Source organism: Vigna angularis, chromosome 2 (assembly GCF_016808095.1).
Source record: "Vigna angularis cultivar LongXiaoDou No.4 chromosome 2, ASM1680809v1, whole genome shotgun sequence".
Lineage (NCBI taxonomy): Eukaryota > Viridiplantae > Streptophyta > Magnoliopsida > Fabales > Fabaceae > Vigna > Vigna angularis.
In genome coordinates, this window is record NC_068971.1 from 29,120,261 (window position 1) to 29,192,349 (window position 72,089).

The window sequence follows — 72,089 nt, forward strand, 5'->3', positions numbered from 1 at the left end:
AGAGTTTCTCTTGATTATCTTCTTCAGCAAAGTTTGCTTGATGTCTATTTTTACTACGACAATACTTCTCTATGTGACCAAACTTCTTACAATACTTGCATTGAGGTTTTCCATGATGCCAACAATCTTTTTCCAAGTGACTTGTCTTTTTACATATGCCACATGGAGGATATTTTTCTTGACGAGTCATAGAGAAGCTTCTAGGATTTTCTTTATTTCTAGAAATTTCTTCTCTACTTTTATTTCCTTCATATTCTTTATTCTGAGACCGTAATTTTAGTTTTGATTGAAAGGCATTTTCAACCGAGTCTTCTTCATGCCTTTTCAATCTTTGTTCATAAGCTTCAAGAGAGCCCATTAGTTGTGTTACTGACAATGTAGTCAAATCTTTTGTTTGTTCAATCGCGGTTGCGATTGCATCATACTTTTGGGGAATAGAAATTAAAATTTTCTCAACGATCTTTTTGTCAAGAATATTTTCCCCATAGGCTCTCATCTGACTAACTATTTCTTTTATTCTAGAATAGTAGTCTTTAATGGTCTCAGATTCTTTCATTCTTAATAATTCAAACTCTCGTCTTAGAGAATGAAGTTTAATATTGCGTACCTCGTCACTTCCTTGAAACTCCTCTTGTATTGTGTTCCAAGCTTGTTTTGCACTTGTGGCACCAATTATCCTTGGAAAAATTGTGTCATCAACTGCTTGTTGAAGAACAAATAAAGCCCTTGAATCCTTCTGCTTGTTTTCTTTCAACTCCTTCTTTTGAGCTGCAGTAAGAGTAGAGGTGTCTTCTGGAATAGTGAATCCCTCTTCTATGATATCCCATAAATCTTGAGAGCGGAAGAATGTCTTCATTTTGACACTCCAAAAATCATAACTTTCTCCTTTGAAAATAGGTACTGGAATTGATGATGTTTGATTAGTAGTAGCCATGTGTTGAGAATATATTTGGAAGTAGTAGAATGAGTTATAGTTTTGGTTGAGGTAGTTGAAAATTTTATCTACACCCAGTAGATGACCGAACGTAGCTCTGGTACCACTGTTAGTATTTTAAGGTTGTGAAAGGAGTAGTTGATGGGATAGAGAAAGTGTAGAGATAGTTGAATGTAGAAGTAGTAGTTGGAAGAAGTGTTGTAGTTGTCTTTAGTTGTAGTAGATGTTGGTTCATACAAATGATAGATGTTGGCTACATACATCAAATGGTAGAGTTCATGGGTATTTATAGACCCATAGATTATTCTAGAACATACTAGCCACAACTTATGTGGAATGTTCTAGATTTTTACCTATGTAGAATATTCTTGATTTTTCTTCCTATCTTAGGTTTTTCTAGAATATTCTAGAACTTGTATTACATTTCAATTCTTCTATCTAAGGAGCTTCTACATTCTTCTAGAATTTGCATTACACTTTAATACCACCGCTGGTCACTTTCAAGCCAATACTTCATGGGATATGTTATTAAGCATCAAATTCGAATAAGGTTTGTATTGGAATTTTATTTTTCGTACAAGTCATACAAGTCTTTGTCCAGTAAATTAGCGTAAATCTTCTTAAATCAGCGAGATGAGTTCAACACTGATATCTCGCAAATCAGCGGATTTATTTCTTCGCAAATCATCGCAAATCATCGCAAATCATCCCATGAGAACAACGCTCATCTCTCAAATCCATCCTCACATATCAACGTGAATAGTTTTTTCCTTTCAAACGAACACAACCAAATTTATTCTTTTCATTAGTGTTTCTTACCTTTTGTCATGCTTTTCATATTACCTTTCAAGCACCTTGGTTCATGATCACAACATCTTATCTTAATTACACCTATATGAATGCAAGTATAACTCTAGAAATAAATTTCTAATATAACTTTTACATTAGTTTGTCTCTTACACTTGATGTGCATCTCATCTCGTACACCTATCCAAACTTTATGTAATGTAAAAGCTAAACCACAAAATTTAATTTTATATTTTTTTTATAACCCAATAATTATTTAAGTCTTAAAATTAATAATATAATTTTTTTGGTAATTTTCCATTTTGAGAGACTTATAAACATTTTTTTTATATTATTATGATATTTTTGTTTAAATATTTCAAAGAATATTTTTAACTTAATCATTTGCGATCATGTATTTGAGATAACTAATATATTTAATAAATTAAAGGAATGAGTTATTTTAAATTAAACATATAGGTTCCATTTATGATATGGAGAGTTAAGAACTAGTTTTATAAGTTGTAGGAAGGAAAAGACCATTAACAATAAATAAAGGATGGAATGTCCAAAGTTAGTAGGATTCAAAAGTGTCTGGTGTTTCCTAGAATTACGCATTCCCTTGAGGTTAGCGCGAAACTCTGAAGGTTCAAAAATGGATGAAAGTGGAGGCACAGGAGGGGCATTTGTCTTGTCTGAGAGAGCAACCCATCCAAACCCCGGTGATCTGCTCGCGATTGTCCTTGTCCTCGTTCGCTGTGAAACCCCGCTCTCTGACCCACCCGCGGAATCCGTTCACCCGGAATCCGCCATGGAAGATGTATAACATAATATCGACGCCGGCGTCTAAGTTCCGCCAGTTCAGGCGACTCCGATCCCGACCGAAGACAACAACAGAGACAGAGGAGGAGCACGCGTTTCAAATCCTATGGCGGCACCAGATACTGGACCCCGACAGCGACATCGTGGCGTATTGGAACAAGGTGTTTCTCGTGACAAGCCTCCTCGCTCTCTTCGTCGACCCTCTCTACTTCTTCCTCCCCACAGTGGGTGGCCCCGCCTGCTTGCAGGCTGACCCCAAACTCAGCATTATCGTCACCATCATCCGCTCCTTCGCTGACCTCTTCTACGTCCTCCACATGCTCATGAAGTTCCGAACCGCCTTCGTGGCCCCCAACTCTAGAATCTTCGGCCGCGGTGAACTCGTCATGGACTCCCGCGAAATCGCCACGCGTTACCTCAGATCCGATTTCGTCATTGACCTCGCCGCCACCATCCCTCTCCCTCAGGCACGCTCACAAACACGCTTCTTTCTGCTTTCTTCTTTCTCCTATCTGCATTGCTTTAAAACCACTTTTTTCTCCATGCTAAAACACTTTTCCGTCTTCGTTCCATGTTTTAAATGTTATTCGTTAATCAAAGTTCAGATTTTATATCAGAGAAAGAAATTATTAATTAAAATTGAAGTTTAATTTCAATATGTATAACGAAATTTTAAATTGAAAGGCAATATACGTTAACATTGTGAAATTTCAATTCTAATTGGAAAACAATAGGAAAAATGTCGAAGGAAGTGTGTGGAAGTTTTGTTCATGAAGTATGGATTGGTGGTTCCAATTTCGGGAACCAAATTGACATTTAAAAAGTGAATCATGAGTATTGATCTGGAAGAGTTCTAGTATCTTGCCAGTGTAATGCGGGACTTCTAACCGTTATGTGCATTTTGCTTTGCAGATTGTGATTTGGTTGGTGATTCCAGCGAGCAGAAACGCAAGAACTGATCATGCCAACAATACTCTTGCTCTTTTTGTACTTATTCAATATGTTCCTAGGTTGTTTCTCATCTTTCATTTGAACCAGCGTATTCAGAAAACCACTGGCGTTATTGCCAAGACTCCCTGGATTGGAGCCGCATACAATCTTATTCTCTACATGCTAGCCAGCCATGTAAGTAGAAGCTACTAGCATGCACTTTAACTCAATGAAATTTTAACTATCATGGCTTTTTGTTGGAATAGGTTACAGGAGCCACTTGGTATCTATCGTCAATAGGGAGGCAATTTAACTGCTGGAAAACGCAGTGCCAAATAGAGAACAAATCACATACCCTCTCTTGCTTTTCAAGTTATCTTGATTGCAATAGTTTGAACGTCCCTGATAGGCAATACTGGCTAAACATCACCCATGTAATCACCAAATGTGACGCGAAGAGCAAAATCAACATAAAATATAAATTTGGGATGTTCGCAGAGGCTTTCCTGAACGATGTTGTCATTTCCAGTTTCAAGGAAAGATACTTATACTGTCTTTGGTGGGGTTTGAGAAATCTAAGGTATGTTATCTTCATTTCGTTATATATACATATATTCTCATCTGTATTATTCCTCCCTTCTTGTTATGGTAATAACTGTTTAGTGACAATTGTTGAGTTTCATGTAAGGATCGTACATTAATAGATTTTGTGTCCAAGTTAGCGTACAATAATTACTATCAAAAGTGCATTTTCTAATGTCATAATGAAAACACCAACAAATGATTCTTTACATCGTCTCCCATTTCCGTCACCAAAGACCCACAAAAGAGAATTATGAGATGGTTTAGTTAGATTTGTGACGCTAACTTCAAAAACTTGGAAATTGTAGTTTCTCGCTCTTCTCTAATTTATTTATTTTTCTGCACGATTCTATCCTATTTAGACTTGGAATGTTATTTATACATATAATAATAAGTGGACAACTCCTAATTAATGTCCACGCACGTTATTTTGAGCTAAGGAAACAGATAAATCAATACACCTTTCCACCAAAGATTTGGGCTATTTCTATATAAGAAAGTTACAGAATTATTAGGACGTCATTTATCCTCGTAAAATACTCATGCAGATTTTCCTGCCCTGTTAATTGTGTGCTTTGGAAGCTACATTTTTGTGTTGTTGCTTTATTACTTTTCTCTTCCAAATGTAGGAAACTAGATCTTTAGTTTCAATTTTGATGGCCCTATAGCAACTGCTTGTTTGAAAATTTAAGATATACGAGGGAATGTAGAGAGTGGGTAAACGGGTTTTCCTGGCATCACACGTTAATTTCCTTTCGCAGTTCATACGGACAGAACTTGGACACCACCACATATCTTCCAGAGACATTATTTTGCATCGTCTTATGCATTGCTGGACTGGTTCTCTTTTCGCTTTTGATTGGAAACATGGAGGTAAGACTAGGAGAAACTATGTTGATTTGTAGAAGTAATACAAATACCGATTTTGGTTAACGAGCATGTTTTTTTTCCTTGTCAAAGACGTACTTGTCATCAATGACAGTTAGACTTGAAGAATGGAGGATTCGGAAAAGAGATACCGAGGAGTGGATGAGGCATCGCCAGTTACCACCACATTTGCAGCAACGTATCCGTCGTTTTGTTCAATATAAATGGCTTGCAACAAGAGGAGTTGATGAAGAAGCCATAATGCTTTCGTTACCTTTGGATCTTCGTCGAGAAATTCAACATCACTTGTGTCTTTCTCTCGTGCGGCGTGTATGTCTCTCCCATTCCTTGATGTGATGCTGCAAATACATAGCAATGCAATACTAAGTGAATAGCAGTTGAGAAAGCAAATTGCATGTAACATTGTATTTATTGGTTGAAAAACTTGCTTTATTAACATTTGTACAGGTCCCCTTTTTCTCCCAAATGGACGATCAACTTCTTGATGCAATTTGTGAACGTCTTTCATCATCACTAAGCACTGAAGGCACCTACATATTTCGAGAGGGTGATCCGGTGGATGAAATGTTGTTTATCATCAGAGGGCAATTGGAGAGTTCCACGACCAACGGAGGAAGGTCTGGATTCTTCAACTGCATCAAACTCAGGCCTGGTGACTTTTGCGGAGAGGAATTGCTGACATGGGCCCTAATGCCAAACTCAACCCTCAACCTACCTTCTTCTACTCGAACTGTCAAAGCTCTTTCTGAAGTTGAAGCTTTTTCACTACAAGCAGAGGATCTTAAATTTGTGGCAAGTCAGTTCAAGCGCCTTCACAGCAAGAAACTGCAGCATGCGTTTAGGTATTATTCCCATCAATGGAGAACATGGGGTGCTTGCTTCATACAAGCTGCTTGGAGACGATATCAGAAAAGAAAGGCAACAAGGGAGTTATCCCTGAAAGAGGGTCTCTACTACCTGTCTTTGCCTGAGACGGAAGAAAGTGGACATTTGGAGGATGATGAAACCGGGGAATCCTCAGGGATAACGAAAAAGGTTCAGAATCTTGGTGCAACTGTCTTGGCATCAAAGTTTGCTGCCAATACAAGGAAAGGAGCACATAAACTACCCGATCCTGTGCCCCAGTTGTTCAAGCCAGACGAACCTGATTTTTCTTTAGACCATGAACTTTAGTGGTGAGCACAAGAACCAATCATCAGTCCAAAAACGTATTAAACACTGGTTCAATAGGAAGTTTTATGACTTGGATGTAAATGGTACCAGTAGAATAGTAACCTGATCACATTTTTCTTAACTCTTTCTTTATTTGCATTCATTTGCACCAACTGTATCATATACAAGGTTACCCATGACATTTAGAACCTTTCTTTATCACTTGAACTCTCTTCTCCCTTTCATACTCTTTCGTCATGCTTTTCGTAGTACTCTTTCTGGTTTGTGATCCTTGGTTCATGATCACATGAACTCCTGATATGTATTTTATCTTCTAGCGCGCCTTACACCTATATGAATGCAATTACGCCTCTAACTTATAATATAACTGGTATATTAGTTTGTCTATTACACCCATGTGTGAATCCTACATTGTGCACCCATGATTAAATAATGTAAAAGTTACACTACAAATTAGATTTAATTCTATATTTTCTTAACAACCTTTTTTACAACCAAAATTATTTTAAGTCTTAAAATTAGTGCTATAATCTATTTTTTGTAATTTTCCATTTTTATAGACTTATAAACATACCTTTCTATATTATTATGATTTGTTTGTTTAGATATTTTAAAGTATATTTTTAACTTAATCTTATTTTTAGATTTATGAGTCTTCAAAATAATATATTTAACAAATTAAAATAGAATGAGTTTGTAGAAATAAAACATTTAGGTTCCAGTTAACGTATGCGTATAAAGTACGAAGAAATAACAAACCGCCTTAGAAGAAATAGTTTTTTAAGTTGAAGGCGCAGGCCTTATGACTAGGATGGAGAAAAAATATGCGTCCGGAGATATCTTTGGATAAAGTCCACCAAGAATAGTTATTATAGGTGGATATTTATTATCCGTGAGTAAAGGGTATTTTAATATCTTGTAGATATTTATATCTGCATATCAGAGTGTTTCATTTTACACCTCCAACATCTCATCTTACATTTCTAAAAATTACATTTTTAATTTTCTAACATTTAAATCTCTCACTTTTCTAAAAATTTTATTTTTTAATAAATATATTTTTATTTTCTTCTCTCTTATTAAAAACACTTTAATAAATACTTTTTATTTCTTTTCTTTCTTATTAAAGTTCCTCTACATCATCTTAATAATAATAATTTAATTTAATTTAAAATTTAAATATTATTTAATATAATTTTATATTTTAATAATTATTAAAATATGATTTATATCTTAATAATAATTATATTAAATACATAAAAATTAAATAATTAAAACAAAAGTAATAATGATAAAAATAAAAAATAAAATAATAATAAAAATAATATAAAATTTGATTTAATATATTCAAATATATTAAATTATATTAAAATATTACAATAAATTAAACAGTTATTAAATTTTAAATAAAACAAAATTTTTAAATTTTATTTATTGAATACCGTAAAATATGTTAATAGTTTTTTATTTAAAATTTAATAAATATTTAATTTAATTAAAAATAATAATATTATATATTATATTTTTTAATTTAATAATTATTAAAATATTATTTATATTTTATAATAATTTATTAAAAAAGTAAAATAAAATAACTAAAATAAAAGTAATGATAATCAAAATAAAAATAATATTTAAAATTACATTAAAAATATTTAAATATATTATATTATATTAAAATATTAATTTAATTAAATAATTATTAAAATTTAAATAAAAAATAAATTTAAAATTTGTTAATCGGATATAGAAATCCGATGATACATGAATCGGATATGGATATCCGATTAAGAATTAAGATTTTGTATTTTATTTAATTTTAATATTTATTTAATTTAATTTAATATAATTTAACATATTTATATATATTTAATGTAGTTTTAAATATTATTTTTATTTTTATTGTTATTATTTTTATTATTATTTTTAATAATTTTAATAAAATTATTATAAAAATATATATTATATTTTAATAATTATTAAAATATAATAAATAATATTATAATTTTTAATTAAATTAAATATTTATTAAATTTTAAATAAAGAAAACTGTTAGCATATTTAAAATTTTTGTTTTTATTTAAAATTTAATAAGTGTTTAATTTATTGTAATATTTTAATATAATTTAATATATTTGAATATATTAAATCAAATTTTATATTATTTTTATTATTATTTTATTTTTTATTTTTATCATTATTACTTTTATTTTAGTTATTTGATTTTTATTTATTTAATATAATTATTATTAAGATATAAATCATATTTTAATAATTATTAAAATATAAAATTATGTTAAATAATATTTAAATTTTAAATTAAATTAGATTATTATTATTAAGATGGGGACTTTAATAAGGAAGAAAAAAAAATAAAAAGAATATTTATTAGAGTGTCTTTAATAAGAGAAAGAAAAATAAAAATATATTTATTAAAAAATAAAAATTTTAGAAAAGTGGGAGGTGGGAATATCAAAAAGTTAAAAATAAAATTTTTGAAAATGTATTTGATGAGATGTTGGAGGTGTAGGATGAAACACTCGAACCACCACGATAATTGAACTTGGCGAAGGTGTTGTGCTACCGGTAGATGTCCAACCCAGCTCCACAATTTATATATGTTATTTTTTATTTAATTAGGGAATACACAAATAACAATTTAAGACAACTAAATAATAGCAATTGATGCAGCATAAACACGATTATATATATTGGACAAAACAAGCAAACACTAATTATATTTAAGATTTTGATAAACAATTTTTTCACAATAAGTTATGTGTTATTATATTTTATTGACTTGAATTTATTTTAAAATACTATTTGAAACGGACCTAAAAAACAGTTGTAAAAAAGAAAGTTGTTAAATTCGTTTGAAATAAAATCACTCTTTATCTCGAGAATCACATCCCTCGGTCAGCAGTGACTCCAACGTTGACCACGATGAACCACCCTCTTGCGTAGCGAATTTTGCCTTCTCAGCCAATTCCCTGACTTTCTGTCTTGCTTTTCTCCCCTTGTCCCCTTCCATCATCTCCATCACCGTCTTCTTTAGCCCTTCCCTTTTCACAAACCCTCTCACTGATCCATCACACGTTTCCACCCTCAGCCCCACCTTCACCTCCTCTTCCACCATTCTCGCATTCAAATACTGCTCTGCCATCATTGGCCACGCCAAAATAGGAACCCCAGCGCACACGCTCTCCAGCACCGAGTTCCACCCACAGTGGCTCACAAACCCTTCCACACTCCCATGCATCAGAATCTCTCTCTGATCCACCCACTCTCTCACCACCATCCCTCTACCCTTCACCCTTTCTTCAAACCCATCAGGAACACCCCACTCCTCTTTCCTCATCACCCACAGGAAACTCACCTCCGATTCTTCCAACCCCAATGCTATCTCTCCCAGTTGCTCAACTGAAATCTCAGCTTGCGACCCAAACGCCACGTACAGAACATGGCGCTTTTCTTCAAGCTTCTGGTCCAACCACGTCACCCACCTGGGTTTCAGACCTTCATCAGGGTAAACCTTCGGCGTCCATTCAGCCAAACAAAGAGGGCCAACGCACCAACCTTTAGGAGAAGACCCCGCTTTCAAGTAATCAACAAAGGTAGACTCAAGCTCGTAGAAGCTGTTAACCAACATGCCATGACTGCGATGTGTGGATGATATTGAATTCATGTTGAACTTGTGTGCAACATTATTGGGGTTAGGGTTTCTGAAGGAAGGGTCAAAGTCTTCTTTGCAGACTCTGATCCACGGGAACTGAGTCAACGCAACTAACTCGTTGTCCGGTTGGGAGCCGTTAAGAATCCCCTTTGTCATTGCTTCAATGGAAACGCTTGAACTGTAGCAGTTCATGCCGTAGTAGACAAACCGGGGGATTCCGAACATAGTGGCTGAGTCTAGAGTCCACCAGAGGAAGCCGTCGGTGACCATGAAGTTTACAGGTGGAAGTGTCTGGAGGAGTTGTTCGAACTGAGGTTGTATCGCTGAAGTGGCAGTGGCGAACTCGTAGAAGAGTGAAATGGAGGGAAGCTTGTCTGTGCTCTCCACTCCAACGGGGATGTTTGTGACGGTGGGGAACGACAGCGTGACCACGGAGGCGGTGGTTCCCTCTAGGAACTCCGTGATGAAAGGGTGGTTGGCGGGGGTGGTGACGACGGTGACAGATATGGAACGACGGAGGAGGAGTTGGGCGAAGTGGAGAAGGGGTATGGTGTGCCCTTTTGACATGAACGGGAAGAGAAGAACGTGGGAACGTGTGCCATCGGAAGGAATTAGACCCATTCCTTTTTCAGCCTAACCTTCTCTGTAACTTGTCACAAGCTTATTCGGTGATGTGTCGGGGACCGAAGTCACTGGGCATGGGACGTATTGTATTAGCTACATTTTCATTTATAGGCTATCTATTATTCCTGTTTATTAATATGTGAATTTAGGGAGGAATAATGGAACTTTATCTTTCTTTGTGATGTCATTTCAAGTCTAAAATATCTATTTTGTAGACGTCACTCCAGTTTCCAATATATATATATATATATATATATATATATATATATATATATATATATATATATATATATATATATATATATATATATATATATATATATATATATATATAATAAATTGGTAGATAAATTAAGATTTAATATAAAATTTACATACATTTTTTTGACCGATAAACCCTTGTTACTCACAGATTTTGCATGATTTAACAACAAACTATTTTTTTTAAATCCATGTATAAATTAAAACATCTTTCATATAAAATTTATATATGGATTTTGAAAAAGAAAATATTACAAAAATTGAATTTTAAAGAATACTATGTCTTTTATTGTATCGTTTTTGGTTCTTTTGTAAAGAAAAGTCCGAGAAGAATATGCCCTCTTGCTGCTTCCAATTTTATATTGAGGCACATGTGTCTTGTTATGTCTCGAATCAAATTCCATTTGTCATTCACTCTAAAAAAGATAGATTTACCAATCAATTTTTATAGAAAATTATAAAAATTCATCAATAATAATGTTATTTATAAGATTTACCAACATATATCATCCTTAATAACTAATGACGAATATATTTATCAGTTATCGATAAATATATTTGTTGTTAATTATCGATGAATTATATTTATCAATAATAACATCATTTAGGTATGAGCTACAAGCTTAGATGGTTGAGCTATCGAGTTCATCTTGTTGAATTGTCAAGCTCATCCATAACTATGTTCCTCCACTAAATAAACACAACTAATAAACTCAACTCAATCATAAATGAGTTGTTAATATGAAATTATTCGTCAGTTCAGAATATAAACAAAACGTTTAAAAACTGAGAAAAAGAACTTCATTATTCACTCAACATCGTGTTTTCAGAAAATAGTCTATGGTGAAGAACCCCACAAAATTTCAACAACAATGTTGGTAGCTTCAGCAAATAAAAGAAATACTTCTTTAACTCTCACAAGAATCTCCCTTTTAAAAGCCCTCTTCTCTCTATTGCAACCCTTTCCCAACATCTAACTACATCGCAAACCTTTTCACAAAACTTGCAAAAGGGCGTCTATAACATTGCTATGTTAATTGCAAACAAAAATCACCAAAATAACAATATCATAGAGTTAAGCTTAAAATTGGTAGGGCCAGGCTTAAAAATGGTAGGGTCGACCTTAAAATAATTATGATTGAGCTTAAATGGATCACATTATGCTTGGCAAGTCTCCAACACGCACTCTAATGCCAACACCTGCAAGTACAGATCACATGAATTCAAAAACACTATCACCTTTGGAATCTTGCAATTTGATTTGATCTCATCTACTAGAGGGAATCTAATGGACATCATCAATAAGCACAAGACCAACTTGCTCGTGAACTCAGTCTGCACACTTTTCATCTAGGAGAATCATTTCAAGCAAGGAAAATAGCTTGGGATTGAGAACCAAATTCTGCAACTCGCGGTTAAAGCCTTGGGAGATTCGATATTGGAACTGAGTCAACATCGATGGTGTTGGTGGCCTGTCTAATCTCCAATGTTATGAGCTTAGTCAATGGTGGGGCCAGCGACAACGAGGCCCTAGGTTCCAATAGCGGTAGATTGCGAATGGGAGAGGATGAAGAAAGCTCTTTTATGTTTAGAGATGAAGAAAAAGGACACTTCCTTCTACGTAAAATTGGGTTTGGGCTATTTGGGCGGGAAATTTCTCGTTCTTTTTGTTGATGACTATACTGACATACAAATCTGTTGATGACAAACATTTTAAATTCAACGAATTTTAAGATTTATAATTATCGACAAATTTTATTGATAGAAAAAATTGTAGGTAAATGAATTGTGTATTACCGACACATTTACAAACGAATTTGATTGACATAATAAATTTGTTAGTAGTTTACATTCACCAATATTTTTTCTTAGTTTGTAAAAGTCCATTGGTAATTTCAAGAATTTTTGTAGTGATTGATAAATGAACGCGAAGAGAAGTAGAAGTTTGCAATTAGCTTTCTTTTATGTTTTTTTTGTGTTTGTTGTTAATTGACCCTCCTTTTGTTAATTGACCCTCCTTTGTTCCAATTTGAAGAGAGAAACTTAAGCTTTAAAGTATGATTTGGTTAGGATTAATTTGTTTTTATGGGATGTTATTGAAAATGAATGGTGAGGAAGAGGACACGAGGTTGACTAAGATAAGTTTTGTTGGTGAGTAGCTTGAAAAATGTAATAAGATCGTGAGTTAACTAGGTGATGCTTAAAATAAAATTCTCTTTAATAAAAGATGAAAAAAAAAGTTAATCCTTAACCTACACCAAAACACAATTATTTCTTTGAATTTTGGATACCAAAGCAACCCAACCACATTGCTCTTATCCAAACCCATATAATTTAGAGATGTTTGTATTCCACTTCACCTCCAACATTTTTCCAGTTATTATGCTTCATTTTGGAGTTCTATGCGGCTAACTTAGTATAGAGTTTTGAATGGAAATTCTATGAGTATTTGAGTAGAGGAACTCTTGTGGGGCCTATAACTGGTGTTTATGTATACATTTAGGTGGGATTCCTATGTTGGTTTTTATTTATCTAATGGCGAGATGAAATTAACATTAAATGCTACTTAAGTTAACAATGGGTTAATTATATGTGAGGATTGGTAATATTAGTTTTGTGAAAATGGGTTAGAACCCGTGGGCCAATCCGATCCACCACGGGTTCAGGCCGAATTTGGTTTGAAAAAAATAACTTTTTTTTATATGGATCAATTTTCAAACTGGCTCACCCGGGTTGAACCAGTGGTGTCGAGTTGGCTCACCGACCCATTTAATTTAATTTAATTGTTTATTATTTTGTATTTTAATATTATTAGTTGACATTTTTTTTATTGTGTTGTAAATGAAAATAAAGAAAAAGATGTTTCAAAAGAGTAAAATATTATAAATTTATCCATTGAAGACTCTAATCTTATAAATGGATAAGTGATAAAAAAATTATCAATATTATAAACTTATTTCTTTGTTTTTTGGGTTTGCTTTCTTATTACATTTGATTTGTATGTTAATTTTTTTATTTTGAATTGTCTTTGGAGTTTAACATCATTTTAGAGTGAAATTATTTAAATTTGAATTACAAAAAATTATAATTTTTTTTTGGATTTAAAAAAAACTTGTAATTAAGTGAAGTGAGTGAGCCAACCCGTTTAACCCACCAACCCTCGGGCCAAGTTTAAATTTTTTTCAGCTTGTTAATAGACGAGTCGGATTGGGTTGACTCACTAGGGAGAGTTACTCCCTCCATCACCCCAAGTGCTCCCTACACCTCCACACTATTTTTTTATTCTAAAAATACCTAGTTAATTTAACTTTATTTATCTTTTTTAAAATCCTAAATCTCCCTACACCCCCATCACCTGCCACGTTAGCTTTCCCTTTTACAAAGAAATCGTAATTCCATCACCATTAACCTTGTCGCCGATGCCACCAACCTTGTCGCCGCTAAACCCTATCTCCACCACCATCAACCTCATCGTCAGCTGCGAGCCTCCATGGCCCCCACCATCAGAACTGCAAATCATCGTAATCTTCAACCATCACCGTGAATCCTCCATTGACGCCTCCAAACCCTAGTGTCGCCACCATCCTCACCACCAGTCCTTAACAAGCCGCCTACGCCATTAACGCATCAACGCTTCTCCATGAGCTACTCGCACCAGGCCGCACCACGAGAACCACTTTGCGGCGTCGTCGCACCATCTATAGCGATGGGATCATCTTCTTCACCAAAAACCTTCATTGTGAAACCTTCACCAACCTAAATCACTCCGCTGCGCGAGCGTCTTCTTCTCCATCATCTCCTCCCTCACGTCTTCATCTTCAACGCTACACTCAGAAAAACCAGCCCAAGAACTCCAAATCAAATCTATAACAGAACCTTAAAAACCCAATGTTGCCACTACGACTCGCGAGACCTGCAAGAAGAAATCAGAGCAAACACAAAACCCAGTCGCTCCCGTGACGGTCATGATTGACGAGAGGAAGGCCGGGGTCGGGGCGTCGTTTTCGCCGGAAAGTCGCCGAAATTAAGAGGGTCGTTGGAGAAAGAGGAGCGACCAATTAAGTTTTCTCTGATGCTGATGGAGAAAGAGATTGAGGAGGATTTCATGAATTTGAGGAGGAGACCCTTTTCCCTAGTCAGTGGTTGTCGAAGGTTAGTGTTGATTGCTACAAGGTTCCTAATGAAGTTGAGACTAGCAAGGTATGCACAATTCTTTTACAAAGTTTTCTGTTTTTTGTTTGCTTTAATAACCTTGCTCGTTCATTTGATTGGATTGTGATTTGTATTTTGTGTGTGGGGTTTGATTTGGCAGAGGTAGCATTGAGGTTGGTGAAAGGAATTTTGATGTTGGCTGCGGAGGATGCATATGAGGCTAATGGGGGATTTCATGGATGGATGAAATTGGTGGTGTTTCCCGGGAACAGTTGGTGGTGTATCTTAATATACTTTAATTTTCCCAATGCACCCTCCATTCGTAAATGGATGTCAACATCCGTTTGTCCTTCAATGGATATTGATATCCATGCATGGATGTTGACATCCGTTTAAGAATCCAACACATATTCATATTCGTTTAAATATTACTGAAGGGTAAAATAGGAATTGGGAAGTGCAGGGAACAGTGTGTGGTGGTGGAGGGAATAACTCTCCTCACTAAGTGACCAACCCATAATGGACTGGACCAGGTTGGGCCGGATGACCCATTTTGACAATTGGAAACACGAAATCTCCATATGCTTCTACTAGTGAGATATGATTGGGTCACGTTGTTTACACTGTGTTCACTTGAACAGATTTCACTGTTCACGAAGTTTTGTGAGCGATGAATTGAGTTCAGTTTCGTGTTCATTTTAAAAGAAATGCAAAGACGAATTGGAAGGGATTTGCGGGATGGATAACTTTTTCATCACCGACAAATGTGCTGAGATTTGAAGGGATGAAGTGCAAAAAGTCTTATTTGCCCTGTAATTATTATATAATTCCACCTCCAATTATCAGCTTAACATATTATGTTCTAACGAATAAAGAAGCGATTACAAGTGTATGATTAATATTACAAAAACATTGAGCTAAGCACGGTGCATTGTTCTATGAAGAACAAAATGGTTGAAGATGAATACGAGTGTTTGAAGACGAAGAAGATGAAGAGCAGTGGTTGAAGATGAGATTTGAAGATAAGAGTATTCGATTACATGCAACCCATATTCGATTCCAAGCGTAGGAAGAAAAACATAGGAACCTGTATTCGGTTCCCTTTTCTTTTTATTGGGTTCTCCATTATTCAGAACATGTATATTCGGTTCCCAGGTTCCATGCAGTAGAGTCCATGGAGGTGGTTGAAATATGAACACCCATAACCTTTGTTTGTGATGCAGGTGTTTAGTGAAGCTCTTGGAGGTGTTGTGAACGTTATGGTTGTTTAGGAACCTTCTCAAGCGGCTTCAGCAGCGGAATCTCAATCTCGGGTGGGGTCAGCGACAATTTTAGGGCATCTAGTTTGGGATTCAGGTGGCTAGGAGCTGGATCGGTGACTATTTCCGGTGGTACATTCGGGTCGATTTTTGGGTCACGGGTAGGAATGAGGGGCTGCTCACAGGGAAGAGGAGAAGGTTGAACTTTTGGCAGGGAAGGGATCTCAGGTGGGGTTCGTTGTGGGTATTCGGGTATTTCATTGGGTTGAGGGTTGAACATGGTGATTATGTTGGTGTTTGTGAGGGAAATTGAGCATAGGGGAGATTCTGTGTGTTTTGGTTATGGTTGTTCTTAAATGCCCTGTGTTGTTGTTCTGGGAAATGTTCTTAACTTTGTATGCATGGGGAAACAAATGTAAGTGTTTGAAACACTCCAACACACACCACCATGGGATTTCTTTTCTAAGTTACATATTTTTACATATGTAGATGAGAAAGTAAAGGATTCACATAGGAATTAATAATAATAATAATAATAATTATTATTATTTTATTATTTCAATTTACTAAATTATTATTTTTTACATTTTAATAATTAATTTTAATTTTTTTCTCCTTATAAAAATTTTTACAATTAAATATAACATTAAAAATTATCATTTTATATTACTTTTATAACTAGGAGTATTTTGGTAATCTTTAATTTATACCTATTAAACAAATTTTTTAAATCTGTCACATGAATCAAATTCTACCATAATTCTCACAAACTTTACTTCCAAATCTACGCTCAATTTCTTCCAAATTCGCTCAAATAAACAACAAAAAAATTTACTCTCAAATTCTTACAAATCCATTCAATCACTCTCCCCAAATCATCCCCTACAAATCATCTCATGTAAACAAAACATGTAATTTTTGGATTTTTTTTTCTTTTTCCTGTTGCCTAATTGTCACTTGGATAAATTTTTTTAGTGTTTTTAGTGTTCTATTTTTCTACTGTAGTTATTATAACGAAGTTATGTGCTAATGTAAAATATTTACCAATGAACGTATACTTTTTGTCCCACGGTCAAACCTGTAAGGTTTGGATGTTTATGACATTAAAGGTTCAATCCTCCATAAGGACTCACATCTCTATTTGGTAAGTAGGAACTTACTTTATGATGGTTTATTAATATAGATCCTTATCAAGACTCATTACAAGTTGGTTGTCACTCCTTTAAATTAATTGAAAATGAATATTTTGCAGAATCAGAATTTAAAAACAAGAATAGAGAGAAAAACAGGACCACTTACTTAACTATTAAAACGACAAACGAGTTTTGATTCTTCAAAAACAGTAATATGTGTTAAAAATTAAATTAAGTTCAATTAATGCCAAGGGAAATAAAATGAATTCAAGAATGTCGATTCCCAATTAACAACTAAAAGTCACAACTAAAAGTCACTGCTTAATACCTACTTGCACTTGTCCCTCAAAGAGTCACTGTATATACATTCATGGGACTTTTAAAAGGGTTGGATTAACAACAACCTAAATGAAATTCAGCCTTAAATACAACTACTTTTTTTATTTTACATTATCAATAAAATTGTAATCTAAACTTAATAATTTTGCTTTTTTTTATTTGTCCTACTTGAACGGTCTTTTCTAAGACTTCCTCACTGAACATTTCACACATACCCAAAAGTAGTAGTAGCAGTGAAAGCACACAGCCATCTCACCCCACTAACGTGACTTTTCCACCGAGATGACTGTCAAACCCAATCAACACACGGAAAAAGAAAACCCCTTATTTCAAAATCTGAGTTTACTTTTCCCGTTTGATAACTTCCAAATATTAAAAAATAAAACGAAATAACCACGTAGCGCGAAATTAGTAAAAATTAGTAATTTTTGAGATATCAAGGATTATTAAAAATTAGTAAAATTTAAATTTTATTATAACGTGAAAACGTTATTAAAAAAAACTTTATTCAATTATATTATTTTGAGTAATAAAATAACAAAGTAAATACTCTAATTATATTGTCTAACTTGTAAAACAAAATAAATTTAAATAAATTTCAAGGTTATTCTTCATCCTTTCTTGAGTCAATCATGTCTCTGGAACATCTGTAACATTATCTGCTCACGTATAACGCATTATATGATTATCGCCGATAATTTCATTCACAAACACACAAACACAAACATGTATGAGGTAAGCTACCGATAAAACAATCATAACAACTAGATACATACATACTGATTATATCAACCATAATCAAACACTTACGATTATATCAACCATAATCAAACACACAACAAGATACATCATTATATCAACCATAATTAGACATCTCATACATGGAATTAATAACAATATGATTCCTAATATTCTAACATAAACAATTCAAACATAATGAATTACTCAATCCTCGATCTTTAACCGTTGATGTCATCTCCAACATCTCACACTTAGACCCTTGGTCTATCTATCCATTAACACCTATGCTAACTACCTAATATAACCATTATAGTAACATCGCTATCAACATAGCAACACCTGGAGCATCTCAAGTACCATGATCATCATCACAGATACACCACCATCATGACTATCCCAGCCATGGACAACACCATGAGCATCATCGTACCATAATACTATAGTAGAAAGAGTCCATCTCACTTTTGTATGCTACCTCACCGACTATAGCCGCTCCTACAGCCCACCGACAGCCTCCCCTATAGGACATCTATAGCCTCCCCTACAGATCATCTTGTTCCAATGCACACAAGGCAAAAGGAAGCACATATTCGCATATAGAACCAGGATTTATGAGGTACAACAAGTAGACTTATCCTCCACTCTCATGTTCATGAATCACATACTCAGGTACATCCCAACACTCACTCAGGCTCCATTCTCAACCACAAGTCAATCTAATCTTAAACATAACCACTAACCTCGATCTCTGATTATCATCATATTCCACAGCTACTCAGGCCTGGTCCACGTCCATTCTTCATCAAATTCACCATTTTCACCAAAATGCACTATGATAATCGATTATAACTTAAGATAATCGATTATAACTTAAGATAATCGATTATCTTAGTGAAATTTACCCAAAAATATCACGTAAGAAGGGATAATCGATTATCATTCCAGATAATTGATTCTTCTCGAAACCACACTCAAAACCAATGCGCAGATAATCGACTATAACTAATGATAATCGATTATTGTCGAATCGAAACACATCCTGGAAAAAATTCAAGCATTCAAACATACATACATCAAACCTAGATCACGTGGAAACATACTTAACAAATCATACATGCATTCAAGCATCACATACCCATGTAAACTTACTCAAACACATAATACATCAGTTGAATAATCCAAATCCAATCATTGACATGTTATACCCACAATAATAGGGTGCAAAAGAGTCTCCGATAAAAAGACCAAATAGGGTTTTCAATAAGCCAAACTAACTAAGCATAATGCTTATAAATTAGAACTAAGAAGATGAAAATTCTCTAACACAAGCTTCTCCTTTCTCAAGACTTGATCAAGCTAAGACTTAAATTTAAGAACTTCCTTGTAACACCCCTTACGGAGTACCACTAGAAAATAACAAAATCCAAAATTTTACGCCAGTTTTTTTTTTTAGATTAACATCGCGGAAACTAAACATCAAAAGTCTAGGCGTCTTCCAACATAAGGTTAAAACCTTACAAATATCAAATTCATTATTCAAAAACATAAAATTACTTTAAAACATGATAAATTCCCCATAGTATTTTCCATAACTCTCGTCGTGCTACTTCATCTCTGCCTCATCTGCAACGCCATCTACTCCCGTACAAGTATGATCATCGTAGGTGGAAACCACAACCACAACATTTCAAGGTGAGTAATGAAGAACCTAACATAGCATATAATTTCATTATCAAAATATCACAACTTAGATTTTCCTAGTCACAACCTTACATTACAACGCAATATTCAACTCATAACTCATATCATCATCACTCAGACTATCAAAGTCACAATATTAATAACTCAGATCATCACTACTCAGACTATCAAGTCACAATATTACAATACATCACAGTATTAAACTCACGACTCAATCGTTTACTCAAGCTTATGTTGTTTCCTTGAATTTTGTCGTACCAAACCTGTTTCGCAAAACAGGGCGATTCGAGTCGTCTTCCATCGCAACTTCAGACCTATCTCCCCGACTCCTCAAGGAATTATGAGTAAAAACTTCGGCTAGGCGCACCCACCGAGCACTATACTCACATGAGCCGAAGTCATTGGGCGAGACATCCAACCCTCTCTAGTCCCCGCACACGAGGAAAGGGTGACACTCGAATCTTAGTCTCCGCAGAGACTCAACACACTATCGTATCGCAATACGAACACCATCGATTCAACAAAATTATAAGGAAATGAAAGAACACTTACTCTCACAATTTTACCATCACAACCATCACACTCGAACCTCAGTCTCCGTAGAGACTCAACACATTATCGTATCGCAATACGAACACCATCGATTCAACAAAATTCTAGGGAAATGACAGAACGCTTGCTCTCACAATTTTACCATCACAACCATCACCATCATATATAAAGTCAACTAAATTCATTGACTAACAAATAATTAAATAACTTAATTTAATTATTTATGCTACTGCCGCACCCCTCTGAAATTACTAATTTCACACTTCATAAACTAGAACAACATTTCTAGTGCACCCCCACTTTTTTAATAAATTCCCAACACCAAAGAATGTTAGCAAAATGATGAAGATGAAGTTTTGATGATGTACAAATCAAGTCAAGAAGAAATCAAGATTCAAGATGTTATGAAGACTTGTATTGCTATGGAAAGCTTTTGTAATAATTGTAGTTTGGTGTCTAGGACTTAGAGTATTAGTGGTTTTATGTATGCATTGGAAAGTGATATAAAAATGTACCAAGAGCAAAAACTGTGCAGTGCTAATCGATTAACAGAGGTCAGTAATCGATTATTCCAGAGACAAATGGAGAAGAACAGCATTGCATGCTAATCGATTAACAAGGGCTGTTAATCGATTAGCGCTAATCGATTAGCATGGGCTATTAATCGATTAGCGCTAATCGATTAGCATGGGCTGTTAATCGATTAGCAAAGTGACCGTTTGAAAAACTAGCCGTTTTTAGAGCCGTTGGACTATCCGTTGGTGCGTTAATCGATTAACCACTTAAGTTAATCGATTAACACAGTCAGAAAGGCTGAAAACGAAAAATGGAAGAGCCTTTGGATGAGTCTATAAATAGACTCTCATTTCCTCTCAAGATTAACAACAACAGAAACTCTTCCCTTGTGCTCAAATACTCATAAATTCTTGAGACTTGTGTGTTCTTGTTCGGCTTGTGAAACTCGTGTCTGTGGAGCTGGTGAAGTGTTGCTAGGGTGACAGAGGAAATAGCCGGTTCATCCTTGGTGTGTCTAAGGAGGTGTTCGGAAGAGAATCATCCTTCGTGAAGTATTCGGAGGAGGTGTTCATCCTTTGTGAAGACTCAAAGGAGGTGTAGGTTCATCTCTTGTGGTATCAAGAGAGGTGGTTTCTAAACTTTTCCAAATTGTGTTTCTTTGTGATTGTAATTTGTAATTGTTTTGTGTTAGTGAAAAAGGTTTATCTTGTTTGAGATAAGCGACTGGACGTAGGATTGGTAAGATCCGAACCAGGATAAAATCATCTGTGCAAATTTCTCTCAACCTTACTCTCACTTTATTTGTCTTTATTAATTGCTAAGTAAGTTTAATTGAGTAGAAATTAAAAGGCACACGTTAGTATTAAAAACCCTCTTGGTTTGTTATTCCACGCTAACCCATCCGCTGCAGCCGCTCTGACAATTGGTATCAGAGCTTGCTTTGATAGTCATTCAAATGGCAGGATCACATCAAACCTTTGCAGAGGGTGCATCAATCAATAGACCCCCACTATTCACAGGTGAGAACTATGCATTCTGGAAGGTAAGAATGCAAATATTTATTGAATATATTAATTGTGATATTTGGGATGTTATTGCGTCTGGCTTTTCTGTTCCTACTGACAATACACAGGAACCAAAGCCCCGTGATCAATGGACCATTGAAGAAAAGAGAAGATCTCAGAATGATGTAAAAGCCCGGAATATCATTGCATCATCATTGACTGTTGATGAGTTCTACAGGGTCTCTGTCTGCAAAACTGCTCAAGAAATGTGGGACGTACTCAGAGTGACGCATGAAGGAACATATGATGTAAAGAGGGCAAGGAAGAACTCCTTAATCCAAGAATATGAAATGTTCCAGATGAAGCAAGGAGAAACAATTTCAGACGTTCAAAAACGCTTCACCAACATTGTCAATCATCTCATTGGACTGGGTAAGTCATTTGATACCGATGAACTTAACATTAAAATCTTGAAGTCTTTAGACAGGTCGTGGCAACCAAAGGTGACTGCAATCTCGGAGTCACAAAATCTCAACACCATGACTATGGCGGCACTTTTTGGAAAGTTGAGGGAACATGAACTTGACCTCGGAAGACTAGATGAAGAAGAAGCAAAAACAAAAACTAAGAAAAAGAGTCTAGCCTTAAAATCTGAGGTAGAAAGGAGCAAGAGCAAAATGGAAGATGAAGATGAAGAAGATGAAGAAAATTTGAGACTCATGATAAAAAGGCTCAACAGGTTCATGAAATCAAAAGACAAAGGAAGATTAAAATACGAAAAGAATGATAATCCAGTATCTTCCTCAAATTACCGATGCTACGGTTGTGGAGAAAAGGGGCATCTAAAAGCAGACTGCTCAAATCAAAAGAAAAAGAAAGTCTACATCGCATGGGACGATGACAACGAAACAATTTCCGATTTGAGCGAATCTAATGAAGAAGCAAACATCTGTTTAGTGGTGAACAACGACGCTGGAAGCCAAGTAAGTACATCTAGCGATTCTGGTAATTATAGTCAAATTAGTGAAGATGAATTGCATGAAACTTATGCTGCTTTAATAGTAGAATCTGAAAAATTAGATAAAGCTCATAAGAAATTGAAAAAGGATTTCAAAAATTTAAAATTAAATTTTGAAAATATTTTTGAAGAAAATAAAAATTTAAAATTAAATTTTGAAAATATTTTTGAAGAAAATAAAGATTTGAAAAATAAAGTTTTATTTTTTGAAAAGGGTAAATTTACTAGTAGTGATGAATGTGCTTCTTGTGAAAATCTTAAGAAACTACTAGAACAAACAACCTCAGGAGAATGTAGTAAAAAAAATGAAAATAAGGTTGTTAAAAATAAGTATGTTCCTAGAATTAAAAATAAACATAATCATAGAACCCGTAGAATTTGGGTAGAAAAAGGAACAACTTATAGGAACACAAATGTTGTATCATGCTTTTATTGTATGAAAAAGGGTCATACTTCAAATAAATGTAAAGTTAAGCATTATGGTGTTCCAAGTGGTAGATATATTTGGGTTGTAAAATGATTTCAATTTTTCAAACTAACCCAAAGGACCCATACAAAATAGTTGGGTACCTATTTTTTAATATTTAAAATTTCTTTAAAACAAAATTTAAGAAAATTTTTATTCCAAGATCGGTAAAACTATTTTTTGGATATCTTCTAATGTATAAAGCATATATAGTTTTAAGTCGGAAAAAATTTTATGTGTGCATGTTGTCTTTGATGAAATTGTAGACCTTGAGGCAAAACCTCTTGAGTCAGTTGAATTACATGCAGGCAATGATGAAGATTTGTAGAAGACAACAAATGAAGCGAAGAATGATGACAATCCTCAATATGAAGATCTAAACAATGGTTTATAAGTTCTTTATCCTAAAATTATTTGCTTTAAATATCCTATTGTGTATGTTTGAATGAATCTTTAAATTTGAAACATTTTTTAGCTCATATGCTTTCATGCCTTTATTAAGGGGGAGTATTATCTTAGGGGGAGAACATCAAACACAACTTTTTAATTATGATCAAAAAGGGGGAGAAAATGTTTAAAGCTTATTTGCTTATTTGTGTTTATTCTCTAATGCACTTTTTCTTCCATAAGTTGTGTTTTATCCAGATTATTACTAAAAGCTTTAAATCAAAGGAGTTTTTGATCATCATAAAAAAGGGGGAGAATGTTAGCAAAATGATGAAGATGAAGTTTTGATGATGCACAAATCAAGTCAAGAAGAAATCAAGATTCAAGATGTTATGAAGACTTGTATTGCTATGGAAAGCTTTTGTAATAATTGTAGTTTGGTGTCTAGGACTTAGAGTATTAGTGGTTTTATGTATGCATTGAAAAGTGATGTAAAAATGTACCAAGAGCAAAAACTGTGCAGTGCTAATCGATTAAAAGAGGTCAGTAATCAATTATTCCAGAGACGAATGGAGAAGAACAGCATGGGCTGTTAATCGATTAGCAAAGTGACCGTTTGAAAAACTAGCCGTTTTTAGAGCCGTTGGACTATCCGTTGGTGCGTTAATCGATTAACCACTTAAGTTAATCGATTAACACAATCAGAAAGGCTGAAAACGAAAAATGGAAGAGCCTTTGGATGAGTCTATAAATAGACTCTCATTTCCTCTCAAGATTAACAACAACAGAAACTCTTCCCTTGTGCTCAAATACTCATAAATTCTTGAGACTTGTGTGTTCTTGTTCGGCTTGTGAAACTCGTGTCTGTGGAGCTGGTGAAGTGTTGCTACGGTGACAGAGGAAATAGCCGGTTCATCCTTGGTGTGTCTAAGGAGGTGTTCGGAAGAGAATCATCCTTCGTGAAGTATTCGGAGGAGGTGTTCATCCTTCGTGAAGTATTCGGAGGATGTGTTCATCCTTTGTGAAGACTCAAAGGAGGTGCAGGTTCATCTCTTGTGGTATCAAGAGAGGTGGTTTCTAAACTTTTCCAAATTGTGTTTCTTTGTGATTGTAATTTGTAATTGTTTTGTGTTAGTGAAAAAGGTTTATCTTGTTTGAGATAAGCGACTGGACGTAGGATTGGTAAGATCCGAACCAAGATAAAATCATCTCTGCAAATTTCTCTCAACCTTACTCTCGCTTTATTGGTCTTTATTAATTGCTAAGTAAGTTTAATTGAGTAGAAATTAAAAGGCACACGTTAGTATTAAAAACCCTCTTGGTTTGTTATTCCACGCTAACCCATCCGCTGCAGCCGCTCTGACAAAGAAAACACCTAATTTCAATACACCCATTTTTACTCTAAACACCCTCCCTTCTACATCTAACTCTTCAAGTGAACCCCAAAACCATTAAATTACATTTTCTCTTACTTCCAAGTAGGTCCTATATGAAACTACTCATTTCTTACCAACTCTCTCTTTCTCTATTTACGTAACCCTTCACTTCTTTCTCTTTCTCTTTTGTTTTCAATACATAAATTTCATTCACTCATCTTTTCTCATAAAACCATGGATCCCACTACCCAGTTTATTTGACTTTTCAAACCAAACAATTTCTTCCTCACACCAAAGTTACGTAACCACTCTTCTTCACCCAACCCACCTTACCTTTTTTTTTCTTAAATTAAATCCACCAACACTCAAGACCCCACCATATTATACACCACTTTCTCCTTGTTTTCCTCTCTTCATTTCTTCCACCACTTACGACACTCCACTTTCTTCTCCTATCTTTTCTTTAATTAACCAACCTTCCACCAACACTCACTTCTAATTTGTTTAATCTCTCCTTGACTTTTCAATCCCAACTTCACACTCATTCCTCACCTTATTTACGTCCCATCCATGTAACCCCTTCTCCACACACCTAAACACTACAATTTTCATTTCACTATTCTCTTTTTTTCTTCATTTCCATAACATTCCAAGTCAACTCCAAGACTCTACTCTATTCCTTTCTTTCTCAACTCCTACCCCAAGACTCTCATTACTTCTCCTTGACTCTATTGTAATGTGCCCATCTTCACCTTCCACTTTCATAATTCTTCCTTCATGTTCTTCTTCCACTCAAGACCCCAAACTTTCATTCTTCGTCACTGTTTTTCAACAACCACATAGACCCACAAAAGCAAGTGTTTTGAAGGAACAACGGAAAGTACCTCACGCCTGGGCGCAACAGAAGGGGGCTGTGCGCCACTTTCTGCGAACACCTCGCACAACCACTTCCAATCATCTCACCCTGAGATGTCCAATTCATACTCAAATACATCATTATAGTTCACAACCATGTTCTTTCCAATCACCCAAGTCTCATACATAACCGTACATGACAATCTGTTAAGCAAACAACATTAATCAATCCAATACACATTACCAGACAATAATAGTCCCAAGAGAACCACTAAACAACACAAAACCCCGTAACTCATACTTAGACAAAGAAAATGGCTTTGAAACCATCACCAACAGTTCCAGACAGGTTCAAAACCCCTAAAACGACCTAAGGAACGTCCAAAATGGACATCCGGAACCCCAAAAACTATCAAAAACAAAGACAACAACGTGCTGGTGCGCCCAGGGGCGCTCGGGGTGAACCAGAGGGCGCCCAGCCCCATACCAGTTGACAACAACCATGAAATTTGACTTTTGATGCACATGGAACCTGTTTTAATGACTAAAGGGGTTCTTTACATATTTGTATTGATGGAAAAACACGTTTATAAGTTAAAACAAACATCCATTTGATCACTAAATCCAAGACTAGGTGTATCAAACCACTTTTGACACTTTAAAAATTCAAATTCACTTCTACAAGTTGCCCAATTTCATTTCTATCCTTTAAAACCCTTAAACCAGTTTGCAACCTACATCAACAAGCGTAATTCTTGCAAAACATCATACATAGCATACAACAAATTTTAACCAAACTCTAGCTCCCCTTACTTTCTACCCATCATACACTATGTTATATCCTAAGTTAAACCTCTTACCTCTTGAAGACTTCGTTTGTAAACCTTGAATCCATCTCCACAAGACTTGCAGCACCTTGGCCTCCTTGCAACTCCAAAAGCTCTCAACTTCACCTCTCTCACGGATTTTGCAGCAATGACTTCACTCCCACAAGTGCAGAACCCATTTCCTCCTTTTCCCACACATGTAGATCTGCCTCAGAGACACCATGGCCCCTTAATCCACTAAGAAGCACTTAAAAATTGGAAAGGAGGTCTGCTCACGCTCCTCTCCGACCCAAGGGACCAACATTATGGGTCTGGAGCATATTCTCCAACTTTTCACGCAATCCCCACGTGTTTCAGATTTGAAAACGTGAAAACTGATAATGCTCGCGCTAGGGCGCCCCTGGGAATAGGGGGCTAGGCGCAAGTCCCCCCAGCAGCACAATTGTCGTAACTTTGACCGTCCGGTTGACCCCCTTCCCGAAGTCGAAAATACGCGTATGAGTACTCAAATCAAAGCTCTTTAGGTCTACTATCCAATCAAAAAAAGAATCAACTCAATTGATATTTTCTACAAAAAGTTATAATTAAAATAGTAAACCATGTCAAACTTTGACAACATTCTATTTTACATTATAACTTGAACTTTTTACAACTCGGTAAATTCTTGAGGTTCTAGGGTCTTACATTCCTCAGAACAAATTTTGCACTCTCTAGAGTTTAGGTAACCTGTAAAAGGTTTAAGAGGCTTCTATTTATAGGCCAAGGGTTAGAAAATGAGAAGACAACTCCCAACTGCAAGAGATTATGGATTGTCATAAATGATAATCAATTATTTTAGGCCGTCATGGGTTTTAGAAAAATTGGTAATCGATTATTCTTAGTGATAATCGATTATTGCCGAACCCTGGACAATATTAAAACTTGCAGAGATAATCGATTAACCTTAGTGATAATTGATTATTACAGAGACAAAGCCTTTTTTTATTTTTCTTGTGATAATCGATTATCCCCTATGATAATCGATTATTGCTGCAAAAAATAAGTTATAAGACTTCTAAGTGCCAATTGAAAGATAACTCCTATACAAATGTTTCTCATTGGTAACATATTCTTCAAAGCATCAATGTTTCTCATTGGTAACATATTCTTCAAAGCATCAATGTTTCTCATTGGTAACATATTCTTCACATAGGAAGGGAGTCCAATAACCAAACACGTACAACATATATTTGCATGGAAACCCCCAAGTATCATAACTTGGTTCTCCCTTAGCATCAAATCCTTTGTTGGGATAACCCAACAAAACATACATAATACATTCATAGGAAAAACTCATCACAAATATTATATAAACCCTATACCAATTCATACACAAACTCTTACCCCATAATTACGACAAATAATCATAATAATATACACATGTATCAAAACAAGGATTACAAATCAAGATAATCCAGAACACATATAACATACAAACATAAACAAACAAAGGTATGCTTCCCCAAACCTCGGCCAATCATAAGGCTTTATCTATGTTGATAGGGGGAGCCATATCTACCCTAAATACCTAAGTTTTTTTATGATGAACAAGAAAATGCTTTATGGTTTCTTGCGCAATAAATGACATAAAAATTGATTTATCTTTATTGTGTTTGTGCTTAAGACACTTAATATATGCATTCATTGTTTGCAAATGAATCATGAGTTTAAATAGACTGAACATTACATCTCTTGTTGAAATAATCGATTAAGCAAAGTATATAATCTAATATATTTCTCCAGATATCATGATATGCTTAACAAGGGCAAAAAATTGTGTAGTAATCGATTGCATAAGTTGTATAATCGATTAAAACACGTTGTTATGCCAATATATGTTTGATAAGTGCATTGATCTGTTTAGAATGAAAATTGATTTGAAATTTTGCTTAAGTGTTGAACATAATCGATTACATAAGTTTCCTAATCGGTTAAATAAGTTTATCTTGTGAAAATCAATCTCATTTAAAGCCTTAATTGTTTCTAACGGTCATATGAATTTATTATTGGCTTGTATGAATTGTTTAATCTATTGCATGCATTGTATAATCTGTTAAAACTTAAACAAAAGCAAATTTGTTAAAACAGGAAAAAAAGCTTAACAAATTACATAAATTATGTAATCGATTAAATTTAGTCAAGATTTATAAATCCCATATATAATTGTGTTGTGCGTTATTTCAAACTAATCTTTTAAGCTATCAATTTCATAACTAACATTTTGATTGAGTATTGAACGTCCAAGAACTATCTTGAAGGATCAAGGATCAAATTTGGGTTTATACATCAAGATTCTTTTAAGAAAACTGAGCTAAAGTGTTATAATCATATATGCACTATTGAAGTGTTGTTGTGAAGATCAGTTTCGTCATTTGTAATTTGTGGATTGTGTTCCTGTGTAGGTTTGCCAAGGGGAGAGAGTCGTGGTGTTCTCATTGAGATTTGGGCTTGTTCTCAAGGTGTTTAGAGAGTTGAGTGTTCTCTGCTTTGGTAAGATTGTGAGGGTATTCACATCTTGTTGGTATAGTGATTTTGAGTGGGGTGAGAAGTACATTGAGATGGCATATCTCTGTATTCTTGTAACTCTATCATTATAGTGGAATCCCTTCAACTAAGGTTGTTGGAGGAAGACTGGAAGTAGGCTTAGCCAAACCAATATATATTATTGTGTTGATCTTTCTCTCCTTTCTCTTTTATTGTTGAATTCATCATACTTGTTTTATTGATTTCAAGAAAACCAAAGATTTTGCAAAGCTTTTGAAAAGAACAATTTTTTAAGGCAAAATCCTATTCACCCCCTCTTGGTTTGAGATACAAGGCATAACTTTTTTAACAATTGGTATAAGACCTAGGAATTTGAAAATTACTATAATTTTAATCGGTTAACTTTTATGTGTAATCGATTAAAAAGTCCCAAATGACCAACATATCTCAGACATTTGAAGAAGGGACATCCACAAATAGGCCACCACTATTTCTGGGAGAGAATTACCGTTTTTGGAAAATCGGGATGAAGATTTCCTTGGAAGCAGTGGACAAGGGTGTATGGGATGCTACATTAAAGTTCTTGAATACAGAGAGCAATGCGTCTATTTATAGATTTTTTCATGTCTGACGCAATTTAATTGATTACTCAAATAATGTAATCGGTTAAGCAATTCCTTCTGCATTAATAGATTTACATTTCACATCATTTAACATACTAACAAGAGCATGTAATCGATTACTTAAATCATGTAAGCCACAATATTTAAAAATATAATCGTTATGACAGTTATGACTATTCTTGAAAAAGGTTTCATTCAAAATAAAATTTAACCGATTAAGAAAGAAATTAATGTGATCGGTTAAGTTCCATACGTAAGCATTTTTGAAAATTTTTTCATTCAAAACACATTAATGCACTCAATAAACATGTGCATGCATAACTACGAGTTTTAATCGATTATACCCATAATGTAATCGGTTAAAACTTGATGTTTTGCCACTATTAAGCATGTATTGATATCTGATGAATTGTAACAGATTATGCAAATTGTATAATCGATTAATTCATACAGATATGCAATGTGCAAAGTGTTTTAATTAAAGATTCATTTATAAACAATGAATACTCATGAAAGATAGTTCAAGCACAATTACAAATATAATCAAGCAATAGTTTTGTCATGTGCAAGAAACTATAAAACATTTATGTTGTCATCATCAAAAACTCATTTGTGAAATATGGGTTCAGCTTTTCATAGCCCCCCTATCAAAGAATAAGGTTCCTCACATTTAATGTTTAGGCTCCTCATTTAATGCTTAGACTTCTTATTTAATGCTTAAACTCCTCATTTAATGACGAGACTCCTTATTAAATGATGGAAAGATTCCTAAATATTTCATGTACTCTAGCCTTCTCCTTCACCTATAAAAGGAGAGACACCCTTTTGTAATCTTTAAAACTTGATTGAAAGTAATTTTTTTTTCTGTAATGTGTGGAGCTGTGCAAATTTTTAGAAGGCTGTTATAGATACTTTGGAGATACAAGGTGAGAATTAGGAGGTACATGGAAAAGAGTTCAATAAGTATTTGTAATTTATTACAAAAATATCATTACATCACATGTTATGACGGTGATTTTAGAACATCATAATATATTTTGTAATTTGTTAACAAAATGTTACCACGTTTTAGAACAGGTGAATCTACCGTGATCATAGAATGTTTTGTAATTTATTAGAAAAAAAGGTCAGTGTGTCACTTTTTATAACAAATGAAATTAAAATTGTCATAGTATATTTTGTAATTTATTAAAAAAAAATATTATTACATCACTTATTATGTTTATGTTGAGTGGATTAAAATCGTGGTAATAAGTAATCATAAAATAATGTTTGTCCACTTATATTTCTTTTATTAGAATTGAAGAAGAGAATTTTGTTTTGTTTAAATAACTTGAGTGATTAGAGTTTATCATAAATGTTTTTGGCCAATGATAAAAAATGACTATAATGAGAATATGAAGGAACACTTTTGATGAATAAACGAAATCAAAATGATTAGTAGATCTATCAAATAAGTCCATATAATGGAATTTGAAGTAGACCTATCAAATAAGTTCATATAGTGGAATTTAGCTCTAACGCATGTAAGTTGGGACTAAAAAAATCTACAAGAAAAAAAAAAGTTATTAAAAAGATTCACAAGATCAAATATTTGCTAAATTCTTATAGGTTAGGACGAATCATGGACTAGAATGACCAAATACGTAATTGCTTCTTGCATCCATCAATTTCTTTCCGCACCCATCAATTTTTGAAAATGTCATTTTATTTTTTATTTTTGAAACTTTCGAAATAAAGTTTTTGGAACGAAATTTTGTGAAACAGAATTTTCAGAACAAATTACCGAAACGAGATATTTAGAATAAAATTTTCAAGACATGTGAAATACATTTTGGAACATATTTTTCATAACATAATTTTGGAATATACTTTTCGAAATACATATAATACTTTTCATAATACTTTTGCACAAAATAGGTTTCTGAAAGAGCTTTCCCCAAGCATGAGATATTTTTTAGAAAAATCATTTCAGAATTGGATTTTTTTAGCATTTTCTCTCTTCTTCTTCTCCGGTGGCAGTGGCGTGTTAAGAAGTGGGAAGTGTTTATAAAAGATATTTAAATATTAGTTAAAATTTTATTTTAGAGGTTAAAACTAAGTATTAGTTAAAATTTTATTTATATATAATATTTTTTAAATAGTTTATCAAAATAAATTTATAAAAACCTTTCAAAACAAGAAAGAATTAAAATGTGTTTTTACAATTGTTTTCAAATGTAAATAATTTATAGACTTATAAAGAATAACATATTTTGAATATTTTTTAAAATCATCTTATTTTTAAGCTTAAATAAACTTAGCATATATTATATTTTTAATTTTTCAAAATAATAAAATTATGTATTTAAAATATAATTATAATTAAAAATTATTTTAAATAACTGTTTATAAAATCAAATATTTATATATTTATATTTTAAGAAAAATGATATTAATAAAAATGATTTTATATTTAACTTTAAACAAACTCAACATATTTTATATTTTAAACTTTTCAAAATAATAAAATTATATATTTAAGATATGATTATAATTAAAAAATAATTTTTTATAACACCAACATTTATATATTTATATTGAAAGAGAAAGAATATTAGTAAAAAATTACTTTATTTAAACTTAAACAAATTTAATATATATTATATTTTTAACTTTTCAAATAATAAAATTATATATTTATTTTGAATAGTTTTTGATAAAAATAATATTTATATATTTGTATTTAATTAAAAATATATTAGTAAAATTTCATACAAAATTTAGAAATTATTAAACTTGTAAAGTATATAAAAGCAAATAAAACTAAAAATATATTAAAATAAATTAATTTAATTTGGGGCTAGTTCCTTTCTAATCCTACTAAATCCACTTTACCTTAGGTTTTGGAGTTGAGGCTTTTAAAAAACTACTATTAAATGTTCTAACAAAAATAGGACTTAATTTTAGAAAGAGTTAAGTTGAACTTATAATAAAAAAAAAATGGAAAGAAGGAAAAGAGGAATGTCTAAAAAAGAAAACAATTTAAACAACATTTCCTATTCATTATTTACTATTTATTTTTAAAATTGAAAAAAAAGACATGTATTGGATAAGTGTATGCCAAATGGAGGTAATTATTTATATTATTGTGTCTGCCCATTTTATTCAGATTTCTAGAGAGGAAAACTAGCACAGTAACCAATTTTGGTAGTAGACATCATTAATTCACCCGTGGGACAAAGTTGCTTGAACTATAAAGAGATACTTGCAATGTAATTGATTTACATATTATGTATTGGCCTAGTCCTTCCAATCTTTTGTTGTGTTCTTTTTCTTCTGTTGAATTCTTAAGTTACAAACTATCCTTACTGAAGAGATAATTGTGTTGTGATCATGCTTAGAGAAGATAATCAACATGGTGAGGTATTAGCACTACCAATTTAGGGTGTGTTTACTTGGGGTGATGGGAGGAGATGATTTGAGGGAGAATGATTGAGTGGATTTGAGTGGATTTGAGTGGATTTGAGGGTAATTTTTTGTGTGTTTATTTGAGTGGATTTGAAGGTAATTGAAAGTGAATTTAGAGGTAAAGTTTGTGAGAATTAGTGTAGGATTTGATTGATGTGACAGTTTTAAAAAATGTGTTTAATTGGTATAAATTGAAGATTACTAAAATGTCCCTAGGTATTAAAGTAATATAAAATGATATTTGTTAATGTTATATTTAAGTAAAAAATTAAAAATAATTTTTAAAAAGTAATTAAATTATAATTTAGTAAAATGAATTTATTTGAAAATGTAGTATTTGTTTGTAATATAATTTAGTTCCAAGTAGTATGAATTTATTTGTTGTGAAAGTGAGATTTATTAATTATTAAAATTAATTTTTAAAAATAATTATTAAAATTAAATTTTAAAAATAATTATAAAAATTAAATTTTAAAAATAATTATTAAAATTAAAATTTAAAAATAATTATTAAAATTAAATTTTAAAAATAATTATTAAAATTAAAAATGTTTATAAGATTAAGGAGAGGAATTGGTAATAACCATGGAACCAGCCAATATGGAGGTGCAAAGCATTAGTTAGGGACGTGTAAAAATCAAATATGCCCAGGCTTAAATACACCAAGCTCATTCTTCATCCAACGTGAGAGAGAACCACCCCCTTCTCTTCTCCATTTATTGGTTTCCACACATCTCCATCTTCATACAGGGGCACATGCGTCTTTTTCAGTTGAATCCCTCCAAATCTCGTCTCCTTCGCGTGTGAGTAAACAGTAACAAATCCCGTAATTCATTTCCAATCGTTCTACACAAATAGCTGCAAGTGAACACGACTTTGCAAGTGAACACGACTTTGCTTGCAATTCATCGCTTCTCAACATTTGCATAACAGTAATTCAGACCCTGAAGTGAACACAGCCTTACTGAAGAGAAAACAGTACCCAAAGCAAATGAGGGTTAGAAATTTCTTTTCTAAACCCAACAAATGAGTGAGATACCAAAGCCGAAAAAGAAATGAAGAAAGAGAATTCTGAAGAAAAAGCAACGGAACCAACCGAAAAGGTTTCAGGGGACACAAAAGAAGAAGAGGACCCAGAGCAAAAGAGAAACGAAGAAAATCAATTCTACTTTGTTTCGGAACCCTCACCATCTATCACTGTCAGTTCTCCTTCCCTCCGAACCCACAAATCCCCTTCGCCGCCACTTCATTCTCTCACCGACTCGCCCATCTCCGATGGCCACTCCTCTCCGCTGCCTCAAAATCCGCCACCCGAATCGTCATCGGACTCGTCGATTTCCGACGGCCACTTCTCGATCGCCGACCAGCGTCTCTCTCCGCCGGTGGTTACGGCTCAACGGTTCCAAGTGGAGCCCGCGGTGGTGACCAAGGTCGATCTCGGTGCCGAGGAGGGTTTCGTAAAAGACGTCGAACAAGCCACCGGAGCCGCCGGTAATCGACGACTGAGACCAGATGTGTCCGGTTTGTTAAAGACGAAAAAAATCGCGACCTGGAGCAAGCTCTTGTTTGGTCTTCGAATAACCGCTTTTGTTTTCTGCTTGGCATCTTTCTCGGTGCTGGCCGCTGATAAGAAACGCGGCTGGGCTCTCGACTCTTTCTATTTGTACAAGGAATTCAGGTATTATATTACTAAGTTCGATCTAGCAATGTTTTTTTTGTAATAATTAGTTAAGGGGTTGGTTTAATATCTTGTGTGTGATTTTGCAGGTATAGTTTGTCAGTGAATGTGATTGGATTTATGCATTCTGGGCTGCAGATTTGTGATCTCTGGCGGTACTTGGCTACGGGAAAGCACGTGGTGGATCACCAGCTATGGGGTTATTTCACTTTCGCACTGGATCAGGTAAAGCCATTACTCTCTGTTATCTATGATATTAAGGGTGTTTTATCTACTAACTAGTTCACTATCGATAGAAGCCTCACTTGGATTTTGAATTTTTTGAATCTGAATTTTGTTATGTTGATTGGGGCTGGCATGATTTGTGGTGAATAATGATAATAATTGAATGATTTGAAAAACCACAACCGAAGACTAATGTATTGTTGAGTGGGATTGGGAGTTGGAAATATTGGTCTGTCAAAACCAATAATCCATCTTGAGATAAATCTTATGTCGAAAAGTATAACACCTTTCGGCCACCTTTTCGCTCTCTTTCCATGTTTTGTGTTGTCGTATGCTTTTAACCGTGCAGTGCAATTAAGTTATTTTTGCCCATCCCTAACTTTACTGTAGTAAATTGTTCTTTGAAAACAGTGAAATGGGACAAAAAAAAGTTGTCCTTAAACTTTAGAGTATTTATAAATGCTCAATAATAGTCCTTCAAAGTTGAGTTGGGTTTGTTTTAAATCTTTCAATTTGTTTTGAGTTATTGTAATTTGAAAAAAGAAAAACTTGATTTAGATCGTCGACTCAAAAATCAATATGAGTACTTCCAAGTAGGCTGATGATAAGAATGCAAAATCGAATTAGGTTGTTATGCAAACAACTTATAATTGTAAGTCATACAAGCAAAATCCTTAATGATATTAAGGGAAAAGGACTAGAAGAAGCATTTTTTTTTCAAATTACTAGGAGTAAAAGGATCAATTCTAGATTTAAAAAAAAACAAAAATAAACTTCTCTAAATTTGAGCTATTCTGTTAAATTTTTAATGTTTAAATAATGAAACTCAATTTGAGACTAAAACGCTCACTTCAAACAATAGTAAACATTAATATATATATATATATATATATATATATATATATATATATATATATATATATATATATATATATTCATATATTTGTATGTGTGCATGTATGTATGCATGTATGTAAGAGTTAAAATTTTAATTCTTGAGCTTCATAAAATTTGTAAACTCTACATTACAAAACGTCATGTAATTTATTTCTTACAGAAGAATTTTAAAACTTCTGAAACTAAAATGTCTGACTTAAGATTGGTAGAATGGCAGGGTGTAATTTAATTTCTTTTCCTATAGTGTGTGATCGTTGACATCAGTGCTCTACTGTTTAATTGTGAGTAGTTAGTAAACAGAAATCTGTTTCTTCGTGTTTGGTGTTCTCGCTTTTTTATTGGACGTTACGCTGAGAAGAAAGCGGGGTTATCGGAAAAGTAGGATAACTTATGAGCCTTTCACAACAAAAAGTATGGATTAAAACGTTTTACCACTTCAAATAGATAATGGTTTTACCCACCACCGTCTTAATTCTTTGAGCTCGTTATTTCAACTGCAATAAGTGTGTTTGGAAATCCATTAGAATAGTATTGAACGGAAGTATTGAACTTTTCAATGCATAAACGAAGAAGCGTTGTCAATAAAACAGAAATCCAAACACATACTACTATTTCAATAGGTCAACTATCTTTATACCAAATTTTGTTTCAAAGATAACCAAATAAAAATCACCTGGCTGCTATAAAAATGGACTGGACTGCATATCCATTCTTGTTTTTTCACCAGCAAGAAATAAATGATGGTGGTAGTATTAACCTTACCATAATGAGTGTTGATTTATGATCCTGTTTTGTGACTCTTTTCTAGAATGAATGTTTATCAAAAGGATGGCTAAGATTATAGGCTAAATGCTCACTTCTACTCTAGACTCGCTCTAGTTGAACTTATAATCCTTGATTCTAAACCTTACCAGTTTCTGAACTTCTGGTTTTCAAATGCAGATATTGACATACCTTCTTATGTCATCATCATCATCGGCTGCCACTAGAGCTTATGACTGGATATCCAATTGGGGCGAGGACAAGTTCCCCTACATGGCAAATGCATCTGTGGCTTTGTCTTTGGTTGCTTTTGTTGCCTTTGCCTTGGCCTCTCTTGTCTCAGGTTCTATCATTGTAAGATTCAGATAATATATACATATACAGTGTGTGAGGTGTGCAAACTGTATCTGCTCCGCTAGATTAAGTTTTATCCTTTCTTGGATGGAAGTTGTCCTACTATATTTTCGACAAGGAGACTCACTTTGTACAGAAAGGAAAATTCTCTTTGTTTGTGATAATTTTGTTTGTATGGATACAGGTAGATCAGCTTGTGGAACTGGCATCTATATGAATACTCACTTTGGAATTTTAGTGAAGATGGTGTTTGATTTAGATTACTTTAATTGGGTGGTTGGTGGTTTTTCTTACCTTTTAGCAACAGGCACCACGGGTGCTGTAAGAAAAGTGAGCATGTGATATTTTGATTAAATTAATTCACTATATTTTTAAGTTTTAGAATAACTTTTCAAGAAAATACGAAAATAAAATACACAACACAGTTTTAAACCCTACAAGATCTTTTATTACTAGTGAATTTTACAACAAACCACCTTTGACAACCTAATCAAGAAAAAAAAAAATCATAGAAATAACATTAAAGGAATAACATTATCTAAAATGTTTGAAAAGAAAGGTTATTATACCATGAATTCTTAAACTAAAGATATGAAACATAAGATCAAAGATATACGGTGCTTTACTTGAAAGGCAACGTTTTAAATCAATAACAAATGTTGTTAAATTTTCCAAGCCAACAAAAATATAAACCTTGTATTCAATCAACTAGATAAAATTTTATATACATCAAAAGATTATCAGTTTCTCTATCTAGTGACCAATCACGTGATCTTTGATAACTAAAATACAAATATAATATCTTAACCAAGAGTGGGTACTTGCCAAGAATTAGTGAGCAATCATGTGATCTTTGATCACTAAAATACAAATATAATATCTTAACCAAATACAAATATAGCATCTTAACTAAGCTAAAAATGACTACTATTCAAAAAATATTTTAAATGATTAAGTTGTGGGAGTTCTCTTTAAATATAACTCTAGGTTCATTCTTGATACTTATAATTTATGATCACCAAACTTTAGTATGATTCTTCAATGGATGCTTGAATGGATTACTTACATTAAGATTGAGACTCTATATCTAGTTGTAGCTTTAGATTTATTCTTAATATCTAAAAACATACAAAAGAACTGATTAGAATATAACTTGAAACTAGTGTTTACTCAATCCCAAGCTAGTGAAATAAGATGAGTAATCAATTCATCCAACAATAGGCATAAATCAATTTATAAATGTGTGATCAAAAGCAAACCTTCATTAATAAATATAGTATTGAGTACAAAAGAGTTTGACGTGGTTTACATTTTAATTCAACACCTAGGAGATTTAGCTCCTCATAATGGATGGAAAGAAGTTAATACAAGAAAAAAAATTTCATGTCCTAGTCCTTTAAGGATGTTTTTTAAAATACAAAGGAAGTGTGTGAGAAGACCTCTAAAGTCTCTCTCTAAATCTCTCTAAAAGAGTCTCTCAAAAGTTTTCCAAAAAGCTATCTTAAAATAGAGGTGAAATCCTATTTTTATAGACTCTCATAGTGTGGTTTCAATGGTGGCCTCTTTGGCTTCAAGCGTGAGGTTTCCTTCCAAGGTTGGTTTCCTTTATGACTTAAGTTGTGTGTTTTAGGCTGGAGTGTCCTGAGATTACTTCTAAGTAAATGATTTTTCATGAATTAAGACTTAAGTGAAGGCTTGAGGTTTCCTTAGGTTTTCTTCATGTGACTTAAGCCTCATATTTCACACTATAGCCTCACTAAAGTCAATTTGTTGTATTTTGTCAGAATTTTTCTATTTTTTTTCTCTTTAGTTCCTTTAAATATATATTCATATCTAGATAACCTTGATTTTATTAATGTCTAGTGAAATTTTTCATGAAACTTTCTCAATCACTAAATATAGTATTTTCTAAAATGCAAATTGGGTCTTTATCAAACCATAATCAATACTTTGGATGTTACACAAAGCTTTCAATTTGAGAAGTGTGTTCTCTCAACAAGTAGCGGTCATAGTTTATATCCTCTCATAAAAGATTTCTTTATAATCTTTTAAATATATATATTTCTTTTTAGATAATGGTTTGTTGTTATACGTGGTTTGTTATTAAAAAACAAATACTTGTACTTTATCTTAGAGAAAGATATCACTTTGTATATATTTGATGTAAGCCAATATGAACATATGAAAATGCTTGTAATCAAATTTTGATTGATAAAACCATTGAAGAACTAGGTGTAGCATAATAAAGGTAAATCGATATAAAATTCTACGTTTTATACTTTCTTTATTACTCTTATACATTCGTTAGTTGTCTTTTACAAGTATCCTGAAAATATATTTTGAAAACATTTTCCAATTATTACATTTTTGGTTAATCATTGCATTATTGTAATAAATTTTAAAAATCATTTATATAATCTTTTATTAAACTCCATTTCTAAAGTTAATATACTAGTTTCATAGTAATTACTACATTACATAAAAATAAGAGTGTGTAAAATTAATATATATATATTAATTTTAAATAAAATTACACATTAAAATATTAATGTCAATAATTTTTTTTGAAAATAAATTTAAATAAGTTGTACTAAAATACATTCTAAACTATTACTTTTTTTTTATAAAAATAACTTTAATTTCTTATGTTTAAGTAAACAATTTAAATATATAAAGTGAAGTTTTAAGTAATTATTCAAATGCTAATAATTTTTTAACTAATAACTTTATTTTGATAATTTGATATTTTTTTAAAATATTCAAATAAAATTAATTTTTAATATGTACCAAGTATCTACTGGATACCATAATATTTATATTCGTTCAGTCAAATAGCAGATAAGCCATTAAACATATCTAGTTAATATTGTTTACCTATTTTGCCCATGAAGGATACTAATTTTTTTCGTCATTCATTAAGTGAATCAGAAAAGATAGTTGATTATGCTTAAATGATTAAAATGATAAATTAGAAAACAAAAAGGTTAATAAAAAGTAATTAAATACATTCAATTAGTTATTTGTTTTGTTTAAATAAATTTATTATTTATTATATTTATTTTCCCTTTTCACTCACTTTGATATTTTTCATCATCTAATCTAAATAAAATATAAAACATATCTTATATTTCCTAATGAAATAAAACTTTTCAACTAATGAACAAAATTATGCATGATTTGATTGAGTTAATTTATAATAAAAAAAACTAGTCCCTTGGATGAAAAGTACAGTAATAAGGAATTATTGCTCGGAATCAACGACTAATGACGTTAAACGTGCATTTATAATCGTATGGTCACCATAAGTCAACAATGCTGATATTTATTCTTTAAACCACTTTCCCTTTGCATTCACTCTGCATCTGACTCTGCATCTGACTCCTACTTTCCTTCATTGTTGTTCGAGCAGCAGAAGGAGAATGGCTGCAACATCAGTGCCTTCTCACATGAAAGCTTGGACTTACTCGGAGTATGGCAAATCCGGCGAAGTTCTCAAGTTTAACAGCAGCGTGGCTTTACCTCCGGTGAAGGAAGATCAGGTCCTCATCAAGGTCGCTGCTGCTTCCATTAACCCCATTGATTACAAGAGAATGGAAGGTCATTTCAAGAACTCCGATTCCCCTTTACCCGTAAGTAACATTATTTCATTACCCCCAATTTCTGTTATGCTTCGCTTTTTTCTAACTTTTTCTCACTTTAAATTATAATAATTTTAATTTTTGTTAACTTTGTCTTAATTTCGTTAATGTTTAAGAAAATTGAACAAATGTTCGACTTTTAGGAATTGTTATATCTGATTGTTAAAAGAAAAATTAACCTTAATATTTCATTGCAGTGTTTCACTATTTACTATTTATTTTATAATTTAGTATTCTTATTGATTTCTTCGACGTTAACTTAACGTTAATTGTTCATTTAATCAACACGCGTAGTAATTATTAAAAGCCAAATATTTATTTAATTACCTTAAGTATTAACAAAATTTAAATGAAATTAAGATAATCAAATTGTTATACTAAAACTTAATTATTATTTTTATTATACTAAAAATGAAATAGTTTAATACTTATTATATTCAACTGATAATTTGCTTTTTAAGAAATCATAATGAAATATAGAGATTTTAGTAGGAATTGAGCTTAACTCATTTTTACATAATTTCCAATTTATTTATAAAGTAATATTGAAAATAAGATAATATGTATAAGATAATTAATACATAGGTTTGGTCAAATTGGAATCTGTTGATTAGAGAAGGAAGTTGTTTTTTCCTGTCTTAGTTATACAAAATGATTTACTCATTTTATTGATAACTAACCTTTACGGTCACCATGTATAAAAGGAAAAAGAATAATCTAAGTTGGCTTGAGATAAGATAAATAGTTTATGTCGGTGAGATTTAATCTCTTTATGATTAATATGTTATTGGGTCACCTATAATATTCTTCATAAACTAAAGCGATGGCACCATGCACGAGGAAAGTATTGTCCACCAGTATTTGACTAAAATTAAAGTGAAAATAGTGTATATAACTCTCATAATTGACTGCTCAGATCCAGATTCTAATTCACCAATTATTAAATTTTGTTTGTCGTTCATTTACAATTTGGAATTGATGTTGAGTGGATTCAAAACTAATTAATTTTACCAACTTGAAATATTTTTTCTTTTAAATGTATGTTTTTAGACAAGGTACGCAAAAAGCATGCATTTTTATAAAATATTTATCTCAAATCAAAATAATTCTGAATGAAGAAATTAGGTAAGCATTTCTACACGCTTCCAAAAGTCCGTTTGAGCAGTGACAAATCCCAGCAAAAAACAGCCTTTGAGTTTTCTGATACACATTAATTTTTTAATCGATAATACTAAAATATTATAAAAAAATATTATCAAAATATCGTTATCTATTTTTAATATATTAGTTGACTGTGACTTGTTATATTTTTCTAAAAAAATTAAATGTAAATGTATAAAATTTGTTTTTATATAAATTTTTATATGTTTTCGTCTTTAAATTTTAAAAATAAATAAACGTAATTTTTTTAATTTAATATTAATTTTTTTTAATTTATTAAACAGATTTTAGTTTAATATTTTGAGATATTTTAACTTAAATATTAGTTTGAAATATATTTTTTATATTTAAAAAATAATATCATTTCATTAAAAAATCATATTCATTTGTTTTCAAAGTTTAAAAATAAAAATATATTAAAATTTAATAGGAAAATAAAAGTGGCTAAGGTATTAAAAAAGTGGATAACTAAATCATACATTTGAGTGGATAACTAAAAATAAAAAAATGGCTAAGGTCATAAAAAAGTGAGGAATTTTTCAATTTCTAATTATATCCTTAATTTCTTCTTTGGTATTTGATTTTATTTATTATTTTACGCTGGGGGGTTGATGTGAAGACTGTTCCGGGATTTGATGTTGCTGGAGTGGTGGTCAAAGTGGGAAGTGAAGTGAAGAAATTCAAGGTTGGCGATGAAGTCTACGGTGATATCAATTTGAAAGCTTTGGAATATCCGAAGGTGATTGGTTCTTTGGCAGAATACACTGCTGCAGAAGAGAGACTATTGGCTCACAAGCCACAGAGTCTGAGCTTTGTTGAGGCTGCTAGCCTTCCTTTAACACTTGAGACAGCTTATGAAGGCCTCGAACGAACTGGGTTCTCTGCAGGTAAATCTATCCTTGTGCTTGGAGGTGCCGGTGGAGTTGGAACCCATGTTATTCAGGTAGAGTAACACCTCCTGCAATGTATTCATTCATTAATCAATATGCCTTTTTAGATCTATCCTTTCTGTTCTCTTATCCATAGATTTCTTAAGGGTATAATGTGATTTTTCATAAATGATCCTTTGTCAACTCTTTATGTCTTCCTGTGGTCTCAAAACTTCCATATCAATATTTCCCGGAAAGTGATTGTAATCAATAATGCCTTGTTGACACAGCTTGCAAAGCATGTATATGGAGCATCCAAGGTAGCAGCCACAGCTAGCACCAGAAAATTGGAGTTATTGAGCAATTTGGGGGCTGACTTGCCAATTGATTATACTAAAGAGAATTTTGAAGACTTGTCTGAAAAGTTTGATGTGGTGTATGATACAGTAGGTCAGATTCTGAACCCATTCTTTTATCAGAAGAAGTCCATGAAGTTGATCATGTATCCTGTGGAACACTAACTTTTTTTGCCTGAACTCCAAAACAGGGCAAACTGAACTGGCATTCAAGGCCTTGAAAGAAGGAGGCAAAGTTGTGACCATAGTACCACCTGGGTTTCCTCCAGCTATATTGTTCATTCTCAGTACTGATGGGGGTATTTTAGAGAAACTAAACCCCTATTTTGAGAGTGGTAAGTTGAAGCCAATACTTGACCCCAAGAGCCCCTTTCCATTTTCTCAGGCTGTTGAAGCATTTGCCCATCTGGAAACAAACAGGGCAACTGGAAAAGTTGTTATCTATCCCATTCCATGAACATGAGCTTCTTTGTTAAAATCTATGGTGCTCTCTACGATCCAAAGTTTGTGTTATAACAGTGAGAAACAGTGATAAATGTTCTCCATAACTTGAAGCTACGTTGTTTCTTTGAAGACCATGTGTTGTAGAATAAGCAGAATTATGTCTTACAGGCATTGGCGTGGCTGCAACTGAGCCTTCAACATAGTGTGGCTTGTAATTTCCTTTTGGGTACGTATTGTGGTTTGCAGTTTTGGCTAATGAAATAATCAAATGGTTTTTAATATTTAGCTCTACTTTACGCTGCATTTTATGGTAATTTTGGGAGACAAAAACTTTAATTACAATCTAGTTTCATCTAAACTTTCTCTTACATATTCATGTTTGCTAAAACATTGATGGCTTCATAAGTGAAGGCCTAATTGTGGTGAACTTTTAGGAAAATTGCATATTTAGTTCTAGTGAATAATGTGTCGTTGTTGATCGATGCTCCCTATGAAAGTTTCTTTCTGGATGATTCAGAGAACGTTTGCAACAATATGTTTGCATACACGTTTCTGGAAACAAATAGATATTGGTAGCAAAATACACATTTGGTGATCAAATAAATTTGGAGTCAAATCAGCAAGGTTTTATATATTTTACGGCTATCGTTAAATCTTGGAAGTTATAAACTGAGATGATAGTTATATGTCTACTTTAATTACACATTTGTTTTACGTGAAAATAAACATGTTAATTTTATTTAATTATAAAATAAATACTAATTGTGAATATTTTTTAGACTAACGATTTAAGGTTATCAATTTGGTTTAAATGGAAAACTACAATAAAAGTAAAATAACCTTCTGATAAATAATAAAGTTGAATATAATAATCAATTCTAGAACGAAATATCTGTGTGCTTATTTTTAACAAGAATCTAAATTTCATAAATAAACGGATAAAAGTAAAACTTACACATGTTAAATAGTTTTAAATATAAGGTTTAAAGCATTGACTAATGTAATAAACAACATCCAGGACCGATCAAATCGTTTTTATTGCGAAAAATAAAAATAATCAACCTAACATCAATTTGATACCAATAACCATAATAAAAGTCTCAAATTCTTTAAACGTTATTAAACGAAAATTCGAAATAAACATTTACAACCTCTAAACAAACAATAACCCGTTCAACATAATAGAAAAATATCAATAATATTCAAAATATCTTAAAAGAAAATAAAATTTTCATTAACTCAATAACCTCATCGCTTTAAGCATCTACTTGATTATTTGTAACATCATCTACTCCTGTATAATAACACAAATTATACGATCAGTGTACAAACACAAACAAGCAAGAGTGAACTCACAGAATAAACATCAAAATATCAATACAACATTTATATCACAGTCATTAAGTTTATTCTAACAACATCAATACATATTAAGACTATAACGAACAATACAATAGCAACCCATACTTTCTCTTAAAACAGAAACATGAACAACCCATTAGTTCTAGGCAACATGTCAATAAAAAACAACTCGTGTCAATACCAACCATCTTTATAAATTTATGTCATCTTCCATACCTCGCTGCACCATTTCTATTTACCAAAACAGAATTATACAAGTTGTCCTCCACCACAGCTTTAGACCTGTCTCCCTTCATCCTTACAAGCCTATGAGCAAAAGTTCAATGTTGCTCCCTTCGACACTATACTCAGCATGAATTGGAACCCTATAAATGAGATATTCATCCCCTTCTACCCTTTCGAAAGAGGAAAGAGCAACACTCGAATTCTAGTCTCTTATACTACCCATTTTGGATGAAGAGACACATCTCTTCTGTTGAGACAAAATCGTTTAGAGAAGAGATTGGATGCATCTCTAGTTTTGAAGCTTAATAAACAACATTAAATGAAATAATCTTGGGTAATCAAATGTCTAAGAAAATGAAAAAAAACATAGATATATCTCGGAAAGAACAAAATTTCATTCTCGAGAAGTCATAAGAAAAACTGTTTGAACACCAAATAATGGACACCATAGAATCATTTAAGCGTAAAGCCAAATCAGAGTGAAAATCAAAGGATTTATCTTAGGTTACACAAAGCGTATAAATATTAAAAAGCGAAAGAGACAAGTTAAAATGACATGACATATCCTTGAGCAAAAATGTCTGATCAATAAGAAAAACTACATAGATTTGTTAAGACACTACACTTAAAGATACATATACAAACTCATAAAGTAATGGGTATTAAAGTGTCTAAGTGAATCTCGCCATGTAAGAGGTGCAAAAATCTGTCAAATAAAACAAGTGTTACAACATCGTCTAAAGTACATATGCACAAAATGAAAGAATATACCTTTAAGTCTAAAGGATGACACTTCACTCCTAAGAAGAGATGTAATACAAAAAGTTTTTGTCACAAAATTAATCAGTGCTATAAGAGGAGAAAAAGATTGCTAAGACAAGATAGGATCGTCTAGCATCCTCATACGTTTTGAGGTTTAATGAACAACAATAAATGAAATGAGCATTTGACAAATTATTATCTTTGTAAAAACAATATCGTTGAATGAGAAGCATCTTATGAAAAAGCATTGTAAGATTTTAATGTTTAAAGAAAAGTTTTAATAAACTCATTAATATCTTAGTAGATGCACCATATTAAACAATATCCTTACAAAACATGTGAATAAGTTATATGAGAGTCTTGCTATATATTGCTGAATAATGCTAAATAAACTCTCACTATGCCTTGCAAAATAATGTGTTAAATGATGTTTTCAAAAAATGTGCTAAATCCTATAAACAAATGTTCCAAAAACAAAAGTGTTGAGAAACATTGTCCTAAACACGCTGTTGAACTTAACAGAGATCACTAAAAGATGGGCGGTTAGTAAACGCCTCCTAAAGGCTAAATGATTCCTTTATGCAAATTGATATCTTCATCCAACGATGAAACCTTTATGAATTACTTGGTATCTTCTAAAAAATGCTTAAACGATCAAATCTTGTTTGAACGATAAATTTTTTGAAAAGAACATAGTTGTTTTGAACACACATTAAAGAGCATTAAATGCATAATGTTTTAAAACAACAAAAGTGATAAGACATATTTTCCTGCATGCATATCTACTCTACTCTTTGCAGTTGTCTATGTCAAGTATCCACATACTCTATCATATATATGTCAGAAGTGGATGTTAGTGACAAAGAAGACACATGGAATGTTCTCACCATCAAAAGTCACCATAAAAAGTTCATACAACCTATTTTTGATAAAGTACTAAAAATGCATGCCCACTCTAACATGTAGACTTCAACCTATGGTTGCTTCCTATGAAAAAAGCTAGGATGACTTGAAGATCAAAGACAAACATCATCTAATGGATATTTTCTCATGAAGCCTATAAATAGAAGATCACTGGATGAGAAGATCTAAAGGATAGGCACACAAGTACCATCAAGCAAAAATCACCCTCGTGAGAGAACAACATGTTTGAGAATACACTCCGAGCTATATAGAGTCAAAAGCTTACATTTGTATGAGGAATGAAAGACCTACAATGTCTACTAGTTTGAGTTGTATTGTAAACACATCCTTTTTATGAGGGTAATCGTCTAAGACTTGTAAACAATCTCATTGATTACACATTCCAAAGGAATTCAAACACTTGATGATTAACTCAGTTGGGTTAAATACTTAGCTAGGTAGTGTATCAGGTTGATACTGGGATTACCTAGTGGAAACCAAGAGTGGGTGGTGTTACGACAAAATCGTCTACACGTCCAAACACTCTCATGTTTTAAAGTTTAATCAAATAACATTAAATGAGATAAGAATCTGAAAATACCTAAGCCCAAAGAATTGGATAGATAGAAACACAAATGCTAGAAACAAGATTTCCATAAGTAGGATAAAAGCCTTAGGAAAACACGTAGGGAAACAAGTAGGATAAAAGCCTCTAGAGACAATGCTAAATGACCCACAAGTCAAAGCGTTGAAAGAGAGTTAAGCTAAATGTAACGCCCCGGCAACTCACACGGACCATCGACTGCCCCCACAGATCACCACGAGGCTTTCCAGTGTGCTTTGTCCTCACTCGCACACTTTCTGGGAAAACTTCCCAGAAGGTCACCCATCCCAGAATTACTCCAAGCTAAGCACGCTTAACTATGGAGTTCTTATGAGTCAGGCTACCGATCCCAAAATTACTCCAAGCTAAGCACGCTTAACTATGGAGTTCTTATGAGTCAGGCTACCGAAAAGCAAATGCATTTGGTGATATGAGTAGCCAAATCAATCCCTTTAAGCTATCCTTCAACTGTATAGTCCCATACCTACACAGTCTCCAGATCCCTCTCATTCCGGTGTATGTTCGATTCGTCCATGTACCCCTTCCACCCGAAGCTGCCAGGAGCCGCTCCTTGTCTGTGCCCCCTGCACCATGCCTCTTGCATCGGCGTCACTCCCCGCCCTCGTCAGTGCCCAGATGTCACACTAAACGCGTAAGCTATTTGTACCCAAGGATATTCAGTTAAACTCTCAAGAAGCAAAAAGGTTTCAAGATAATGTTTCTGACCAAACCCTCTATAAGCCTTAAAAAGATTAAAAACTTACAAAGAAAGAAACATGCTAAATGCTCAAGTTGTTGATTAAAATATTGTTGTTGTCCAGATTTTTATTCTGTTGTTGTTGTTTAGATTTTATTGAGTTGTTGTTGTTTAAGAATTCAATACACAAATCATTATTCTTTTCAACATTGTTACTTACTATTTTAGCACTTAAATCATTGTTGTTTTTTGTATTGTTGTTGGTTGTTTCAACATTATTTCCTTGTTGTTTTATACTAGTAAACATTATTATTTGATGTTGTTTTGGGATACTATTATTGTTGTTTGATTTTTTTTTAATTAAACAATTACATCCAATGCTTGATGTTTGACTTAAAATTATGCACTATAACACTTTGTGGTTTTCGTATAATAAAGTGTTGGTTATTTTGACAAGAGAAAATTGGAAATTTGGAATGGATGTTTAAATTGATTAAGTCCTTTGGTTGTAAAATATATTGTTATGTTTGATTAGTTAGTTGTTTGAAATACTAAATGGGATATGATGTGTTGGATTGCCTTAGGTGAAGTATTATAAATTGATATAATTGTCCAAATGTAATAGTGAGGAGTCCAAAGTAGAGGAAATTCTATTGCGAGCTCTCACATCAAACTCAGTTCTCTAGTTTCCCTTAACAGTCCACTACAAGTATGACTTAACTCTTTCACGTCATTAACAATAATAGTGGGGTGAAAATGTCTATTTAAAACGGCTTCCCAAACATCTTTGTCAATAGACTTCAAAAACATCTGCATTCTAACTCTCTAAAAACGATAATTTTCACCGTTAAAAAGTGGGGGTTTGTTGATGGAGGCACCACTCTTAGCATAAATTTGGTGTTATCCAATCATTTTCGTAAACTTTTGAAAAACTATCAAAGCAAACTATGATACCAATTGTTAGAAATGTACATAGCAGAATGTTCAGTGTTCGACAATAACCAAAAAGGGGAAGAACTGGTTTTTCATTAAAACCAACTTCTTGTGAAACGAACTCCCCTTTTAAAAAACTAACTTCACATAATAGAAAAATCAAGTCAAATAAGAGCAAGTAAATAAAAGAGTATACAAGAGAGAAACTTAGGCAGGTGATTTTTATACTGGTTTAGATTAAAAGAACCTACGTCTAGTTGTTAATCTCTCTAAAAGAGAGATTCACCAATAACTAGAAATAAACAAGAACTTACAATCATAGAGAATAAACTTAAGGATAGAAAACACCTCCTTCAACACACAATGGATGAGCAACACCTCCTTTGACACACAAAAGATGAGCAACACCTCCTTTGACACAAAGGATTAACAACTTTCCTAACAACAGAAATAATACTCAATCACAAGACACACTTAGTTAAAATTCTTGCTCTACCCACATTAGGTTTTCCAAAGCTCCTTCTCAAAAACACACAGAGTTTCTCCATCACACAACTCTTAAACCTCTGAAATGAAAAGTTCGTTTTTAAATTAGGTTTAGAGAAATTATATATAGACCCTTAACCCTTAATTTGAAATTTAGGTTAGAATACTCAAGAGTCTTTTCACAACTGACATATATAGTTGATTATCATAAGTGATAATCGATTATTCTAGAAACTATTTCAAAAATTATTTTCTTCATATGATAATCACTTATCATAAATGATAGTCGATTATTATAGGGGATTTTCTATAAATGTCAACTTAATTGTGATTATCCATTACCTCCGGGTTTTTATGAAAATATGAAATTAATTATGACAATCAATTATCATTAACGATAATTGATTATCATAGAGGATTTTATTAAAAATAAAACTTTTCTTGAGTGTTAGCTATTACTTCATTCTATCTATTGAGTATTTGATCTACTAATTTAAATAAAATACACAAATTACAAAACTTCATCAATTAAATTATTAAGTCTTTAGTGAATCTCTTGAATCCAAGGATTTATTAAATCTTCAACATTTCTCCATGAATCATCATTATCAAAATTCTTTATTAAAGTAAGATGTTCATCTTCTTCTTTTTGCTAACACCTGGTAATTATTCTCTCTTCCGATCTTGCTTATTTATTTCTATTTATAATAGATTTTAGAGTTATATGATTATTATAAAATTGATTTGTTGTTAATGTAAAATGATGAACGACTTTTATGTTTTACAATCTCTTAGTTAATGTACAGTGATGTGGAAGTCATTAGGAAGTGTGAAAATTTCTTTATCTAGTATATTTTCAATTAGAGCAATGGAAGTCCCACGTTATTTTTTACGTTAATTATTTATCAATTTTAAATTACAATTGAACTTTATATACCACAAGTAAACAAGATGAAAAAAAATAAACAGCAAAAAATTAAATGATAAGGATTTAATTGAAAAATCTAAATATTTTAAGTACTTAATAGATCAAGAAAATTTAATAGAAAATGAATTTAAAAATATTAAAATTTACCAAATATTCAAAACTTAATTAAACCCTTTAAAAAATTTAAACATATTTAGATCAATAAAAAAATCATTGGTTTAGATTTTACTAATTAGGATTTTGTTTTCTTCTAAACATAATCCTTTAATACCTCTAATTAGGACCCTGTAATTTAGAACCATCAACTTATGACGAACTTGTTTATATTTTTGTTGAGAAAATTTCAATTTTCTCTTTGTAATCCAAATTAACGATAGCTAGGAAAACTGAAAATTAAAGAAGGTACTGGAATATTCAGGAAAACTATCCGTAGTCTTTCAGTGGTCCGGAATCCACTTTAGGTTCCAACAACACACGAGACGAATCCACTTTAGGGTCCTTAGTCAAAAGGTTCGGCTGACATTCCCCTGTTATTAGAGTCAACCTCTCCTTGGCAAGCAAAAGAAGCTTTATAACAAATTTGATGCCTTACGAATACGATAAAGCCCTGTTGCCATAACATTGACCTTAATTCTTTAGGTAAGCGTCCTTTCTGTTCTGCTTTCCTTCTTTCCTTTTTTACTTCTTTAAGGTAATGTTGTTATGTCTTAGTAGCATATTTTAGGGTTGTTTTATATTATTTTAATGTGTAATTATATTATTTTAATGTCCAAAAGAGGAGGATTCTTAAAACCTTTTTTGCTTTTGCCTGTATTATATTAAAACAATGGTTTCATTTATGTAACCAGTGGTACAGATATGCTATAAATACCTTTTGGTAAATGATGCATTTGGTTCGGTGAAACTTTGTTTAGGACCAAACATTGATGGATATATGAATTATTATGAGAGCCTCACATTAATTAATTTTCATGGAGTATGTATTTAAATAATTAACTATTCTTTCACCCTAATATATTCTTTCACTTATTGCTATAGATGATTATTTATCTTGTAAATATAATCTTCACTGATTGCTACTGCACTTTTTTTTTTTTTAATGTTGTCGTGGTTATAATTGGATTGCATTTCCATCTTTTAGGCCCCAAGAGGGTGTGAAGTTATTTTCTAACAAGGAGAATATGGATTTAGGTATACCTTTTTCTGGAAAACCTCTTTGTGTCATGGCACTTTTGTCACGGGATTCAATTAGTTGTTAAATCCTTTCTATTAAGTTCGATTACTCATCCTTTCTCGTTTACAACTTTTAGTTTCTTCTGCTATATTAGTGCAGAACTATTAAACAAACATGGCTACAATATCCCTTCACTACATGATCTACAATAAATTAGATCCTCAAATACAAATTATAATACACTAATTTTTATAATCCAATTTTTAGTCTTTAATGTATTGATGTGATGTTGTATTTTGTAGATTAGGCTATTCTATTACTCGTTTTTTGGTTTTGACCGCTCGGTCTCATTGTGACCATTTTGTCCTGTGCTTTTAGTTTTGACTTTAGCTGTGCTGTTTGGTCTTTGTTGTACTCGGCCTATGTTCGGCCTCTATTGCCGATGACCGCTCGGTCTCATTGTGACCATTTTGTCCTGTGTTTTTAGTTCTGACTTTGGCTGTGCTGTTTGGTCTTTGTTGTACTCGGCCTATGTTCGGCATCTACTGCCGATGACCGCTCGGTCTTTCTGTTATGTTTGTTTTAGTCGCTTGGATTGGCTATATATTGTAACCTGTCTTTGCGTTTTGAAATAAATCAATCTCGAAGTATTATTCTGATCATTTTTCTCTCTATCTCTTTCTCTCTTATTCTTTCTTCTTTGTATCTGGGTTTTCTATTCTCTGTTTCACGCGAACCCAACAATTGGCGCCCACCGTGGGGCTATGAATCAAGAAATTCCAGAAATGATGGCAACCAAGTTCAACGTAGAGAAATTCAATGGATCAAATGACTTCGGGCTGTGGAAGATCAAGATGGAGGCTATCTTGATACAGCAGGGCTGTGATGATGCATTGAAGGGGGAGTTGAACATGGGTGCTACTTTGACGCAAGAAGAGAAGAAAAGAATGGTTGATAGGGCAAGAAGTGCAATCATACTTTGTCTTGGTGATAATGCGCCGAGGGAGGTTGCGAAGGAGAAGACTGTGGCTGGAATATGGGCAAAGTTGGAGTCATTATACATGACAAAATCGCTGGCTCATAGGTTGTGTCTAAAGCAACAACTCTAGTCATTCAAGATGACAGAATCAAGAACCATAGAGGAGCAACTTGCAGAATTCAGCAAGATTGTTGATGATCTGGAGAATATTGATGTGAGGTTGGAAGATGAAGATAAGGTTGTTATTCTTCTGAATGCGCTTCCAAGAACCTTCGAGCATTTCAGGGATGCCTTGCTCTATGGTAAGGATCAGGTGATTATTTTAGAGGAGGTTGTGACGTCAATTCGAACCAAGGAGTTCCAAAAACTTCAAGATTCAAAGGCAACCGAGGTGGAGGCATCTAGGCTCGTTGCAGTGAAAGGCAAAGGAAAAAAGCAGGGGGAAATTGGAAGAAGCCAAAACCAAAAGGTACGAAACAGGTGAGATGTTTCAAGTGCCAAAAGATTGGACATATCAAGAAGTTTTGTCCAGAGAAGGGCAAAGCCGTTCGGTCATAGGAAACTGCGGATGTGGCAGAGGTGTCCGAGGGATATGAATCTACTGGTGTTCTAGTGGCTTCATCTGAAGATTCTCAAAGGAGCTGGGTCATGGATTCTGGATGTACCTATCACATGTGTCTAGTGAAGGAGTTCTTTGAGAGTCTGGAGAAAAATGAGCATGGAAATGTGCTGCTCGATAATAACAAGGCTTGCCGAGTGCAAGGATTAGGGTCGGTAAGGCTGAAGATGTTTGACAACTGAGAGATGGTGCTGCAGGATGTCAGATATGTGCCTGAACTGAAGAGAAATTTACTTTCTATCAGTTCATTTGATCTTAAAGGTTATTCCATGAAAGTTGAGGATGAAGTGATGAGGGTGTATTATAGAGATTCTATGATTGTCAAAGGCAGAAGAAAGAATGACTTGTACATTCTGGAGGGTTCGATTATCATTGGTCATGCCTCAGTAGCAAGTGAGAAGTCAGAGAATACCGCTCGGCTTTGGCACTTGATGATGAAACATATCAGTGAGAAGGGCCTTGAAGAATTGAAGAAGCAATGTTTACTTCTGGGAGATAAGCTGTAGAAGCTAGATTTCTTTGACCACTATGTCTTGGGGAAATCACACAGAATACTGTTCGGCAAAGGGAAACACTTAACTGAACGATCATTCGAGTATGCTCATGCTGGCTTATGGGGGCCTACAAGAACTCAAACTCATGGTGGAGAAGCGTATTTCCTGAGTATAATTGATGATTTTTCAAGAAGAGTGTGGATCTACATTTTGAAAAATAAGTCTGAAACGTTTCAAAGGTTCAAGGAGTGGCATGATGAACAAATCTTCGATCCCCGAAAATAGAGTCAAAAACTTGTTAACCCTCGACAAGTGTAACCGAATCGTATCAAGTAATAAACCTAGTAAGACCAAGTATCGTTCTCCCAAAGGACTCACGGCCTAGACAGTTGTGTGATTTTGTTGATTAATTAAGACTTATGAACAAATTGTTATAAGTTTCAAATGCAAAAGACTGAAAAGTAAATATGTATGCATGTGATGATCAATGGGCAAGAAGAACAAAACACGTGAATTGAAATATATGGATGAATATGTTGTTAGGGTTTATCAATTTCATCCTATCCACTCTTGTATTTAGGAATTCATCATTCTTTTCATTAATGTTAATGTCACTTTCTAAATTACTTTAAACCCGATGTCTCGACAAAGAAAGCCTAATCATAATCACTAGTTTACAATGTCTTGTCTCCCTAGCAATTAATCATGCATTATAGTGAACAGAAGCTTAAAGGCAACCAACCATCATACTCCTATATCTAGGTTTGTAATATACTGTTGGAAGAATTCCCCAGATCGTGATTTGTAAGATATCTCTCAATAACAATCCTAGGGAGAGAAGAGGAGAGCTGTCACATCCCCAAATCGTCCAACTCTAGGAGTACGAAATCTCCTGATACTTACAAATCATAAGATTTATGCCATACATGAATAAAATATCACAAGCATTTGAGCAAAGAAGAATATTTCTAACAATTAATGAAAGAAAGCATGTATCATAAAAAGATCTTGAAGAACAAATTCCATACAAGAGAGTTTCTAAGGATTTACATTGATTCCCCAACAACTAAATAAGTTTAGTTCACATTATTCATGGTGAACTAGATGAAATACAATGGAAAAGTGAAGGATAGAACCCTAGAAAGTTGAGAAAGGAGCCTTAGCATCCAAAATCCTCCTCCAAGGGGTGAAAGATTGCGTTTTTGCTTCGTCCCAGCCAAAGATACAAACCCTAGAATGTCCTAAAGCTTATATAATATTCTAAAAATTACAGAAAAGTAGGCCCAAGCCTAGAAAAGTGCCGCTCAGCGGTAAATACCGCTCAACGGTAATAGCGCGTGACCAATTCTTCCCCTCAGCGGTGCCAACGGGTCCTTGAAAGTGCCGCTCAACGGTAATTTGCGCTGAGCGGTACTTGCGGTTTCTAATCTTTTGCACTTTTTGTGTCCTTTTCTGATTCCATCTCTATCCCTTTTCACTTTTTTCATCAATTTCATCTCAAAACCTGCAAAAACAAGAAAATCAAGCATAAAACTTGTCCAACTCTCTTATTTCCAACAATTCAACAAAATCATGAGTTCAAGCTAATTTCTAAGTCATAAAGGTTGTAATTGAAGTCAATTTTAAGTATAAAAATAACAGTTTTTCAACTATTATCATGGCACACACAGACCGAGAATCAATTGGGGTGTAAGTTGAAATGCCTCAGAACTGACAATGGTCTGGAGTTTGTTTTAGAGGAATTTAATGAGTTCTGCAAGGTTAAAGGGATCAAGAGGCATAGGACTGTGATGGGAACTCCTCAACAAAACGGTCTGGCTGAAAGGATGAATAGAACAATTTTGGAGAAGGTTCAGTGCATGTTGCTTGGATCGGGATTGTCAAAAGCTTTCTGGGGAGAGGCGGCCAATACGGTAGTATACCTGATCAACAAGAGTCCGTATTCGGCTCTCAATCATAAAACACTAATGGAAGTTTGGAGTGGACAACCGGATGATTACTAAAACTTGAGGGTGTTCGATTCTTTGGCGTTTGCGCATGTCAAAGGGGATAAGCTGGAGGCCCGAGCAGTGAAAAGTGTATTCCTTTGATATGCTGAAGGAGTTAAGGGATACAGATTGTGGAAGTTGGATAATAAACCTTCAAAATAAATCATTAGTAGAGATGTCGTTTTTGATGAGACAAGAATGGCAATGCATGCTGAAAATCTTGAATGTGAGAAGAAGACTCTCATTAAGGTGGAGCAGTCTATTGATGAAGCCATTCGGTCGTTGACTGAGAAAGACCGAACGGGTGAAGTTCAAGATGAAGTCGTTCGGCCATTAGCTGAGAACCGAACGGGTGGAGTTCCAAGAGAGTCTATCACAGATCTTGGTGATGATACAGATGGAATGTCTGGTAATGTGAGTCACTCAAGAGGGGCTGGTGTTGAATTGAGAAATTATCAGCTTGTTCGTGATAGGGAAAGGAGGATCTCTAAGCCAACCAAACGGTTTGGAGAGACAGATTTAATTTGCTATGCCTTGAATGTTGTTGAAGATCTTGAAAGCTCGGATGAATCGATAAGTTACAAGGAGGCTCTTAACAGTAGCGAACGACATCTTTGGCAGGGTGCTATGGAGGAAGAGCTTGAGGCTTTAAGAAAGAATAACACCTAGAGATTGGTGGATCTGCCAAAGGGTAAGAAGGTTGTAGGTTCAAAATGGATCTTCAAGAAAAAGGAAGCTATACCAGGGGGTGAGAAAGCAAGGTACAAAGCCAAACTTGTTGCCAAAGGCTTTACTCAGATCGAAGGTATAGATTATCATGAGATTTTTGCTCCTGTGGTGAAACATTGTTCGGTCAGAGTTCTAATGGATATAGTTACTCATCGCAATTTGCACCTAGAACAATTGGATGTAAGGATTGCGTTTCTGCATGGAGACTTGGAGGAAACCATTTATATGAAGCAATCGGAGGGATTTGCTTTGGATGATAGGGTGTGCCTGTTGTAGAAGTCTCTATATGGCTTGAAGCAAAGTCCAAGGAAATGGTACAGGAAATTTGATGATTTCCTGATAAAGCTAAACTTCAAACGGTGCAATTATGATGACTGCGTGTATACTCTGAACCGTGACAGTGAGGTACTGTATCTTCTTCTATAAGTGGATGATATTCTCATTGCCAGCAATGATAGGTGCATGATTCATGAGTTGAAAGCAAAATTAGGTTGTGCTTTCGAGATGAAGGAGCTAGGGGAAGCAAGGAGGATGTTGGGCATTGACATAAAGAGAGATAAACTAGTGGGAAACTTGTTTCTGTCTCAAAAGAAATACTTGCAGAAGGTGATTTCAAGGTATCGGATGACTCAATCCAAACTTGTTGGCACACCGATCGGTCAACACTTGAAACTCACCAAAGAACAATGCCCGAAGACCAAGGATGAAAGGAGGAAGATGGAATCTGTTCCGTTTTCAAATGGGATTTGGAGCATCATGTATGGCATGGTCTGCACAAGACCTGACCTGGTGCATGGAGTAAGTGTTCTTAGTCGGTTTATGGTTGATCTTGGACAAATCCACTGGGAAGCGTTGAAGTGGATGCTTAGATACATAAGGGGGTCTCTTGATACTAGATTACTCTTCCAAAATAACTTTCAAGGTGGAGCTTATATTGAAGGTTTTGTTGATTCAGACTTTGCCGGGTGCATGGACACAAGGAAATCCCATTCGGGATATGTGTTTACATTGTTCGGAACTGTTGTAAGCTGGAAGTCTACATTGCAATCAGTTGTTGCCCTTGCAACCACTGAAGTAGAATACTGTGCGCTTGCTGAAGGGGTAAAGGAGCCACTGTGGTTAAAAGGCTTGATTCGGGAATTGGGTATTGATCAAAAGTGTGTCCGGATTCATTGTGACAGTCAGAACACCATACATTTGGCCAACCATCAGATTTACCATTCTAGAACAAAGCATATTGATGTCAAGCTGCATTTTGTCAGGAGCATTGTGAAATCCGGTGATGTCCAAATATGCAAAATTGCATCTGAAGACAACCCTACAAATATGCTGACTAAGTCGCTCGCTAAAGAGAAGTTTCGAAAGTGTTTGTCTAGGATTGGTTCTATATCATTCGTTCTGTAATAGTGTACCTTTCGGTTTGTTCTTTCTTGTAATAGTCGAGTCTAGTTGGAGATTTGTAGATTAGGCTCTTCTATTACTCGTTTTTTGGTTTTGATCGCTCGGTCTCATTGTGACCGTTCAGTCGTTTGCTTTCGGTTCTGACTTTGGTTGTGCTGTTCGGTCTTTGCTGTACTCGGCCTATGTTCGACCTCTACTACTGATGACCGCTCGGTCTTTCTGTTATGTGTGTTTCAGTCGCTTGGATTGGTTATATATTGTAGTCTGCCTTTGCGTTTCGAAAAAAATCAATCTCAAAGTATTATTTTGATCATTTTTATTTATGTCTCTTTCTTTCTTATTCTTTCTTCTTTGCATCTGGATTTTCTGTTCTCCGTTTAACGCGAACTCAACATATTTATTGTACTATGTGTATTCCAGGTGGTTTTTGCTAACGAAGAGTGATGCAGGGTTTGTTTTATTTTGTTCCCTTTAGCTATTAATTCATTTCACTTATAATTGTTCCAAACATATTCACGTATACCATCATCAATGAATAAGTTGATAGAAAGGTATATATATATATATATATATATATATATATATATATATATATATATATATATATATATATATATATATATATATATATTCGTGAGACATAGTGGGATTATTGAAAAAGTCAATTATTACTGAATTGGAGCCAACATTTATGTCTGCCTTTGCTAGAAAATTTTAATGCAATAAATTTTGGGTATTGCAATTTGCCAATTTCTTTTATCAACTTTGTTATTTTTCACATCATGGTAAATTCATCCAAATCCCTATGATTTCTATTTACATTTATACTTTATGACTTGCAGGTGTGTTGCACTTTGATCAAAGTTTGTTTCATGATGAACAATTTGAATAAACTGTTTTCTAATTTAGATGTAAAATTTAAATGTTTTTCTTTAGTATTAAGGTCTAAGAATTTGTAGTGTTGTGGTGACAAAGATCATATGTAAAAGATTATAAATATGTTATGTGTAACATCCCCAAAAATACAGTAATAAACCATACAATAGAAATAATTACAATTAGTAATATATCAGTTCAGTCTTACATTAAAGAAAACGTGCGGTTCTGACCAAACGCACATAAACAATAAGAGTTCAAATTAAACTATACGATCAGTACAAGTCTGACCGAACGGTTTACAAAAGGAATTACCGAACGGTCAATCTTAACAAAAGGGAGGGTGATCTAACGACCACCATACACTAACTAAACTATACTACTAACCGAACGTTCTACGGTTCGACCTTAACTTCAACTTCTACGAGATTCTCTTCCTCCAAATTTCCTTCTTCCAGCGCCTCTTCCAGTAGTGCGTCTCCTTCTGCTCACATCCACACGGATGATCATTGCAACGACAAGACGAACGTACAAGACCAGACAACACAAGGAAAACATAGGGTAAGCTTATGTAATTTAATTCAGTTACAAATCATACAATTCATACATCAACACACAGATAAAGTTAATAATACGCTTCAAGCAAGGCCTACTACTAGACCGACCGTCTAGACTGTATGAAACCTGTGTAGCTACGACGTTCGTGCACCCGGGTGGTGTAGTAACTGGAATACTCTCATCAGCTGCCACCCGAAGTTAGCCCTATCTGTCCAAAGTACCCCTAAGGACTAGGACCTCCTGTCGTTCCCACACATGTCCTACTCTCCTCTACGTGAAGACGAGTACCCACGGAACATCAGGATGAATCGACAGCTTAGCATTACCATAGTCATACTTTACCACATTCAAATATTCATCCAAGAGTCGTTCCTCCCCGGAACGCTCGTTCAAAATCCACAACCTTTCCATATCACATTTTCTTCATCTTTCACTAATACATATCTCATTTAATCACCTCGTACAAGGATTCATGAGGATTTCAAATAACGAACGTTCAACCCGAACTTAAAACTGGGCCGAACACATAGAGCGAGACCGAGAGACCTTCAAATTTGAGAATGGATTTAGACCAAGGGTTGACATCGGGTTTTGAGAAGGATAGCGAGCGCAATAATATATTCCAAGAAACGAATGGAACGAACGTCGATTTCAACGTTGAGCCAGTTAGAGGAACCGACTCTTGAGAACTCTATCTGAACATCCAAAGACTAGACCAAGGACGAGGACTCCAGAGTGAAACCAATGAATAATAATATTTCAAGGTAAAAAAATAATACTTAGAATTGTCTCATAAGAAGAACCGAACGCTTGTGAATACTTAGTTTAGTTGAGTTTAGTATCAAGAATCCAAGTGACAGTCAAAGACTAGACACTATAGTGACCGAACCCTAGAGGGCTTGAACGAACGCTCATATAAAGAATTTAGCTTAAGGAGATAGAACAAGTGCCAAGTGTGAGACCAAACACTTGCTTAAGCCGAACACTTGGTATAAGACCAGGTGCTACTAACGGATATAAAAGAAGATGGATAATTATGCCAAGACATTATTGAAGTATTATTTAAGAATACTAAAATATTTCATAGCAGGATATCAAGATTGGACTATGCTTGGCCGAACGCTCAAGCACAGAAGTTCGAAGTGTAGGTGCTCGTCCTCCACTAGGATTCTTCCCAAATGAAAGAATCCACTACTAACCAAATTCACTATGAAACCGAACGGTTAAAGACCGTTCAATAACGAACGTTACTTTCTTAGGGGAAAATTTCTTATCAGAATTAATACTATTCAAATTCAGTTCTTAACATATAGTTTCACACCTTTATACATTCATACCATAATCAATGTTTCATATCTCATGCCACCAAATCATAGAATTTTCATACATTTCATGCATCATAACATAGCAAAATCATTTTTCATATCAAATCAAGTCAACGAACGTTCATGCAATACATAGTCATATAAATTAAATTAATAAGCTTCCCTTACCTCTTAAAGGTGGTCGAACATTCTCAGATATGGGCTAGGGTTCTCCTTCTAACAGAGGTCTCAACGTTCTACAACACGTTCTACAAACTATAACCAACATAGACCAGACAAATACTCAGAATGATAGATTCAGCTCATGCAACCAAGAATCTGGGTTTGCATGTTACGGAAAAGGCACGAATGGAGGAAAGATGAACTTACCAGTTCAAAATATTAAACTAATCGGTTCAAATGATCGTCCTCTACGCCGAAAGTGTAGAACTGGTGCCTGAAGGATGATATGAGAAGAGAAAGAGTGAGTTTTGGTATAGAGAAGGGAGAGCTGTATAGAGAGAAGGAGGAGAAATGGAAGATCAGATTTTTGGAGAAGAAGAGTGCATGCAGAGAGTGACGTGGATTTCAGAAAAATCAGTTTTGTTTAAAAACGAAAGTCCGCTCTCCTGCTGACACCTGCATTCCACTATCTGATTTTCGGATCCTTGTTTCTTGACACCTGGCGTCCGTGCAGAGGGTTTTGGGTGCGTTTTAATGACTCTGACAGGAGGGGTTTGGATGCGTTTTTTCGAGGTCTGACATTATGCAATAATATTTTATATTTATTGTTCATGTGTGTCTCTCCAATAAAAATGTCAACGATTACATTAAAATGTACATGTTAGTATTTTTTAGAAATTGCTATTGGGTACAGAGGTCAAATCACCTATAAATTTTTGATCATAAAATTATATACAGATAAATTCATATGTAATTATATACAGATAAATTTGTATGTAATTATATACGGTTTTTAAATACGGATTTTTCTATATGTAATTACATATGGATTTTTTTGTATGTAGTACTAATTTACATACGAATTTTTAAGCTTTTTGGACGCATGTAACTGCGATTTTTTTTGTGGTGTAAGAAAATTTCATTTGAGATAATCAATTATCAACTTATAATAATTGATTATCAATAATCAATTATGACTTGCCATAATTGATTATCACCAACAATTATGATAACTTTTTAAGCAAGTTTTATACCATTGTGCATTCATTAAATGCATAATCACACGTTAATTAGCTGACAATAGATTTTTGGAGGTATCCTTGAGTATAAGATCTCTAAAAATTGGATTTAGACTCTTATTGTAAAATACGAAATAAGTTTATTTCGAAAATCTTATTTGTTTAACTGTGTGCTTTGATAAGTGTGTTTTAGGATTTGTGTAACTCTTGTACTTTGGTTTTGAGAACTTGATGTTGACATAGAGCGAGAACTTTCACACGAGTTGTGATTAGTGTTGTTGTTATTGTTGAGTAAAAGATTGTCATCCTTTATGAAGATTCAAAGGAGGTGTTCGTCCTTTGTGAAGATTTAAAAGAAGTGTTCATCATTCGAGAAACATTCAGAGGAGATATTGATCCCTTATGGGTTTTCAGGGGAAGTGAATTTCATCTCTCTTGAAAGATTACTTCAAACTATAGGGAAGTTTGATTGAGATAGACCCAATAAAATTAATATTAAATTTTCTAAAACAAAAAATTCTGAAAAGTAATACGTTTTAAATGCCTTCTGTGTATTGAGTTTTAGTTTTATATTAATGGTGCATTGGTTTACTTTTTTCATTATAGATATTTTTTCATGTGTGCGATGAATTTTTATCATGACATTGTTATAGTCTTTCCATATTTTTCCGTTCTTTTTCTTTTTTTTAATAAAATCTTCGTTATAATATGGTAGTGATGCGGAGCTCTTATTTAATTTTATGTTTAATACATTTAAATTAAAATCTTTACACATTGTTAGTCTAACTAAAAAACTCAAAAAACAATCTTTATACATTTCTTAATCATGTAACCCATTCTCAAACACATTACTATTGATTTCTCAACTCACTTCATATTTTAAAATATATTTATATTTATGATACGGATTTTAACCATTTTAGAAAAGTTGTACCAAGGTATAACAATATTGTTGAGGTTGTAGAAGAAACAGAATAATTTATTTATAAACGCTAATTAATAGGAGGAATTGTGACTATTATAAGGAAACAAAGACAGGTGAAATGTGACAATAAAATAATCAGATGAAAAAAAATATTTATTTCAAACGAAGATATTTTTAACGAAATATAAAACAAACATTATAATAATAATAATAATTATTATTATTATATTATTATTATTATTATTATAGAAATAGATATAAGGTTAGGTCCGAAAAGTAAATGAAAGAAAATATTAAAATTGCTGCATTAATGATTTAGAAGATTCATTGACACCTTTTTAAGCAAAGCATGACCTAATTTCGAACATCCACTAGTACAGGAGTAGGATATAGCACCGGTTAAAATTGATTATAGGCACCGGTTCTGCAATTCATAACCAGACGAGTTAAAAAAGTATAGATTTTATGCCTCAAAAGTGGTAAGATTATGTCCCGAAATTTAGGATAACCGAGGTCGTAACCCTTTTTTTTTTTTAATTTAAGTAACCCAGTTCAGTTCAAGCAGTTCAGTTCAAGCAGGAGGAAGGAGGATTTGGTGACCGAAATTCAAAAAATGCAACTGCAGAACCCAGAAGCGCAACCCATAACCCAGAACAACAACCTGCAACCCAAAACAACAATCCAGAATCACCATAACAGCAACCCAAAACTCAAATCGTGCCTCCATGATTCAATCTTCTCCACCCCAACCTGCACACAGAACCCAGAAACTCAAAAATCGGAGAAACGAAGATCAAATCACAGAAACTCAAACGGTAGGAGAGAAAACAGAGATGGTGAAGGAGATCGAGAAATTGTCGCTGCCGCCGCGTCCTCGTCATCCCCGCGTCCACCATCCTTTCTCTCTCGCTGGAAACCACCGATCTCGCGGCTGTGCTGGCTGTGTGGGTGTCGTCGTCGCGACGGGATCTAGACTCAAGGACGTTGGGGTCGTTGTTGCACTCGGAGCAGAGGATGACTGAACGAGAACGAGCTGGACGACGCGAGAAAGCGATGGAGGGAGTGGGAGGGAGGGAGTCAGATCTGGAGGAAGAAGGAAAGGAGGGAGAGCGAGGGAGCGAGGGTGGGTTGCAGATCTGGAGGAGGAAGAGCGAGGGAGCGAGGGTGGGTTGCAGATCTGGAGGAGGGAGAGCGAGGGAGCGAGGGTGGGTTGCATATCTGGAGGAGGGAGAGCGAGGGAGCGAGGGTGGGTTGCAGATCTGGAGGACGGAGAGCGAGAGAGCGAGGGTGGGTTGCAGATCTGAGGAGGAAGAACGAAATTAAAGTTTACGTTTTTTTGCTTAAGTGTGTGCTGCACATATGACTCGGTTCTCTCTGCCCGAAACAATACATGCATAGGTCTCGGTTCTAGTCCTTACCGAAACATATAGTCCTAAAAAAAAATAAAAAAAAAATATAAAATGACTATAAACCTCGGTTTCCGTTTAAACCGAGGCATAAACACTATTTCGTACTGGTTCTGATGGGACATGTGGGTTTTTAGGCTTCGGTCGGTGCTTTAACCGAGGTAATATGACTTATATGCTTCGGTTGATTTTGAACCGAGACATATAAGTTTGCTTAAACTAAAAAAATGTCACCGTATTTTAATAGGCTTCGGTTTCACCTAAACCGGTGCCTATAACGCGAGTTTAAAACCAGTTTTTTTACTAGTGATCTTAACTTAGTTGTGTCCCGACAACATGCACCAAACTAGTTTCTTTGACGGTTTAGTTTTCGCTAATTGAAAAACAATTAATTGTTAAATAATATATTACTATTTTAATTATATATTTTTACAACATAAAATAAAATAATAATATATATTATTATACAATTAATAAAAGGAGTTATAAGGTGAGTGTTTTTTCATCGATTTTAAAAACACGGTATATTACTTAACTAAGTATTATGTTTTTTTAAGTTAAATATTTTATTAATAAATGCTCTGTAATAATTTATTTTATAAAGAGATACTGGACTGTTGGGAAAAGTGCTTATAAAAGACCTTAAATAAAAATAAGAAATAGTAAAAACTGAATTATACATTTATAAATGGAACAGAGAAGGATCTCCCCTGAAAATGACTTTCAAAGATTCTATACTGTAGTGAAGATAAAAAGGGAAAAGTCTATTAAATCAATTCTTTTGGGCTCTCATTATCTTGACATTCTTTCGTAGAAGTCATGTCAAATAACATTTTTTTTCCTAATTAAAAATAAATATCTAATAATTTTCATTCTAAACTAATTATAATTTTATTTTCATTTTAAGTAATAATATAATGACACATATTTATATTTATTTGACATAAATTAAAAATAAAATAAAATAATTATAAAAAAATAAATTTTGTATTTGAATATAAATCAAAATTTAGAAAATAAATATAAAAAATTTATGTACGTAAAACATATTTCTCATTATTTTACTTTTTATTTAACATAGAAAACACTTACGTAAATTATTGTAAAAGTTAAAGATAAATTATGAATATAGAACCAAGACGAATGATCACTAGTGCAAGAAAGCAACAGCGGTTGTTTTTGGCAATACGCTTTGGTTTTCGAACCGAAGTCTATACTGACGAGATAAAAATGTGAGAAATTTTTGGCTTCGGTTCCAATCGAGGTAATATCTCAATGGATACTACTTCGGTTTTTCTGCACCGGAAGTAGTAAGGAAGAAAAAAAAAGGAGGAGAGAAATTATTACCTCAGTTCAACTAAGGTAATAACGTGGGCCTATGGCAGTGGTTCAAGCTAAAACCGTTGCCAAAGCCCTTTATATTTTTTTAATAAATCATGTGCACCCTATGGCACCGATTATGGTTGAATGGAGGCCATAGACAAACTTTCTACCTTAGTTTTGGCCACAACCGAGGCCTATTCTCTTGGAATTTTTTTAATAGCAGGTCTGTTTTTGTGATATCCACTATCACAAAAACATAGTTGATTACTATAAAACAACATGTGATAATGTATTATAAATCCTAATAACTATGAACTATTGTATAATCTAATTAAATGTTTTGCAAGTATCTTCCTTAGGAATGTAAGTGGCTTCTCAGGAAGTGGAGTAGGAGTCTTGAATCTCTACACAAGACACATGATATTAATTAGTGTATATGAATTCCAAATGATGGATAAAATCAAAATTCATTAAATTTAAATATTATCGTTTCCCATCCACTTCTAATATGGGCACGAATAGTGTGTGTCATCCAATACATTACGTAGTATCCACACTCATATGACCTACTTTTTCTGTGACACTACAATATATCATCACAGTTGTAAAAAGTTAGTGAAATCATTAAAACAAAACAACTATAAGAAAGTATGGCTTTACCATATGTCAAACCTTGAGAACCAACCATGCAAGCTTTTTACCGTTAGCAGTTGATCTCCCAAGCAACATCATATGTGCTGCAATGGAACTATTAAAAACAAAAGTCTTTAGCATTCATTTATATAACAAAGAAAGTCCAAACATTGAGGTTCTTACCAATCAACTACTTGTCTGAGATGTTTGGGAGGAGACTTATGCAATGAGCAGAACCACACAACATAGCTCTCTGGTATGGAAAGAATAAGTAGTTACTAATGGCGCTTGAAATTGATAATAACTTAATTGTTATATATTAAAATCACAGATGATACTTTGAAGTTAACAAACTCCAGTTACCCATATATATAAGGGATAAAGAATATCTCATTCTCACTTCCAAATCTACTGGTGAGGTATGTCTAGATGTCATCAAATTTATTGCTTCGTGAGTGACTTGGGGATGAATGAACCCATGGACACCACTGTACCCCAAGTTGTTACTAACACCAAACATATACCTGAAATCAAAAATTATATTTTATATAAGTATACTTGATATATAAATCAATTTTATCTACATAATTGCTCATAGACTTACATCATCCATAACTGAATTAATGTAATATTCAACTCTTCTCTTCCCGACGCAAGCTCCTTGACATCTTGACTATGCAGGTATATTGGGACCTTAGAGCCTCTCCCAAATACATTAGGATCATATTCAACCTTCATAGGCTCATTTCCAGTGATGTCAAAAAGCTAGTGCAATGCACCAAGAGGATCGTCTTTAGATAAAGGAATCTTCTCTTGTCCATGCGTCTGTTGTTACATGGAAAAATAGGATAAGTTTTGACATCAATAACATGTAAACTTTAAAATTAAGAAGTGTAAAGTAGGAGTTTATAACAGGGGTCAGAAACATAACCAACCAAGTGTTTAGACCAAGCGATAAAAGACTGAAATGCTTGTGCCACAGTGAAAATCTCATCTATGGGCAGAGGAACTTAGGCATCTAGTATGATAATGTCGTCTACTAAGACCTTAACCTCATCCTCTGATAGCTCCATATCATGAACAATAGTCGTTGCCTGAACATTGTTCCACGAGCTACCAGCATCGTCCATGTACCATCTAAAACGTATAGCAGACATGGACTAGCATCGTCCATGTCGTCCCGTGGGACGACTGGTGCTAAACAACTTCCTTTCCCGCTTCTCTCTGTCATAGTAAATTTTAGATTATACAAATAATAAATTATTCAACAAATTTTTTTATTAATTTTACTTGTGGGAGACTTAACATGTTCCTGTACAGAGGATGGCTGCGGGCGCATCCCATAACTCTCAAACTACTGCTGGAACTGACACATAACTCTGTCAGTCACTTCTGTAGTGACTTCATCATACAATTTCGCCCTAAGCTTTTTTGAGATCTCTTGCTTTAGCCTCTGTTCATAATCTTCGTTGTATGTATATGAAGTCTGACGCAAATAACTCCCAAAATAATCTTTAACTCCTACTCCAATACCAGCAACATGCACTCGTCTAGGGTGCTCATGTCGTCCAATTGTAGTGGTAAGAATATCCTAGCGACCCTCAGCACGCACATTGTCTCATACACATGAGCTTTGGCAAAAAAATTTGCGCCAACATCGCGGATCATGTCCTCTAATTTGTCTTCATTCGGTCGATTTTCTTCCATGATGGAATCAATAACATTTTCAGTTTGGGAGACAGTCCGAAAGTGTATTTCTTCGTCGTGCCATGTCCATGTTGTATAGCATTATAGGAAACCATCACAGATAAGATGTTCCCTAATTTGGGTTGTGTTTAACTTTCTCTCATTCAAACAGTTGATACAAGGACATCTAAACTTCACTTCATCATCACTTCTACACTCATTAAGTTGCGTAAATTGTATAAATTCTTCTACCCCTCTCTCGTAATCAGCACTAATGCGTGGTAAATTAATCCAATTTCGATCCATACGTAAATATTCTAAACAATTACAATCATACAATCATACAATTATACAATATATTCAACATACAATTAATTCAATCATACAATCATACAATTAATAAGCATTCAAATGATCAATTCAAACATTCAATCATACATAATTATTCATATTCAACATACAAAAGAATTAAAAATTAACAAAAGAAAATTAATAAACAGAATAATAGGAACGTGGGAGTGTGAAAAACCACACAACAATGGAGAAGATGCGACAACCCGCGTTCTGAAACGGAACAAATTTCAAAGCAAAAACACAATATCTACAAAAAATACAACAAAACATAAGTGATCATCCGAAACAATAAAAAACGCATCAAACCAACCCAAAAACACAAAAAAAAAAGCGAAAAAACTCTGACGACCAAAGTCCAATTTGATTGGATACAAACATTGATGATAAAAAGTGAGGAAGGAAGTCGTTCTATAGTGACAACGGCGACGCAACGGTGGTGTAAGAAAGCAAGGAGAAAGCTAGCGATGACATAAGGAAGAAGAAGTTGCAGAGTAAAATCGCTAGAGAAGAAGGAATTGTTCGTGTTTTTGAGAAATTTTAACCTTGGACAGGGGATACTACCTCGGTTCTACAAAGAACCGAAGCCTAAAGTTCACAAAAAAAAATTTTGAAATTTAATTTAAATAGCATTTTTGAAATTTTAATCAACCATATTACCTCGGTTAAGCGCCAAACTGAAGCAGATGGGATTTATTACCTCGGTTCTCAAAAAATTGGTGCCAAATCCAATAAAAAAATATATTTTAATTATTTTTCAAAGTCAAGAAATCTGATCATTACAACTGACAACAGGTCTATCGCCTCAGTCGATTGTAAGAGGAACCGAAGCCATAAATCCCTCTTAGAAAAGTCTATCACTTCAAATGTCAGAGTGCTAAGGGGGATTGTCAGTGGGGCAAAGGGTTTTTGGGCTCGGTTATGAGAATAACCAATGCCAAAACCCCTCCACAGAGATTTTGTCAAGCTATAGATAGGATTGTTAGTTGGAGCAGCCTCGGTTTTGCGAACAATCAAGGCCAAAACCCTTGTACTGATATTTTTTTAGATGAAAAGTCTTTTGTTGGCAAGTTTTGCAGATTTTATGGCGTAGGTTGCCTTCATAACCGCGGTCGTATATACCTTATGGCTTCGGTTGAGATAGAATTGAGGTATATAAATTAGCGAAATTTTCAAAAATACCATCGTACCAACTTATGTTTTGGTTTCTGATCAACCTAAGCACAATGGGTGCGTTAGTATTTTTTTTTACTAGTGGATTATTCTCCGGATGAAAAGAAACTAGAGAAGTATGTGGCCAGTGATGAGAGAGAAGGTGTGAGTTTATGGAGAAGGGTTTGAGAACATTGGTTGGTTGGTTTCCAAACAAAGAAATTCATACACTAAAGCAACGCGAGAGCCAAAGTCAATGAAAGAAACAACAAGAATGGACCCAACCCAAGAATCTGGAACTTACATAGATCATTACGAATGGAAGAATGCTATACCCTACCACAAACTCTGCTGCAAGGTTGAGGAGAGGAAGCAAGCATGGCCAAAGATAAAGAAAAAGTAAAAGGGGAATCCCAAATTAATATACTGAATAATTCTTTGGGAATTGTCCGTTTATGCAAGTTGGGGCAATTCTTACCTGTACCCTTTCTCTATAAATACCATTCCCCTCCACCTTTGACCTCAACTTCAACTCTTTCTTAACAAATATACATACATCACTATAAACAATCATGGATTGCAGAATAGAGAGTACAGAAACTCACAGGTTTTGTTTCTGACATCCATGCACAAGCACACACATCATGTATACAAGGCTGCATGAGCATCTTAACTCTCTTAATTCATAGTTAGCAGACACATGGATATGTGTAATATGTAGCTTTTCTTACTGTAGGAATAAGTGTGCAGCATGCTTCAGACAGTTCAACAAACTGGAGCACCTTGTGGAGCACATGAGGATCTCGTATCATTCAGTTCATGAGCCAACCTGTGGCATTTGCAGGAAACACTGCAGGTCATTTGAGTCTCTAAGGGAACATCTCATAGGTAATGATAATCTTTCTTAATAACTATTTTTAATACACGGAGTAGATAATTATCTATTCATTGATGATCACTGTGAATTTTTTGAGACTCGATCTGCTTTTCCAGGTCCATTGCCAAAGCAGGAATGCAGAGATATATTTGCCTATAGAGGGTGCAAGTTTTGCTTGAAAGTGTTTGACAGCCCTAATTCTCGCAGGATTCACCAAGAAAAATGCCAACACTCTGGAACAAATGCTGTACAACTTTTGACTTTGAACTTCCTGTTACATGATAAAAATATGTGCAGTTAATACATAAAAACATGAACTGTGTATTTTTTTTATTAATATTAAAAATTGGAATTATTCATTGGGAATTTGTAACTTTTGGTGCACATTATTACAGGGAATAATTGGTCGCTTTTCAAACTTAGGACTTCGTGATAATTTGGCCATTAGTGGTGGAGCAAGAGGACCACAAGTAGTTGCATTAGCATGTAAAATGGTTGGAGGTGGCAGTGATGGCTCACTGGATCTCTGTGGAAGAGTGTGCTTAACCGATGAGCATGAGAACATCATATTCCATTCTTATGTGAAGCCACCAATTCCTGTCACAAACTACAGGTTGGACAATTAATCTTCCGACTCTAACATATATATATATATATATATATATATATATATATATATATATATATATATATAGCTGGTGTGGTGAATGGAGCTACTTATTCATTGACAGGTATGAGACAACAGGCATTAGACCAGAATACCTGAGGGATGCAATGCCAATGAGACAAGTTCAAAGGAGGATTCAAGATTTTCTTTGCAACGGTGAACCTATGTGGACAATTCGGGCAAGAGGAGGAAGAGCAAGGATTCTTGTGGGCCATGGTTTGGATCATGACCTTGAATGTCTGCAAATAGAATATCGAACAGAAAAGATAAGGTAAATCATTCAATCTAAAATTTAGGTTGTCTATCATACACATCTTAGTCAAATATTCTCTTCAGAAAAATACTTTGTATAGAACAAGCACATATGTTTACTACTTTAATACTCTCTTATTCAATTATTGACTTAAAAGTCCTTATTGAATAATCAGGGACACTGCAAAATACCCTCCTCTGATGAAAACGAGCAAGCTCAGCAACTCACTCAAGTACTTAACGCAAACATATCTTGGGCAAGTATCTTTTACAATTTTCTTACACAAGAGGCAATTTTTATGGAATGTTTGAAGAATTTGGGCACATATATATATGCAGGTATGACATTCAAGTTGGAATTCAGGATCCTTATGATGACTGTGTGGCAACTATGAGGCTCTACATGAGAATGAGATCCCAACTACACAGAACACAGGATTACCCTTTGGTTTCTGACCCCCAGAACAGGAACAATTTTGCTTCGTGGAGGCAAAGTGAGCTTGAAAGAATGACTCCTGAACAGATGCTGGAAATATCAAGATCTGACTACTATTGCTGGTGCTTTGATTCCTTGTATCCCTGAATATGAGGAAGCCAAAGACAAAATCAGAAGC

General features: G+C 33.8%; 5 protein-coding genes across 5 annotated transcripts in view; 4 read left to right on the plus strand and 1 right to left on the minus strand.

Annotated features, from left to right (window-relative positions):
* Nucleotides 1-2,287: 2,287 nt before the first annotated feature.
* Nucleotides 2,288-6,313, plus strand: LOC108328127 (cyclic nucleotide-gated ion channel 18). The gene is made up of 6 exons (XM_017561936.2): nucleotides 2,288-3,009; nucleotides 3,455-3,667; nucleotides 3,739-4,052; nucleotides 4,816-4,927; nucleotides 5,015-5,251; nucleotides 5,390-6,313. The coding sequence occupies exons 1-6, from the start codon at nucleotides 2,380-2,382 to the stop codon at nucleotides 6,113-6,115; spliced, it is 2,232 nt and encodes a 743-aa protein (XP_017417425.1). The 5' UTR covers nucleotides 2,288-2,379; the 3' UTR covers nucleotides 6,116-6,313.
* Nucleotides 6,314-8,963: 2,650 nt separating this feature from the next.
* On the minus strand, nucleotides 8,964-10,501 carry LOC108327903 (UDP-glycosyltransferase 90A1). The gene has a single exon (XM_017561636.2). It carries the CDS (start codon nucleotides 10,407-10,409, stop codon nucleotides 9,000-9,002), a length of 1,410 nt encoding a protein of 469 aa, XP_017417125.1. The 5' UTR covers nucleotides 10,410-10,501; the 3' UTR covers nucleotides 8,964-8,999.
* Nucleotides 10,502-34,272: 23,771 nt separating this feature from the next.
* On the plus strand, nucleotides 34,273-37,753 carry LOC108326885 (CASP-like protein 4A1). Its single transcript, XM_017560479.2, has 3 exons — nucleotides 34,273-35,273; nucleotides 35,363-35,498; nucleotides 37,338-37,753. Exons 1-3 carry the CDS (start codon nucleotides 34,651-34,653, stop codon nucleotides 37,524-37,526), a joined length of 948 nt encoding a protein of 315 aa, XP_017415968.1. The 5' UTR covers nucleotides 34,273-34,650; the 3' UTR covers nucleotides 37,527-37,753.
* A 3,066-nt stretch (nucleotides 37,754-40,819) lies between these two features.
* Nucleotides 40,820-44,260, plus strand: LOC108326926 (2-methylene-furan-3-one reductase). The gene is made up of 4 exons (XM_017560540.2): nucleotides 40,820-41,140; nucleotides 42,930-43,253; nucleotides 43,470-43,629; nucleotides 43,727-44,260. Exons 1-4 carry the CDS (start codon nucleotides 40,931-40,933, stop codon nucleotides 43,990-43,992), a joined length of 960 nt encoding a protein of 319 aa, XP_017416029.1. The 5' UTR covers nucleotides 40,820-40,930; the 3' UTR covers nucleotides 43,993-44,260.
* Nucleotides 44,261-70,220: 25,960 nt separating this feature from the next.
* The window catches only part of LOC108328854 (uncharacterized), a 2,111-nt gene continuing 242 nt past the window's right edge, over nucleotides 70,221-72,089 (plus strand). The window contains exons 1-7 of the mRNA XM_052873371.1: nucleotides 70,221-70,286; nucleotides 70,416-70,567; nucleotides 70,673-70,803; nucleotides 70,952-71,169; nucleotides 71,288-71,494; nucleotides 71,652-71,732; nucleotides 71,815-72,089. The exon at nucleotides 71,815-72,089 is cut by the window's right edge and continues 242 nt beyond it. Coding sequence (XP_052729331.1) covers nucleotides 70,252-70,286; nucleotides 70,416-70,567; nucleotides 70,673-70,803; nucleotides 70,952-71,169; nucleotides 71,288-71,494; nucleotides 71,652-71,732; nucleotides 71,815-72,058 — 1,068 coding nt within the window. The 5' untranslated portion in view covers nucleotides 70,221-70,251 and the 3' untranslated portion in view covers nucleotides 72,059-72,089. The remainder of the gene's footprint in view (nucleotides 70,287-70,415; nucleotides 70,568-70,672; nucleotides 70,804-70,951; nucleotides 71,170-71,287; nucleotides 71,495-71,651; nucleotides 71,733-71,814) is intronic.

Excerpts from the sequence above, each read along its gene's own strand:
- LOC108328127 (XM_017561936.2), top strand. The coding sequence starts at position 2,380 with ATGAAAGTGGAGGCACAGGAGGGGCATTTGTCTTGTCTGAGAGAGCAA. Across the intron at positions 3,668-3,738 it reads TCTACATGCTAGCCAGCCAT|GTTACAGGAGCCACTTGGTA; the intron begins GTAAGTAGAAGC and ends TTGTTGGAATAG. Across the intron at positions 4,928-5,014 it reads TTTTGATTGGAAACATGGAG|ACGTACTTGTCATCAATGAC; the intron begins GTAAGACTAGGA and ends TCCTTGTCAAAG.
- LOC108326885 (XM_017560479.2), top strand. The coding sequence starts at position 34,651 with ATGAAGAAAGAGAATTCTGAAGAAAAAGCAACGGAACCAACCGAAAAG. Across the intron at positions 35,274-35,362 it reads TATTTGTACAAGGAATTCAG|GTATAGTTTGTCAGTGAATG; the intron begins GTATTATATTAC and ends GTGATTTTGCAG. Across the intron at positions 35,499-37,337 it reads TCACTTTCGCACTGGATCAG|ATATTGACATACCTTCTTAT; the intron begins GTAAAGCCATTA and ends TTTCAAATGCAG.
- LOC108327903 (XM_017561636.2), bottom strand. The coding sequence starts at position 10,409 with ATGGGTCTAATTCCTTCCGATGGCACACGTTCCCACGTTCTTCTCTTC.
- LOC108326926 (XM_017560540.2), top strand. The coding sequence starts at position 40,931 with ATGGCTGCAACATCAGTGCCTTCTCACATGAAAGCTTGGACTTACTCG. Across the intron at positions 41,141-42,929 it reads ACTCCGATTCCCCTTTACCC|ACTGTTCCGGGATTTGATGT; the intron begins GTAAGTAACATT and ends GTTGATGTGAAG. Across the intron at positions 43,254-43,469 it reads TTGGAACCCATGTTATTCAG|CTTGCAAAGCATGTATATGG; the intron begins GTAGAGTAACAC and ends TTGTTGACACAG.